This window comes from Mercenaria mercenaria, chromosome 16 (genome assembly GCF_021730395.1).
Source record: "Mercenaria mercenaria strain notata chromosome 16, MADL_Memer_1, whole genome shotgun sequence".
Classification (NCBI taxonomy): Eukaryota; Metazoa; Mollusca; class Bivalvia; order Venerida; family Veneridae; genus Mercenaria; species Mercenaria mercenaria.
The window spans coordinates 73,396,927-73,469,015 of record NC_069376.1 but is presented as its reverse complement, the minus strand read 5'-3'; the positions used below and the strand labels follow the sequence as shown (position 1 = coordinate 73,469,015).

The 72,089-nt window shown below is 35.2% G+C and overlaps 6 protein-coding genes across 7 annotated transcripts in view; 5 read left to right on the top strand and 1 right to left on the bottom strand.

Annotated features, from left to right (window-relative positions):
* The first annotated feature begins 13,852 nt into the window (after positions 1-13,852).
* On the top strand, positions 13,853-21,647 carry LOC123540453 (uncharacterized). Of its 2 annotated transcripts, XM_045325491.2 has the most exons (5): positions 13,853-15,520; positions 16,406-16,687; positions 17,248-17,376; positions 18,867-19,128; positions 20,144-21,647. In XM_045325491.2, the coding sequence occupies exons 2-5, from the start codon at positions 16,481-16,483 to the stop codon at positions 20,221-20,223; spliced, it is 678 nt and encodes a 225-aa protein (XP_045181426.2). In that variant the 5' UTR covers positions 13,853-15,520; positions 16,406-16,480; the 3' UTR covers positions 20,224-21,647. The 2 variants fall into 2 exon arrangements, with proteins under 2 accessions (XP_045181426.2, XP_053383422.1); XM_053527447.1 differs by lacking the exon at positions 17,248-17,376.
* An 8,538-nt stretch (positions 21,648-30,185) lies between these two features.
* LOC123541183 (uncharacterized) lies at positions 30,186-32,881 on the top strand. Its single transcript, XM_045326587.2, has 3 exons — positions 30,186-30,400; positions 30,524-30,785; positions 31,874-32,881. The coding sequence occupies exons 1-3, from the start codon at positions 30,200-30,202 to the stop codon at positions 31,948-31,950; spliced, it is 540 nt and encodes a 179-aa protein (XP_045182522.2). The 5' UTR covers positions 30,186-30,199; the 3' UTR covers positions 31,951-32,881.
* A 12,602-nt stretch (positions 32,882-45,483) lies between these two features.
* LOC123526964 (riboflavin biosynthesis protein VVA0006-like) lies at positions 45,484-46,044 on the top strand. Its single transcript, XM_045306217.2, has one exon. The coding sequence runs from the start codon at positions 45,484-45,486 to the stop codon at positions 46,042-46,044; it is 561 nt and encodes a 186-aa protein (XP_045162152.2).
* A 7,043-nt stretch (positions 46,045-53,087) lies between these two features.
* LOC123541905 (uncharacterized protein F54H12.2-like) lies at positions 53,088-54,386 on the top strand. Its single transcript, XM_045327527.2, has one exon. It carries the CDS (start codon positions 53,088-53,090, stop codon positions 54,384-54,386), a length of 1,299 nt encoding a protein of 432 aa, XP_045183462.2.
* A 4,798-nt stretch (positions 54,387-59,184) lies between these two features.
* Positions 59,185-63,100, top strand: LOC123541270 (uncharacterized). Its single transcript, XM_053526037.1, has 3 exons — positions 59,185-59,647; positions 60,472-61,754; positions 62,105-63,100. Exons 1-3 carry the CDS (start codon positions 59,185-59,187, stop codon positions 63,098-63,100), a joined length of 2,742 nt encoding a protein of 913 aa, XP_053382012.1.
* Positions 63,101-72,048: 8,948 nt separating this feature from the next.
* LOC123540845 (orexin receptor type 2-like) overlaps positions 72,049-72,089 on the bottom strand; it is a 9,442-nt gene continuing 9,401 nt past the window's right edge. Inside the window, exon 2 of the mRNA XM_045326162.2 lies at positions 72,049-72,089. This exon is cut by the window's right edge and continues 1,566 nt beyond it. The gene's annotated coding sequence lies outside the window, so the exon portion shown is untranslated.

Genomic DNA, 72,089 nt, shown 5'->3' with positions numbered 1-72,089 from the left:
AAGTGATTAGCGGTCCATAGAATTTTTCTCAAAATATGCGTAGTACTGTCAGAATTGCATCTGTTTTAACAATAACATTGTCACCAAATAATAGCAAGTGAACAAAAATTGTCAATACCTTTTTACTCAAGAGACAAATTAAATAACGTTCTCAAGATGGCTCACTTTCAATACTAGTGTTCTTGAATGCCTCATTTTCAAGCATGTTTTTAACCATCTTCATGATTCCCATTTTTTAACTGCTGTACAGTCTGGTTTCATTCCGGGTGACTCCGCAGTAAATTAACTTGTTTTCGTATACGATACTCTCTGTAAAGCTCTCGATAACGGTCTAGAAGTTCGTGCGTTTTTTTTCGATATAAACAAGGCCTTTGACAAAGTCTGGCTCAAGAGTACTTTGTAAACTAAAATACGCAGGAATTACAGGTTCTCTTCACATGTGGTTTCAAGATTATCTCTTACATAGACGTTAACGTTTTGTACTACCAGGAGTCAAATTTAACTGGGCATTTCTCAAAGCTGGAGTTCCTCAGGGTTCAATTCTCGGGCATCTGCTTTTCCTTATCTTTATCAATGACATCGTTGATGAAATCAGATCAGTGAGTGAGTGAGCTGGCTTTTACGGCGAACCGACACAAAATGGTCATATATCGCCGAGAAGAAGTCATATTGCAAACGCCAACTGTAAAGCATAAACATTGATGTAAAATGTAAAGCATACCCAAAAGCATCCATGTAAAAATGTAAAGAACACTATGAATAATATAAAACATATCTAAAACATCCATGTAAAAATGTAAAGCATATCTAAAATCAGTCATGCAAAAACGTATATACGTGTGTTAAAACATCAGCTGCAAACATAATAATATTGCAAGATGTAAACAAAAATATGAAATGTTAGATTTTTTGATATATTCCTATCTGCTTTAAAAACGATAAGATATTTCCGAATGAAACGTTTTCAAATAACTCTTTCAAAGATTGAACGTCATCATATGTACTGCGTTGTGTAGCAAAGTCCACACAGTCGATTAGAATATGTTTAATAGTTAGCGGTGTTTGACATGGTACACATCCGGTTGATCTTCTTTATTCAAAAGATAAGAATGAGTCAAACGGGTATGACCTATTCGACAGCGAGAAAGAACAACTTCCTCCCTGCGAACAGATCTGTTCCCTTGGTGCCATTCCCCTAGAGCAGGTTTGATATCATGAAGTTTATTGAATGAAGCACTGTTCCATGACGATTGCCATTTAGATAAAATGTATTTCTTTATATTGGGCCTAAAATCGGCATGTGGTAATTTCAAATTAGATGGTGATAATAAAAGGGATTTCTTTGCTGCAAGATCAGCATCCTCGTTTCCATGAATACCAACATGACTAGGAATCCAACAAAATATGATAAACTTTTTTAAAGATCGTTCATGAAACCTGAGAAGAATATTTTGAATGAATGAATTTTCCATATTTCGGTTATGAATTGACTGTAAAACTGAAAGCAAGTCGGAAAAGATAATAAATTTTTCTTCACTATTTTTTTTATATAAAATTTAGAGCTAAATCAATAGCTTTGGCCTTGGCTGAAAATATTGTTGCATAATTTGGCAAACGTAATTTTGACTGATGAAGGAGGCTGACAGCAGCACAGCCAACCTTTGATTCATCTTTTGAACCGTCTGTGTAAATTGCAAAATAGTCCTTGTAGGTTGATTTAATTTCATGATATTTGGACAAATGTTTCAGGGTTTGTTTCAGGCTTTTTTAAGGCAGTTTTCAAATCGAAAAGAACTGTACATAGGGGTATGAAGGGTCCATGGTGGTGTATCTGGAACTGAATTTTCTTTAATACCATCGAATTCAAAGTCAGTTTCATTCATAGAAGATTTTATGCGAAATCCAAACGGTTTGATTTGTTTTGGTTTTTCCTCATATGAATCGGAGTACTTTGGTTTAAAAATAATTTCATGAGCAGGATTGGATTTGTTGGCAGCCACTCTTAAAGCATATTGCAATGAAAGCTTTTCTCGGCGTGTGTAAAGAGAGGTTTCGTTTGCTTCAGCATATAAACTTTCAACTGGCGATGTTCTGAATGCACCAAGAGCAATACGAAGACCTTGATTATGGATGGTATCTAACATTTGTAAATAAGATTTTCTTGCGGAACCATAAACAATACAACCATAATCTAGCTTAGATCTAATTAAAGCCCCATAAAGTCTTAATAAATCCATGCGATCGGTTCCCCAATCAGTATTTGAAATTACCTTTAAAAGATTCAATGACTTCAGACATTTGGCTTTCAAGTGTTTATATGCGGCACAAACGAAAGCATTTTATCATGTTATCTTTGATAACACCAAGAAATTTTGCTTCGTCAACAACGGGTATATTTGTACCATTTAGAAAAAACTCAGGGTCACAATGATGTTTCCGTAATTGGCAAAAGTGGACACATTGAGTTTTCGATTGGGAAAATTTAAACCAATTTTCCATGGGCCAAGTTTGAACTTTATTCAAACACTGTTGTAATTGGCGTTCAATCGTACGCATATTTTTTTAACGATAACATATCAAAAAATCGTCAACATATAATGAACAAACAGTCTGTCCCTGGTAACAAACATTTCATAATATTATTAATTTTGATGTTAAAAAGTGTGACAGATAAAATTGAACCTTGTGGAACTCCCTGTTCTTGCTCAAAAGAGTCAGAAAGGGTATCACCAACACGTACTTTAAAACTTCGATCGGATAAAAATTGTGATATAAATGTTGGCAGACGACCTTTTAAACGTATGTCGTTAAGACCATTCATAATACCATATTTCCATGTAGTTTCAAGCCTTTTCTAAATCGAAAAAAGACAGACACAAGATGCTCATTTTTAATAAATGCACCACGAATAAAATTTTCAGTCGAACAAGATGATCAGTTGTGCTGCGTTGTTTGAGGAAGCCGCTTTGAAAGTTTGTAATTTATCCTTGCGATTCGAGGTACCAAACTAGTCTAGAATTAATCATACGTTCGAGAGATTTACATAAACAACTAGTAAGGGCTATCGGTCTATAATTACTTGGGTTCGTGCTATCTTTTCCGGGTTTTTGTATGGGAATAACAACAGCTTCTCTCCAAGAGTCTGGAAAAATACCAGTTTTCCATGTAATATTGTAGATTTCAAGGAGAAGGTCTAATGATTCTTGTGGTAAGTGTTTTAAAAGTTAATAATGTATTTTGTCTGGACTAGCTGCAGTATCATGACATTTGTCTAGAGAGTCAAGTAACTCTGTGGTCGAAAAAGGTTTATTATAATCTTCCTCATTATTTGAATCAAAATTCAGAGGTTTGCTTTCTTTAGTTAATTTAATGTTTTTGGAACCTTTGGTTATAATTATGTGAAGAAGAGTTTTTTGAAAAAGCTTCACCAAGAGTATTAGCAATGTCTTCTTTGGTAGATGCAGTAGTCTGGTCAGATTGTTTAAGATGAGAAACATTTGAAGTGTTTTCTTTTCCACTTATTTTACGAATCATTTCCCACACTTTTTTAACCGATGACCTAGAATTAAGTTTAGAAACGTATGAATGCCAGGAGTTTTTCTTTGCTTGTTTTATAGTTCTGCGAGCTTTTGCTCTAAGAACCTTAACTGAATGCAGATTGTCTTTTGTCGGTCGAATATTAAATTTTTTAACGGCCGCTCTACGTTTTCGGATAGCAGTCTTACAATCATCATTATACCATGGTTTATTTTTTGATTTACCATTTTTTGAAGGTTTTGAAATGGACTTGTCTGCAATATCTGATAAAATAACAGAAAACCGATCAAAAGGTAAACAAAATATTGGCGAAATTCTCCAAAGACAAATCATTTTTGCATAAAGACTGATATTGCTGCCAGTCAGCTTTATTAAATTTAAAATAAGAGGAATCAGCTGACGTTTGCTGAACAATACTTGATACGATAATCGGGAAATGATCACTTCCATGTAAGTAATCTAACACCCTCCATTCGAAGTAAAAACAAGAGCCATGTTAGACATGGCCAATCCCCCCGCCGGGCATATTATAACTGAAGGCTAAAGTTCCTGGCAAGTTAGTGTCTGAAAGTATTAATTTTGGGGAAAGCTTTGAAGAACCATTTAGTTGTGGTCCGCAACAGGGGTTTTAAAGATGTGGAAGAAAGAATAAGTCAGTGGTGAGATGGTTTACTGCTAAATTTTATTAATTTTCGTGAACAGTATAGCTATGATGTTTTTCTATATGGCTACTGTAAAAAAAAGGAATGGAAAGCTAACAGGGAACACGAGTGCCAGAATGTCACAAAATATGCCCGTCACAGCAAATTTCTTTACTCTTGCAGCTGTATTTGCAAATGGAATTTTAATTTTGTGGTTGTTTAGTAATCATTGTAAGTCTTTTGTTTTTCTACGTCCACAAAAAAACTCCTTACCAGGTAGAGATATCTTAAAATACACGTAAAATTGGAAAGTAACATCCATGTTGTACCACAGAAAAGTGGTCTTGTTTTTCCCTATGGTCAATTATAAAAATGTTACAATATAAGTTATTTATAGTAACAACTAAGGGAAGTTAATCTTAAAAAAAAAAAAAAAAAAAAAAAAAAAAAAAAATTGCAAGTCCACAAAAGAATCTTTACCAGGTAGAGATTGGTCAAAATACACCTCGAAATTGGATGTAGCATGCATGTTTTACTACAGAAAAGTGGTCTCAATTTTTCCCTACGACTAGTAATGAAAAAGTTACAATAAAAGCTATTTAAAGTAACAACAAAAAAGGTAATTCTAAAGAAGGGAACTGCGCATGACACTTCGTCTCATGATGGTGTATAATTGTGCCAAGTTACATCAAAATCCCTCCATGCATGAAGAAGAAATGCTTCGGACAATGTCATTCTTGTATCTGACCTTTGGCCTCTAAGTGTGACCTTGACCATAGACCTAGGGACCTGGATCTTGCGCATGACATTCTGTCTCGTGGTGGTGAACATTTGTGCCAAGTTATATCAAAATCCCTCTATGCATGAAGAAGAAATGCTCCAGACAATTTTTTTAAGAAAATATGATAAAGGGGAATAACTCAAAAAATAGGCAAGGCAGAGTTATTGTTCATGCACACTGCACTTCCTCCCAATGTGTTCTATCAGTGTATGACGTTTGAAGAAAATCCCTCCAGTACTTTTGGAGTTATGCTCCGGACAAAATTTTTTAAGAAAATAAGATGAAGGAGAATGACTCAAAAACAGGCAAGGTAGAGTTATTGTTCTTGCACACTGCACTTCCTCCCAATGTGTTCTATCAGTGTATGAAGTCTGAAGAAAATCCCTCCAGTACTTTTGGAATTATGCTCCGGACAAAATTTTTTAAGAAAATAAGATAAAGGAGAATAACTCAAAATATAGGCAAGGTAGAGTTATTGTTCCTGCACACTGCACTTCCTCCCAATGTGTTCTATCAGTGTATGAAGTTTGAAGAAAATCCCTCCAGTACTTTTGGAGTTATGCTCCGGACAAAGATCGTTGCGGACACACGCACGCACGCACGCACGCACGGACGGAGAGCATTTCTAATATCCCCTTCGCCTTTGGCGGGGGGATAAAAAAAGGCTTGGTTGACAAATTGACAAATCAAGAGAAGAGTAGTGTCCTGTAGCAGGATGTAGGTATGTTTTGGATTCATCATTCAGTAAGCAGGGAGAATTTCTTTCAATAAAGGTTTCAATAATTTGACCTCTAGTATTGCTATCAGAACAGCCCCAAAACTGGTGGTGACCATTGAAATCTCCTATCAGAATAAATGGTTGCGGTAGTTGATTGATCAGGTTGTCAAGATCCTCAGGATTAAGTTTAAATTTAGGAGGTATATATATTGAACACAATGTTATAGGTCGATCCATAGTTACATGCAATGCAACTGACTGAATAGTAGTATTCAAAACAATTTCTCTATGCGGACGTGCATTATTTATGAAAATTGATGCGCTACCAGAAGCCTTTTCTGAAGTTTTATTGATAAAGTTATACTTTGAATAATTTTTAAAGGATATGTTGTCATTCTCTTTCAAAAAGGTTTCACTTAAACACATCAAAGAGGGATTATATTTTGATAGAAGAAGGAGAATTTCATTATAATTAGCTTTAAGTCTACGACAGTTCCACTGGATTATTTTATTCGACATAAATATGTTCTTTCTGGAAACATGGTATTCACACTATTCAGTCTTCTCAGGAGAAGCGATTTTAGTAATCTTTTTCTCCGTCAAAGGTTTAGGAGGTATGGCAGGAGGCTTAGACGAACGTCCATCCTCCTCATCCTCCATATCTACATCTACTGCTAGATTTTCAAACCGGCTGTAGTGGTTAATTGGATGATTAGATCCCTTCCCCACTCCACCGGCATTAAGTTCAATTCTTTGTCTATGTGTTTTATTCACCTTTGTCGATGATGAAGTACTTGTTGAATTGTTAGATACATTGCTTGTTCGTTGTTGTTGTGGCTTGTAATTAGGGATGTTTGGATGTTTTGTATTGCAGCTGGAGCTTTACCTTGAGGGGTTTTCTGTACATTTGATTGTTGTTTACTGGGTTCCGAAGTTAGGGCTGGATTTTTAGAAACGGTCACTGAATCTGTTTGAGTAAAAGTATCAATTCTGTGTTGTTTTGTTAGCGATAGATTTAGTGATTGATGAATAAGTTTGTGCGAGTGATGGAGATGTTAATCTAGCATCAAGATTGGCAATTTTCCTGGCTTCTGGAAATCAAATGCCTTATGTGAACTTGACATGAAGAACCTCCTTCTCGAGTTTCCATGTCTTGCAATCGCGAGACCTGGCTGAACATGGCTCGCCGCAATTCACACAACGCAATGTATAATTGCACTTGTCCTCGTCATCGGAATGGCCATCTCGACAGCACTTTGGGCAAATGTGATCACTTTTGCAGTTTCTCTCGTTGTGTCCGAACTTAAAGCAGCAGTAGCATTGAAGTGTATTAGGGATATAGGTTGTAACTTTTGTCATGAGGTATCCAACTTTTATGACTGAAGGAAGGAAAGGTATGCCGAAAGTAAGAATAATAGTGTTTGTGTTAATTTCTTTTCCTAATCGTTTAATTTTGTTTCGTCTAGCAGCCGTGACATGTTGATCAGTAAGGCCGTGCACAATTTCCGACTCCGAAACTTCAGCAAGATCAGGACAGCGGATGACTCCCCTTGAGGAATTCAGAGTGCGGTGTGTAATGCACTAACTTGGCCGGTTGAAGAAGGATGTTGATTTAAAAAAATTTTAAAGTGTTTTTAGCTCACCTGTCACAAAGTGACAAGGTGAGCTTTTGTGATCGCGCAGAGTCCGTCGTCCGTGCGTCAGTCCGTGCGTAAACTTTTGCTTGTGACCATTCTAGAGGTCACATTTTTCATGGGGTCTTTTTGAAAATTGGTCTGTATGTTCAACTTGATGATATCTAGGTCAAGTTCGAAACTGGGTCACGTGCGGTCAAAAACTAGGTCAGTAGGTCTAAAAATAGAAAAACCTTGTGACCTCCCTAGAAACCATATATTTTACAAGATCTTCATGAAAATTAGTCAGAATGTTCATCTTGATGATATCTAGGTCAAGTTCAAAACTGGGTCACGTGCCTTCAAAAACTAGGTCAGTAGGTCAAATAATAGAAAAACCTTGTGACCACTCTTGAGGTCACATTTTTCATGGAGTCTTTATGAAATTTGGTCACAATGTTCAACTTGAAGATATCTATGTCAAGTTCGAAACTGGGTCACGCGCGGTCAAAAACTAGGTCAGTAGGTCTAGAAATAGAAAAACCTTGTGACCTCTCTAGAGGCCATATATTTCATAAGATCTTCATAAAAATTGGTCAGAATATTCATATCGATGATATCTAGGTCAAGTTCGAAACTGGGTCACGTGCCGTCAAAAACTAGGTCAGTAGGTCAAATAATAGAAAACCCTTGTGACCACTCTAAAGGCCATATTTTTCATGGGATTTGTATGAAAGTTGGTCTGAATGTTCATCTTGATGATATCTAAGTCAAGTTTTAAACTGGGTCGCGTGCGGTCAAAAACTAGGTCAGTAGGTCTAAAATTAGAAAAAGATTGTGACCTCTCTAGAGGCCATACTTGTGAATGGAATGGAAACTGGGTCGCGTGCGGTCAAAAACTAGGTCAGTAGGTCTAAAATTAGAAAAACCTTGTGACCTCTCTAGAGGCCATATATTTCATAAGATCTTCATAAAAATTGGTCAGAATGTTCATCTTGATGATATCTAGTTCAAGTTTGAAAGAGGGTCACGTGCCTTCAAAAACTAGGTAAGTAGGTCAAATAATGAAAAAACCTTGTGTCCTCTCTAGAGTCTATATTTTTCATGGGATCTGTATGAACATTGGTCTGAATGTTTATCTTGATGATGTCTAGGTCAAGTTCGAAACTGGGTCAACTGCGATCAAAACTAGGTCAGTAGGTCTAAAATTAGAAAAATCTTTTGACCTCTCTAGAGGCCATATTTTTCAATGGATCTTCATGAAAATTGGTCGGCATATTCACCTTGATGATATCTAGGTCAAGTTCGAAACTGGGTCACGTGCCTTTAAAAACTAGGTAAGTAGGTCAAATAATGTAAAAACATTGTGACCTCTCTAGAGGCCATATTTTTCATGGGATCTGTATGAAATTTGGTCTGAATGTTTATCTTGATGATATATAGGTCAAGTTTGAAACTGGGTCAACTGCGATCAAAAAGTAGGTCAGTAGGTCTTAAAATAGAAAAACCTTGTGACCTCTCTAGAGGCCATACCCTTGAATGGATCTTCATGAACATTGGTCAGAATGTTCACCTTGATGATATCTAGGTCAAGTTTGAAACTGGGTCAACTGCGGTCAAAAACTAGGTCAGTAGGTATAAAAAACCTTGTGACCTCTCTAGAGGCCATATTTTTCAACGGATCTTCATGAAAATTGGTCTGAATGTTCACCTTGATGATATCTAGGTCAATTTCGAAACTGGGTCACGTGCGGTCAAACACTAGGCCAGTAGGTATAAAATAGAAAAACCTTGTGACCTCTCTAGAGGCCATATTTTTCTTGAGATCTTCATGAAAATTAGTGAGAATGTTCACCTTGATGATATCTAGGTCAAGTTCAAAACAGGGTCACGTACCTTCGAAAACTAGGTCAATAGGTCAAATAATAGAAAAACTTATGACCTCTCTAGAAGCCATATTTTTCAATGGATCTTCATGAAAATTGGTCATAATTTTTATCTTGATGATATCTAAGTCAAGTTCAAAACTGGGTCACTTGAGCTCAAAAACTAGGTCACTATGTGAAATAATAGTAAAAACGACGTCATACTTAAAACTGGATAATGTGGGAACAGGTGAGCGATTCAGGACCATCATGGTCCTCTTGTTTCAATTACGAATGGAGAAAGACTTGTCATTTTAAAAGTTGTATCAGTTGACTGAGTTAATAGAAATCTTGGAAATGCCATGTTGGATGTGTATAGTCGGTGAGAGGGATTCTCACCTTCCGTGCCATCTGTGTCTGTTTCGGTATGCGGTCGTTTGTTTTTATTTTGATTTTCCATGTTGAATTTGTTTAGATTCGTCACTCGCAGCCTCAACCCGCCGAGGAGTCCAACAAGGGAACATGTAAGCAGAGCGGATATCCAGCTCAAACATGTTAGGGATACTGTAGTGATATACTCGGCCAGGTATTTTACAATCTTGTTTATATCACCAACTGTATTGCAAAAATGCAATAAGGGGATTCAAGGGATTGCTACTTTACCCAACCAATTGACCCTAAGCCATCGCCTTCTAGAAAATAGAAATTGTAATACATATTGCCATGCCGTGTTCAATACTTTTGTGTGAACGTACTATGAAAGTTCCTGAACGCAGTAAAATGTGACGACAGAAGGAATGTACATTTGATTTTGTGTGACGTTAATTTGCCAAAAGAAGATAATTGTGCATTGTCAAAAGAAAACAAAAAACAGATGCAATTTGATATGACGAATTAGAAGATGTAAGAGTAATTAAAGTGCAATTTCCTAGGGCTTGGCATGACCAGCCGATTGATCGTATCGGACCAATACGACCGCCAAAAACGTCTAGACCGAATTAGAGGCCAAAAATGTGTGTTGGCACCCACACCCCAAAAAGGGGATGCATCACCTCCCCGGGGTGCTATGGGGCACCTCAACATCCAGGACCCTCCTCTCGGCTTAGGGCCGCCACCCACGGCAAACGGGCGGCTCCATTTTCGGGGGAATCGTACCCCTCTGCATGGAGATACAGCCGGCATTTTCTACCCCCCACCCCCACCGCCGGCAAGGGGCGGAAATCAGATCATGCATCAACATGCATCAACCTGTTTCCTGATGAAACAAGTTTATATATAATAGTTCAGCAACCGGACATTGCGGCAAATCTTCTCCAATCTGATATCCAATTTCAACTCGGGCAGAAAAATGGCTGGAGTTTCCACTTTTTCGATTAGTTACATTTAATCCCTCCAAATCAGAAGCTCTCGTAATTTCAAGAAAAAGAAACTTTCAACTACATCGTCCTCTTCGAATGTTTAACCAGAATATACCTGAGGTATTCGAATATAAACATCTTGGTGTATTCCTGTCAAATGATTGTTGCTGGCATTCTTATGTCAACTACATTGTAGAAAAGGCATGGTAGAGGGTAAACATAATGCGTAAACAGAAATTCTCACTCGACCGTCGCTCCCTTGAAACTATATATATATCTTTCATAAGGCCAATACCCGAATACGCAGACGTAGTGTGGGGTAATTGTACCAAGTATGAAATGGATCAACTCGATAAAATTCAAAACGAATGTGCTCGCATTGTCTCCGGGACTACTAAACTTGTTTCTTGGAACACCTAAAGAGAGAAGTACCCTGGGAAACACTTTCCGACAGACGTTACAAACATCGACTCCTCATGTTCTTCAAAATGAAATCAAATCTGACTCCAGCATATCTATCCTTTCTAGTTCTTGACTCAGGTGATACTCGCTACAACCTAAGAAACTCTGAAAATATGGTGTACCTGCAAGAACAGGATTACATTTAAATTCGCTTTTTCCTTCCGTTGTACGTGATTGGAATTTACTGAGACCAGACATCCGTAATTCTGAAACACTTTCATCCTTTAAAAGTATTCTTAATAAAAACAAGCAGCGTACCCTAGCCTATTATTACACCGGAAACTGGAAACTCCAGGTGTTCCATACACGACTACGTACAAAATGCATGGCACGGAATCAACACCTTTACCTAAAACTATTTCTCCCACACCATTGTGCCAGTGTGGACTGATTGAAACTGATTTCCACTTGTTTTTGAATGCAGAATTTTCATTCGTTGTCGAAACGATCTTTTTAATAATCTGTGGAATTTCGTAATTGATTTGGATACTGTTCTATTTGGAATTCCAGACCTCTCTGATCAGGATAACATGACTATATTCACTCATGTACAGGCATATATATCCGAAAGTAAGATATTCTTTTAGCAACCCTGAGACATTCCCATTTTTTCACCTTTTCACTCTTAGATATTACCTTTGACTTGTTTTATCTTTCAAAAAATCTACTTCTACATTTATGTAAATACTTTTCTTCTACCATACTCTGTCCCCTTTCCATTTTTTACATTAATAACGGTTTATTTTTTCATATTTTTATCTATATTCCTAGCCTCATTACAGATTTAAGCTCGATATGCTCATACGGTTTTATTTTGTCCGCAAAGAAGAATTCTATAAGACTTGTCTTTCATTCTTATCCTTTTCCGTTTTGCTTTCACCATAGTATGACATATGTACCAATATATGTACTCTATTTTTGGAATAAATATGTTTTAACTAAAACTCAATCGCAAATATAAATCTAACCACCGTTCATTAGGTCACTTGCCGGCTGAAAGTGATAACCAGATCAGAAGGTAGACAAATATTATGTGACACAGAATAATTAATTAATGGCGAGTGCAAGGTCACCGTAATTTCATTTTGACCTCCAGAATCTGAATGGAGGGAGGACTGTGTTACTTGAGTCATTACAATAATGTGGCAGAAACAGCAAATTATTTACATTGTAACAAAATATTTTAGAAACGACAAAAACGCTTTCTTTTTGTTTAAAAAAAAAAGATCAAAAACTTACTGTGATGATTTAAAGCGAGATGCGGTTTTCAGATCAACTACTGAAATGACGCTGGAACGCGCCATAAAAGTTTAAAAAACGGGTCTAAATTAGATATTGTAATTATCTATACTACGTTAAGCTCGTAACGAAAGTTCTCATAATTTTTTTTTCCTTGACGTGAAAACAATTCGGAAACCAGTTTGCTATGCGATGGGTTTTTTTAACTTTGTCGAACCGATTCTTCTATTTGGCATCTTATGTAATTGCATGACTTACGTTTATAGACTTTTGTACATACTCTACAGGCTACATAGAAGATTTTATTATCAGTTCCTGTCAATAACTTTCCATAGTCTAACAAACTATGAATTTCAAAGCCATCTGTATAAATATATAGGAATGTATTTTTTATCCGATGAATCCATGATTTAAAAGCAATGCATATGAATCACTCATAACAGTTCAAGTGGTAAATAAAATGATATTTTTGTTGGATGTAGAGTCCATGTTTCAGATAACAGTTTATACGCTTTTTTGTTATATTATTATAATATGATAATCATTATTGCCCTTTGAAAAGCAAAGCTATGCTTTTCCGTTAATATTAACATCTACCTAAAGTCTGTAACCAGCAATGTTATAAAGTGTGCTACATTGTACACAAGTTTTTTCAAACAGGTGAATTACGCTAACGCCGTTTTAGGTAATTTCTTGCAACAGTGATGACGTGGTGTTTTGGGTTATAATGTTTACTTTGACTTCCACACAGTATGTTCTAAGGAAAAGATGAAAGTTAGAAATTGCAAAACAAATCTATCAACGACATATACGTATGACTTTGTTGCAAAAGATGAAGAGGAGACGTAAAATTTTGTCAATGGATTTTGACATCTGCGGATGTCTCTAAATTGCTTTCTGTACTTTTAGTATGTGTAAATGTTGAGTTCTGCTCAACCCGGGGCTAGAGGGCGTGGACGGTACCTTGCATTTCCAGTACCGTCCATGAACAGGCTCAGTCAAACCGAGCCTGCAACATTTTCGTTTTTGTCGTGTTGAGCGACCTGTGAAGTTTCCACTTTTCTCTATTTTAAACACAAGTAGTCAAAACATGTACCTGCACTTTTCGGTATTATATGTTCATGCATGGAAGGCAAGAGATTGGTATTTCCCAATCTCGTCTTAAATTTTAACGAAGCGGATGTTCTTTTGCTAGTCTCAATCAAAGTATGCTATCATACTGGAATCCATGTATTGTCAATAGTATGAATTTATTTTAAGTCTCTTGTAATTCTGTAAAAGAATGACCATTTGAAGATATAGATGCTATTGTATATTTGTATTTACTGATGTTTGTAAATGGATGAGACTATATATATACTAGTCAAAAGTTCCAACGCCCAAATGTACATAAGTATCAATATTTCATTTAATATTATACCAAATACACTGAAATTTGACATGAGTATCACATAACTATCCTGTAACAGAATAAAAAACAAAAACTTATCAAAATACCACAGTAGACTGCGAAAAAATGCATTAATTGATTGAAGGGTGCATTTTTAAAGTTTGCAGGATAAGTCAGAAGCGCGGATGTCACTAAGGCTTAAAATTGTCGTCGCATTGATGCGGTCAAGCAATCACACAGTAATGGGAATGTTATGCCACTCCTGGATAATTGCTTCGGTTGGTTTCACGAGTTGTCCTCGATTTGCATACCTGCAGCAGAACGGCGTCAACATTCTTGATTGGCCTGCGCTATCTTCCGACATGTCGCCAATTGAGCACCTGTGGGACGCGCTCGACAAGGCGATCCGCCAGCGTCATAGACAGCCTGGAAACCTACAAGAACTAACCAATGCGATTATCCAGGAGTGGCGTAACATTCCAATTAACTTTGTGTGTCGTTTGATCGCATCAATGCGAAGAAGATGTTTAGCTGTGGTGAATACTGCTGGAGGCCACACCCGCTATTGACTGATCCTGCGAACTTTTAAAATGCACCATTCAATCAATTAATGCATTTTATTGTTTTTTTGTTAAGGTATTAGGTCACTAATAGTAATGTTTACAAAATGGCCTTTGCTTGGTATATTCTGAAAGGTAACCGTGTTTTGCACTATTTTGCAAATTTTAAACAACTTTTACCGTGCCGTTTTTAAAATTTTTTGAATAACTTATGGTATCTCCTCAAGCTCAAGTAGAGACAAATTTCAAAATGATAGCCACTATCCAAAACGTTTGCAGAGAAGTCATTTTACCATTAATTTCAATAGAAGAAACATCAAACTATTGATAAACAATTTTAAAACACAATATAAAAATGTCAATATCATTTTTTCTATGGTGCCTCAAGTAAACGGATTTAATGAGACAGAATTCATACTTCAACATTGAAAAAATAAGGTCGAATGATGTGTTTCTGTTTTGAATTTTGCTTACACCATTTGAAAATAACCTTAGAGAAGACGTAAAACCTACCTAAATTTCTTCCACAATATATAATCTAAGAGTGAAAGCAAAATAGAGAACTTTCACCGTGCGTAACTCAATATTTTTAAAGATTTGTAACTCTACCCCTTCTGTTTAAGTAGTAAATTCTCTTTGAACACCAAGAAATTGCTTATAAGATTCATCTTTTTCCATTTTTGTACAAAACATCAATAATAAGTCTTGAAAGAAGTAAACACTTACTAGTAAAAAAGGAAAATAAGGAGAAAAAAAATTGGTCCCAGTAGGGCTTGAACCTATGCCCCCCTAAGAATTGCAATAAAAGTAGGTTTATGACAGGAATTGAATACTCTTCAAAAAGGAGGTTCTCTATTAGTGATCTAATACCTTAAGTTTTTGTTTTTCATTCTGTTACAGGATAGTTATGTGTTACTCATGTCAAATTTCGTTGTATTTGGTTTAATATTAAATAAAATATCGATACTTATGTACATATGGATCTATTCTTATGTACATATAGATCTATTCTTTATTCCGGAATATATCAGAATGTCACAAATATCTGCAATTTCAACTTGTTGAACAGATGCGTGATATACTGCTATTAAAGCAATGATAAAAGTAAACTTCAATAACTAATAAAAACCGCAATCAGCGATGCCTGATTGGTAAGAGCCATTAACAAAAAAAATGACCTCATTATGTTGACAAAATATTACAGATTAATACTTCACATGTTCTTTTTATAAGTCGGATTAAGTCAGCCAATCGATGCTCACAGACAGCTTTTGTTTAGTTAATGGAATAATATTGATCATTGTTAGATATTGCAGGTAGTGTGTCATATGGAATTGAGACAATATGTATTCACTGGTAATATACTTTATTTTTCTGCTGTGTATTTACACTATTTTTTATCTTATATTATATACATGTTTTTAGTTATTGTATAATGTTTTATCATTGATATATGTTACCTAGTAAGAATGTCTTTGTTAATCTTAACCAGAAGATTTGAATTTGGTAGAAATACTGAGTGAGGGTTGCACAATTTACCGGCTTAAATCTCCAAATCATTGGTTTGTAAGCGGTTTCATTATTTTCCCACCGCGTCTCCGTTGTCTATGTTTTTCTTTGTCTATGAATATGTGTGTATATTTATAGTAATTATGTTCATATCAATAGCTATTTGGTCTTCAAATGATGCTGCTTCCGTTAGATATTTATGCTTGTTTTAAGTATAATCTAAGATTTTAAGTCTGATTGTATGACGGTGTGTAACAGCGGAATTTGAAGTGGGAAACAAGTGACTTCAGATTCGCTGTTTTTCAAGTCGTCCTAGAGAACATACATCGCGTTTTGTCTATTCATTGACACGTGTTTTCCACAAGGAACGAACCAGTGAAAGCTTAAATGAAGTACAATTGCTATCTTACATAATTGAATACAGTTTTACAGTAATATGTATTAAAATTATTGCACGCTAAGATAAGAAATTGCATGTGAAAATTGGCAACTGGCAAATTATGACAGAATAAGAAAATTGTGCTTGTGTTACGGGTACGATCCAGCAATATGTACTCGTCAAAACTATGCATGTATATGTTTTGCAATGCGAATTGTAAAAATATTGCACCTGACGTTCACTCACTAGTACACCGAAACAAACATATATATCCCATTTTATATAACGTTGATGCACATATTATCGCTTTACTAATAATTATGCACCTAATGAATATTCGTTTGAATTTTCAGATTACTAGTAAGTGATAAAGTTCTAATGTAGCACTGAATATCAAGGCGAGATGGTAGCAACAAATTTTATAAATAATGGAACAAATAGAAACAGTGAGCAAGGTTGTGGATGAAGCATACGGCGAGGGCATAAATGGACAAAGAAAAACTGCGACGTTCTTGTTAAAATCAACTGCATCTGCGTATAACAATTATGCCCAAATACAGATCAAAGCATCAAATGCGTCTAAAGAATTAAAATTGGCTACTATCAATGAAATTGAAACTACAGAAGAATGCCAGGTAATTGATTTTTTCTCTCATTACAATTCGTTTATTGAAGGTTATGTTAAGACAATCGGTAAGTTTTCTTTTCTCATTAAAAGACCAATTGTTTCAATATATTTGAAAATGCCACATCTAGAACCTGATTTAGGTATAATATTATAACTCAGAAATTTGGACGTAACGTTATTTAACTGCATGATTCTTATGAATTATTTCCATTGATATAAGGATGTAATGTGATACATTTTGATTAACTCTTACTATACAACTGAAATGTAACCTTTTGAATGTATTTCTTTGTACTATTTCTGAAGCAAGAGATTCATTAACACGGCGCTATTTATTTAAAAAGAAGTATGTTTACCTATGTTTTATTATTATTATTTTTATTACTGTCATCCAAACAGAAAGTGTTTTGTTTACGGTTAGAGAGATACTTTTAATTCAAAGTTATTTATGAATTTTACTTTGTTGTAATTTCACTTAGATGCCACCTGCTCATCGATTTTGCATTTAATTGAATTTCATCATTAATATTAATAACAAATAAACATCAATCATTAATATTTATTTAGAACCGCGAAACGACAACTGAAAGGTCAATAGCAGACTGTAGATTTTATCTGTCTGATAGTGAGAGAGATGATGCCATGCCTAGAAAGAATTGCTCAGATACATCCCTTACCCATAGTGGAATTAAGAAGGTATAAAAAAAAACCAAGTTAAAACATAACACAACGTAGATTTATTTGTACATGCATCTCATAGCTACATCACAACTTACAAGGTACATCGTTATCTATACAATAAAAGACACATACTGAAGACTTTTAACAAAACATAATAATATAATGTTACATAATCTAAGTATAAGTACAAATGCCTTAAGGATGTAGGATCAAATATTTTCTACCGTTAAGAATTTTTTCATACTGTTAGAGCTTGAAGATCATTAGTTTCTAAGACAAATAAGGGCAGAAAAAGCACAGGTCACCAGACTCGTTTTTATTTTGTAGGGTATTTTTTTCACCCACTGTTTAAGCATTTCTGAAACGAAGTAAAATTTTAAAAGTGGGGTTATGTTATAAATCATATAATTTCCCACCACTTCATTTTAAAGGGACTTCAGGTCTTGCAGGTTACTATGAATACAAGGAGTTATTAGTATCAACCTAAAACATACTGCCGTTAAGATTTTAAAAATATATTGCTGTTTTAATGACACATAAAATGCTTCCGAACGGAAAGAAAAAGTGTTGGGGTCACCATGCATCTAAGAGATATACGAAATGACGGATATCTTGAACTAAAAAAAGATCCATAAAGTCTGATCACTCTACGTTTCATAAAAATATTTTGACATCACTGGGCAATTACAAAATTAAGTGACAGATTATCAACCCCTCTTCCCCTTGTCCTAATGTTCTCAAAATAACCAGTTGTTATATTTGCAGAGAAGAATCTTTAAGAAAGTATCATATCCGTATTTCAGTGATGATTGTTGCTGTTATATTATCATTTAGATTGGTTATATTAAGTATATTTAATTATACTGAACCAAGTTTTAGCTCGCAATGTTTGATCCATTTTAAACAAATTCATACAATAATCTACATGAAATTAAAAAGTCAATCCGCACCGCCCCGCCCCGCCCCTTCTAAAGTCATAGTTTGATAGATACTAATATAGCAAATAATTTATAAATGCATTAAATGTTATCATCCATCAGCATTGGTTTGTGTTTTTATCATGTTTTATCATGTGACATTGTGTAATCAAATACAAAACTTACTCGTCCTACGATTTGATTTTCATTTGATGTGGTAAGCACTATTTTTCACGAGAGTTAGTTTCACACTTGACATCTGTAAATCATTGAAGCAAAATGAAACAGAATGACACAATACCAACTTCTTGTCGTCCTAAGAGACCATACATTTTATAAATGTGGATCCATTTCAGGACTGTTTCATTTGGCTACAATAAGCATACTGCAGGTCATACTTGTATATTGTCTTCTTTATTTTATTATCAACTGAATCTTATAGTAATATATTTCTTGTTTTATATGCAAATGTACGCTTTTGTCAACAAAATATAAAAAAGAACTTCTATTTTGAAAACATGCTTGGTAAAAATAAACATTATAACTGGTCATTTAATGTTTCTAAAATAAATACCACTTTATTGCTAGGCCTACTACTTTGACAATCCAAAATTTAACAACAAAGACGTAACACCTTGGAATGGACGTACATCGTTTGCTGACGTTGTCACGGAAGTTATGCAGGAACAAATCAAAGTGGACGTTCATCCTTTTGGGCGTGGTTCAGCATATCGCGTCTCACTGGGCGGAGAACAGGCAACAATACATAGTGAGGAAGGGGCATGGTTTATGTGGGTCTTGGTAACCATTGTAATACTTGGAGTAGCAGTTGGTGTCATAGTAATGTCACGTGAGTTTCTAATTTATGATATGCATTAATGTCTATACAAATAATTTCTTCGATAATGGTATAGAACCAATTTTTCATTTGTATAAGATTTCAAATTTTGAATATACTCTAAACGCTTTATGATTCACTTTTGAAACAGTTCAGTAACAAAATTCTTAGTGGCAGACTAGCAACATTCTGTTTCCGGTGTCTATCATTTTCATGCATGTAGCTTAAAATATTTTTATAAATAAGATCTATAATATATATAATCCTTTGGAAGCACAGAATGCAGCTAAGCAAAATGATAGCAGACTGTTTGATCGAGTCTGTTCATGAGAGGTAATGAAGAGTGCAACACCCCTCACGCCCCTCTTGCACCGGCTTAAGCGGAATTTCTTTTATGATCCATGATCCCAAATAACCAGAACAGAAAATGTAACGAAAGATTGTTCTGATAGTTAATAAGACCTGTGTCTTTGGAAGCAAACCATGCAACCAAGCAAAATAATAGCAGATTCGGTGTGATTAAGTCTCTTCATGAGAGGTAATGGAAGTCCCCTGTTTTATTCTGAGCAGTGCAGAGCAGTTTCAAGGGTAATGTAATCAAAGTATGTGTAACTGTGCGCCATTTTGATTAAACAATATTAGTAAATAAGAAAAGAACTAATATTTCGTACGAATTGTAGACAAACATGTTCCCCATTTATCAAGACAGTGGTTCAAATGTAAAAGCTTTTATCTAATATATTTCTCGGATGATATAAACACAAACTCTTAAACTTGGCATTTAAATGATACTTTTTATTATTTTTATTAATGTTACAAATATATTGCATAGGTTTAAAAGCTATTCATTCTCAGTTAGAAAGGAATATCATAAACATAAGGGTGGTAAAAATCTTTCATCGAAACAAAAATATATAACTGCTCTGCTTCAGAATCATTCATACTGCAAAAATGATTCATGTGTACTAGTCATTTGACATGCGTAAAAATATATATAAATAAATATCACTTGCTTTATTTGTTTCAGAAATGTATCAAGCCACGCAACAACATAACCAGGGTGCATTGAACGAATCATCTATGAACTGGAATGTGACGGAGTACTGAATGCGTGATATAATTACTTACTGTGTGGTAACTATAGCAATAATAGGATTGCTAGATACAATTTTGAAGCTAAGTGGAAAAGAACTGTAAGAGGATTCTTTGAAGGGAAATCAAAGAACCAAGAGAGACTTATTTGTAGAGTAGGGCGTTGCACATTTACTTTTCATGAACCGGCATAATCAAACAGGAGTCATCTATTTTTGGTGCATTCGTTTACTCAAAGCTCAAAACTTCATTCCTAAAGGAATCCATCGCCATGACGGTATAACAGAAATGAAGCCAGTTTCGCTTTTTGATTCTGAGCTCTAAGGAAGGGAGCTACAGTGCCATTTCTACGTCTTTGGTATGACGTGGCCGGGGAGGGGATCGAACTAATGACGTCCCGCTTTGAAACGGACGTTCTGGCACTAGGGGTTCTTGTTTAGTTAGTTTACACACGTCGTGTACAACTTACAGTTGCTCTTGTCCGTCCAAATTTTGTCGTGCATATCTCATGAAGTATTTGACCCAGAGTCATCAAACCTCACCCGATGGGTCGATTAATTGTTAATTTGTGTCTCACGCAGTCAGACCAGACTTATGGCCGCCCCTGATTGTCAAAAATATGCATAAAGAGGCATACCGATTTGTGTCGCATGTATCTAAAAGGTATTTGTCTTAAGAGTCATAAAACATTCGGGGAATGTTATATAGTTGTGGAATTGCGAACCTGGTTTTCTGTTTAAGGTTTCATTCAATTAGACCAGAGGTATCGTCCTTGAATTAGTGAAAAATACAATTAAAGTGCTGCATATATCTTAAAAATAGTTCACCTTGTTTTACCATGTAGGAATATTATCAAACATGTGAATTTGTGCACTTTAGTTTTTTATATTTCACTTTGCAAGACTAGTTTTATGGCCTATGATTGAGTAAAAATATAAATGTTTGTGTGCCATGCATCTGAAACTGTACATGACATGCCATGTGTCTGAAACTGTACATGACATAGAGTCATAAAACGTTAGATGATATATATATGTCATGTGAAGTTGTGTACCTGGTGTTCTCTTTAGTATTTCACTTAGCTAGGCCAGAGTTGTGGTCCTTCACTTAGTGAAAAATGCATATAAAGGGCTTAAAAGTTTGTGTATTTTCACATAGAGTCATGAAACAATGAACAGTGACAGGGGTGGGGATACCTGTGTCCTATTGATTCACGTCAAGTTTTACATAAATTGATCATGTCTTCCTCTGTCAGATGCCAAAAATAAATTTAATAGTTCAAATATAAAACCTTTATTTGATGATTCTTATGCATTTGACATTTGTTTACAATAACAACTTAGTGACAGGAACAGCCAGATTATAACATTAGTCATGATTTGTCTCGAATCACTTGCTTAGCATGAATCTAAGTTAAGATAATGCGATCACCAAATGTTCTAGAGGGGCGGGGGGGGGGGGGGGGGGCGTTAATGTGCGTTTTATTGCTTACAACAGATTTCGAATGATAGTCTTGGTTAAGAAGCCCGATTGTTTTAAACTAAATGTGAAAAAGTGTATGAAATGTTAACCAATCAATACATGGGTTTGTAGAATGAGGTACTCATGATGTTCACAGTTGGAAGAAAAAATGAAGGAAGTTCAGTATTTGATGAACGAAGGGGGCAAAGGGTTTTTTAATTTAATACATTTTTTTTTCTTAGAATAGAACTTTGCAACTTGATGAAGTGTTTTAACTGATTCAATTCCTCGATTTATGAAGAAAATTGCCTACAAATTGGCACTCTTTGAAGGTTGGTCTAAAAGTGTGATACAGTTTTATATGAAATTAACTCATTTTTGAATTATAACACTCAGTTCAGTGGGGGAAAGAAACAGATACCAACATAATTGATTTGTGTGTAACTCTTTTGGTCTAAAATTCAGGGACGATATGTCAATCACTTTTGTAGCTATGGGAATCCAAAACTGCACACAGAGTTGGCTCATTTGAAGTATTAATGGGAGAGTTAAATCTTTTTGAACATAACAATAATTAATTACATATCTTGTTTTAAACAGAATCCTAATGCAAATAAATCTTACTGAAATAGTACCGTGATGTAGTTAATTATTCACCTTCCATTTTGATATGTAATGTAGCAAGTGTTTTTCTTCGGCAATATGAAGAAAAGCTATAGAAAAACAAGACACTCACCATTGATTACTGTGTTCTTTAAATGTAATGTTTAAAGATATTTTAAACGTTTTGTAAACCGAACAAACGGTATGTATACATCTTACCGGAGTAGCGTTTCTCGTAACGTGGTGCTTTTACAGACGATTTTTACAATAGAAAAATGCAATCAAACAGTGTCGGGTGTAGCTCATCTACCTCTTATGAATTGCCGCATTCAAACGATGTCTGTTATTCTTGAGTTCTTTGCCTCCACAGGATCTTTTTATAGGTTTTGCTTGTGTCTATTCAGGGGATGGTACCATAATAATAATAACACTTAATTCAGCAGATTGAATACTAGATGCTATACCGTCTGTAAAAATATAATATTTAAAGATTTTTTTTTCATTTTGTCAACCATACACATTTTTTGTTATCAACTAAACGTTGCTTTCATAAAATGCTGTTCTCGTATCCTAATGTATACTGTGCCTTACTATAAACTGCAAGGTTTTTAGTACAGACCATATTCATATGAAAGATGTTCGACTAAAAAATTTAATCAAATTGTATTCGGATAAGGTTGTGCATCTGAATCCGTTCCTTCAAAAAGTGTATGAGTTATACACACTAAATGTCTTCACTATAGCTCAGTTGGTTCGAGCCTCACTTGGGGTATTGAATTACTCATGCCAGGAAGCCGCCAGCTGGCTTACGGAAGGTCGATGGGACTACCCAGGTGCCCGCTCGTGATGAAATAATGCACGAAGGGGCACCTGGGGTCTTCCTCCACCACCAAAGCTGGAAAGTCGCCATATGAGCTATAATTGTGCTGGTGCCACGTTAAACCCAACAAAATAAATAAAATAAAATATTTTGTGAAATGAGAAAGGGTCATAATTCTAGAAAACATACCCACAGAGAAAAAGTCCATTCCAGTATTTATGATCTTCTTCACACGAAGGTCCTTCATCTGTGAAAATTCTAAGCATATACTTTCAATAGGGTTTCAGGCCACATCTTATGGGGTATATATTTCTCAATTAATTCGGTTTGCTAGAGCGTGTAGTCATGTCAAGCATTTCAATGAACGTAATTAATATATTACAAGTAAACTTCTTCAGCAAGGCTACCGTTATTACAAATTGTGTAAATATTTAGCTAAATTTTACTATCGTAATTCTGATCTAGTTTTAAAATTCAATAGTAATTTAAAGACACTTCTGCGAGAAGGTATTTCTAAACCCTTTTTTATGGGGATGTGGTTTACAAACTTCGTAAGATCTTGGGCCATGGTAATTTTCCAAATGTATTTGGTAAAATTATAAAACGCTTTATTAAAAGAGGTTACGACCAAACTGTTTTGAGACATACCGCATGTTTAGTGTTCAACCCGTTTACAGTTGGACACTACGCTTCCCCCCTTTGATTGTGTCTGACGGAAGAGGGGGAGGACTCTATGATAAGCAGTTTTTAAATCCTACCAGGGTTGAACTGTTTTGATATCTGTCTTCTGGCCTGTTTCGTCGGGCCCTTAAGGGTGTTTCTCTTGTTGCTCTGTCTTCTGAAAAGGCATTGAGTACATACGTTTTTGGTTCTAAAGGTTTGCTTTTTATATATTTATACACGAGCATTTTTGTGTTTTACATGCAATGCCTTTTTGTTTCCATTACGTGTGTTAGAGATTCACCTGGAGGGGATTACTTTTATTTACACTGTCCCGTGTCTTTGGAACATGGCGGGGGTAAGAGTGAGGTTGGGTGCGCACCATAAACCGGTTTAAGCTCCCCAGTGGTGTTTTTGCCACTGACCGTTCTAAGGCGGTGCCCCACTGTGTTCCTTTGTTTGTTCGTTTTGTCCTAATGTGTTGGCTTTTTGTGTGTGAGCACGTGTATGTGTATGTGTGTTTGTGGTGTGCGCGTCTGCGTACTGTGGGTTTCGTTTTGGGGAGGCTGCGTTTTTGGTACGTGGCATTCCCTGTTTGACATTTGTCTTTGTTTTTTTTTGAATAGTTGGACACATAAGGTTTTGCACTATATTGTGTATAGCAAAACTATCAAAGGGCCATAACTGCGGTAAAAATAATCACAGCGAACGTTTCTTCCTTTATGGTCATCTGCACATCAAGCTTGTTCATCTGTGAAAGTTTGAAGTAAATCTGTTAAAAAGTGGGTGAGATGTTGGACACACAAGACTTTTCTCTATATTCTATATAGCAAAGCTATGAAAAGGGCCATAACTGCAGTAAAAATAGTCAAATATAAAAATTCTTCCTTTCCAGTCATCTATATATCAAGACCGTTCATCTGTGAAATTTTGAAGCAAATCAGACGGGAGTTTCCACTTTTTCTATTTTAGTGTAGGAGGAGTTGGACAAACTATATTTTGGGACGTTCAGACGGACGTACGGACGGATATAGAGACAGCTGCAAAGCTATATACCCCCTCCCCAACATAAATGTGGGGGCATAAAATTGTTAAGACGATTGTTTGGAAGCAAAAATTAAAATCAAATCAGATGTTATAGCTGACTCGAGTGTTGCTTGCTTTTATGCTCACAGGAAGTAATATATTCGAATGTTAAACGGTTTAAGATCCCCAGTGGTGTTTTTCAAATGACCGTTCCAAGGCGGTGACCCACTGTGTTCCTTTATTTGTTCGTTTTTGTCCTCGTGTGTTTACTTTGTATGCGTGCGTACGCGTGTATATGTGTGTTTTTAGTGTGCACGTCTGCGTGCTGTGGGTTTCGTTTGGGGGAGGCTGCGTTTTTGGAACATGGCATTCCCTGTTTGATATTTGTCCTCGTTTTTTTTACGTAGGTAAGGTTAGCAAAAATCATAGAATGTGTGCACTCATGTCATCATAAAGAGACGATATCAAACTTTTGTAACAAAGCATGTCAATAAGATGTGAGAATACCATTAACTGTTTATACTTAAATATTAGAAGAATGTAAATTGCTCGTCCAGCCTATTGAAACTTGTTATATAAAATAAACGCGTGAATGTATTTTTAGATGTGGGTACTGTGCACAACCTTCAAGTTGGACAACATTGACCAAGTTTGCACGCAGTTTAGCCGCTTTTCAATGAAACCTTTCTGTTAGCTTCCAATTTTTTTTGTACATACATCCTGTGAAAATTGAATATTCAATGTGTTTAAAAGCCAAACTACCTTCGTTTAAGCATTTTTTTGCAACAATGATGACACGTAGTTTCTTTATATAAAACAAAGACAAATATCAAACAGGGAATGCCACGTACCAAAATCGCAGCCTCCCCAAAACGGAACCTACAGCACGCAGACGCGCACACACACAAAGCCAACACACGAGGACAAAACGAACAAACAAAGGAACACAGTGGGGCACCGCCTTGGAACGGTCAGTGGCAAAAACACTTTGTTTTGTGTGTGTGTGTCTGCGTGATGTAGGTTTCGTTTTGGGGAGACTGCGATTTTGGTACGTGGCATTCCCTGTTTGATATTTGTCTTTGTTTTTTTTTTTGATGTATTAAACAAAAAGTGTAATTTATAAAGTTATATAAAATCAAGCCTCCGGAGCTATATAAATGCATTTACTCAAAGCAACAGATCGGGCAGCACGAAATTTTAGGTCTGACAATTCCTTGTCCTCCGAATATGCCGAATTGCCGTTGAAATACATGGGGTCTCGAGTTATTAACACATCATGCTGGACACGATTTATTCTGCCTTTGCTACCAGTGTAGATTGTGCAGTCTGTTCATGATCTGCACTGTTCGCCATTCATTCAGTATCTTTTGGTAAGCACCCCTTTTAAAAGTTAATGGTACTGTCCAAATTGAAAGATGGACAAGTTCACCATAGAAATATAGCAGGGTAAGGATTAAAAAGATGCGTGTTGTACTGCTTCTACCAATAACAACTAACAAATCATGATCAAGTGTTCTTCTGTTTACCTAATTAAGATCATAATGGTCTACGCTTGATTAGTACGAGGCATTAGCTTTAGATGTTGACAACGTAATAATACAGAGTAGTGCCTGATATTTTGTTTCTCATAAGCCGCGTAAAGACGACAAATCAATGCTCAGTGACAGATTTAATTTAGTTAAGGATACTATTGATCGCTGTAAGTTACTGCAGGTAAAAGTGGCAATTGGAAGTAAAAACAATATCACAGGTAAACATTATCTTTCTGTTTAATTTTGCTATAACATCTGCCATTTATGAAAGTAAATGATGCAGAATTAGTACACAAAGGCAAAACTATGCTTCTGCTTTCTGTAATTCGATATTAAATGAACAGTGTGTGTTTTAGGTACGTGATCTTGACCGTCGGTAGATATTTTCATATAACTTAAGTTGTGATCATTTTTAATGTGTTTTATCGCTCATACGCTCATTTTCATGTCATCCTCCGAACATACTGTTTCTTGTAATGTTTGGATAATTGCACTTGTAATAATTTTTGAACTTGTCTATCATAGTTTATACATTCTTTACAATTATATTTATTTTTGAATATGTAATTATTGCATATATCAAAAGGGACATGTTATGGTATATGGTGTTTTTTCAACATTTAGAAAATACCGTCAGGTATTAGTAATTCTAAATAAAAGAGTAATATCAGGGATGTAACACTGACTTCTAGATCGCACTTATTTGATATCAGAACAGAACAGAACAGAACAGAACTTTATTCATACTAATATATGAGTCCCTCGTCATCATAACTATATACATCATGCAGTAATGAACTATTTACATATACATACAGTGAGAATGAGAATATGTACAGACATCAATGATAAAAATAATAGCAAATAAACATTGACTAGGCGATCAAATTTATGAATTCGTACTAAATATCTTGCAATACAACTTAAAAGTATTAGTCACGCGTGATATTGATGTATCATTTATTGTTTTCTTCAAAAATTCGCCGTTGAACCACGTGACACTACAGTTAATTACCATATCTTATTCAATTAATTCCGTATTAGATGATGGCATATTGTAGTACAAATTTACGTGTTAATTATATAATTAAAACGATTGGTAGATAAAAGTTATAGAAACGAACGCATGTCGTCGTCATTCTGTGCACGTGTCCTTTATATTTGAAATGAGGACGGAATCGTGTCCGTTTATATCGATTTCTTTTTATTTCTTAAGAGTAAAATAAGTATACAATGAAAAGATTATTTAACACTCTCGAATAATAAGGGATATATCTGAAATCAGACACATCTGAAAAAAATATTTGGATTTCGACTAATCAAATATGTTTCTCGAACAGTTTCTCGTCAAAAGATATCACAAATTAATGTTAAATTATGTGATATGTAGCAGAAACTTTAGTGTATATATAAGTTGAGGTTGTTTAGAAATAATTGAGGAAACCGTTTAACTGTTCCGGGTCACTGTGACCTTGACCTTTGACCTACTGATCTAAAAATCAATAGGACTAATCTGCTGGTCATGATCGAGTGCCCTGTGAACTTTCATTATCCTAGGACTATGTGTTCCAGAGTTATCATCCGGAAACCGATTTGTCTACGGACCGACTGACCGACCATCCTCGGCAAAACAGTATACCCCTCCTTCTTCGAAGGAGGGGGTGGTGTGCATAAAAATGTTAAGACTTGATCGAAACTTCTCAGTTGTTCCACTAAAAGCTTACCAATGAAAATAAAAATATCACTATTTTTCCGTAAGTCGGATTTTTGTGCTAACCCTGATATTGTATGGTATGTACGTCTTTGTTAGTTCATCAAAGGGATATTCAGACAAACTTAGATAATTAATGCCACTTAAGTCCCTAATGTAGTTTCAATTTTGTTATCATATGACTGATCAATATTGCTCTATTGAATTCTGTGAACAGGATTGGAATTTACTAATCAATAGTGAAAATCTGTAGTGGGCGTATTGTTCTGATCATAATATAAGCGCGTAATAATCCCTTAATATGTTTAAAGTTTGCCAATAAATATTAAACATCTGTCAAAAAGAGGCTTGCTGTGTGATATAAGAGGAAATAAGTGATTCTAAATATAACGTTATCATTACATCCAGGAAATAGGAAAAAAACGTTTCAGATGATTTAATATCGGAACAATAACAGGTAAAACGTGTTTAAGGTTTTCATATTCAAATGGATCAAAATAGTTAAAACAATTATGGAAAAAGAATGACACCAAAAAGACGAATGCAAATTTCATGCATTGTTCGATACATCGAGTGTCCGTGAACAATATTTTTTTGTTTGATGAGTTATAATTATTAGACTTTGAGTATCGATTGTATGATTCCATTTATTTTTTGTCAAATAAGTTTGCCAGTATTACATAATACGCTAAATTCCGCTAGTAACCGTGAGTAAACATTTTAATAGACATCTTTATTTATCGTGAATTGTGCAATTGTGGAAGTCCGACATAATACCTACCTACATGCTTTGTCGACGCAATGTCTGTTACTGGCAACAGCTTGTAAAATAAACACATGTGAATTTCAAAATAGCCTAAAGATGACTTATAATAAATTACATGTCAAGAAAAGCACGATTTAATAGATGCATTTGGAAACATAAACCTGCCAGATGTCTGCCTTCAAGATATTACAACTATTGAATTTAGATAATTAAAAAAATCTACAGGAAATAATGTTTGAATACCTATATTTTTTTTATTCCAAGACTGCATTTATTAAAACTGATTTACTTTTTTTCACAAAACACATACTACGAAAATGATTTAAAGATACAGTAAGCTAAAGACCTTAACACAAGACAATGGGGCTATGTACGAGGAGGGCGACGAAGCCGATTAACAGGGGAAACAAATGTTCTCTGAAAGAAAAAAGTTACTATGAAGCTCTTCGTGCTTCCCCTGACAGCGTCATATCAAAGACGTGGAAAATGGTACAAGTAGCTTCCCCTGACAGCGTCATACCAAAAACGTGGAAAATGGTACAAGTAGCTTCCCCTGGCAGCGTCATACCAAAAACGTGGAAAATGGTACAAGTAGCTTCCCCTGGCAGCATCATACCAAAAACATGGGAAATGGTACAAGTAGCTTCCCCTGGCAGCGTCATACCAAAGACGTGGAAAATGGTACAAGTAGCTTCCTCGCTTGGCGCTCAGCATTTTGAGGATAGTACTAGGACTGGTCAGTCCGGTGTCAGTATAATGCTAGTTGGTGTATCATGTCACGTGTCTACGTCGTGATATTCCAGTGAGGCAGCACTAATAAAGTTGGGCATTGTTCTCACTGCTACAAGTAGACTCCGTCGTTTATATGAATGAAAAATTGTTGAAAAAAAAAACGCACACGCGCACGGATTAAAAATATAATTAAATGCAATCGTTAATTTCATCTTCGTTATTGTTTAAAGAGACGTCACTTCTACCGTTTGACAATAACCTTTATTAAAAATATTATATTCCTTTCTAATGGCATTTCAGGCTCGTATAATAACTATTTAATACTAAATTAGGCAAATGTTGTTTGAACAGTTCACAAGACGAGACAGGAATACAAATCTATTCATTTTACATAATTTATAAGATCAAACTTTTCATTCTCACTGTTCATTTTCAGCTCGCAAAGAAGGCAAATGGTTTTCCCTGGAGACAAGACATGTCAAACCTTACACTATAAAAAAGAATATTCTCTTTTTGTTTTAGCATGCACATTTTATTTTGGATGCAGATACTACCGTTAAAAACCACTTTACAATCAATATGCACCTAATTAATTCATTTTATATTGTCAGATTGTGCTAGGCAATCTTAATGTAGCATTGGCTTCTAAGGCGAGATGGTCCGAGCAAATTGCATAAATAATGGAACAAATAGATACAGTGAGCAAGGTTGTGGATGAAGCATACGAGGAGAGCAAAATTAGACAAAAACAGCGTGGTGTCTACTTATTAAAAACGACTGCATCTTCAAATGATGAACAGATACAAGCCGAAACTTCACTTGGGACAAAGGAATTGACATTGGCTGTTGTTCATGAAAATGAAATTCCACAAGAAACTCAGGTAATTATGTCGATCTTTAAATTCAAGAAAACTTTTACATTAAATTTAATAAACATATTTCTACTTAGACATCAGCTAAATACAAATTTTGATTGCGGTCTAATTTTGTTATCACATCCATAGGCTTACCAGTTTGACAATCCGGTATTTGACAACAAAGACGTAAGAACTGGACATGGACGAATGTCTTTTGCTGACGTTGTCATGGAAATCATGCCGGAACCAATTAAAGGGGGCATCCATCCCTTTGGGCGTAGCTCATTTTACCGCGCCTCATTGGGCGGAGAACAGTCAGAAATCCACAGAGAGGAAGGAACGCTGTTTCTATGGGCCTTGGTTACCATTATCGTGCTTGGAGTAGCAGTTGGTATAATAGTGATGTCGCGTGAGTATACTAATTTGTGAAATTTATTTCCACCTGTAAACGATATCTATACGATGATCGCACATAACGATAAAGATTTCTTTTATCAAAATAGTTCAATGTTATATAACTGCATGTCTAAGCAAAGTGCTTATTGCATTAAAAGCTTATGCACGTAATTACATCATTTGTATATTTCATTTTATTGAGTACATGTTTTTCAATTGTTGCCAACTTACGCATGCTTGTTGATTCTGTGTGAAATAATTCAAGAACCCAAACAAATTATCAATGATATTTGCAGAGTCAACAAATAAAGTAAATAAAAACCTTAACTTTCGAATTTCATAAATCGCTACGTATATTTACATCAGCTTATAGCTTGCGTTACATTTATCAATGCTATTCATTTACTTACCACCACAAGGAATTAATAATCAAGTTGTTCTCACAAATACAGAATACCAGCAGACATTGCTTGGAGATTAGAACTCATTTAGAGTGTTAACATTTTACAATTAGTGTTTGTGTAATTCCGGATAAAAATGTAAATTGACCGATACAAATCAAGCAGCAATAAGCCTAATCTATGTCAATGGTATCTGAATTAACTTCAAACAAGTTGTATCATTAAGCCAACTGTTGTCTTAATATCTTGATGTTTTAGAGATACAAACATATGTCGAAAGGTTATTTCACATGTAGAAATAAGCAAATCATTTGTAAATGATTACTTTTCTTCATGGTTTTATTGCCGAGCAACACAAACCTGGAAAATAATTTTACAATTTACAGTGTTTTACTTATCTTTCATTTACATACAAATCTGTTGTTACTTATTTGGATATTCACTTGGTTGCGTTCTATGCTTCTAAACGATTTTCTTAAAGAATTTTCATTTATTAGTTTGGGTTAGAACTGATGCAACATGTTTAAAAATTAAAGCGAATTTATACAAGAAATAAATGCTTCTCTATTCTAAAACTTTATCTAAATATAATCTTTCCTTGAAAAGTCAGTATATTTGATAAGGTAATAGCAATTCATGTATACTGATAAATTGCTATGTACATTTATCAATAAATATAATCTGCCTTTCTTTATTCCAGAAATGTATCAAGCCAAAAAGCATAATCACAGTTCATCAGTTGATTCTTCTACGAACTGGAATGCAACAGAGTACTGAAAATGAGCTATAATTCATTAAAATTCAGAGTATATTACAAAACTAGGATGGGTACTTGTAAAGTCGAAAGTTAGGTGAGAGTCAAGTTGCTATAAACTACGCAAATTGTTCAGTCTGATACAACGTATGAAACCAGGAGAAAATAGTTTTTAGTGCAGACTACCTCTGTATGTATATGAATTCTGCTGGATCGGAGTATATTTCACAGAATGAACACCAAACTCATCACCAATCATGGAAAATTGAAATTATATTTGCATTATACAATAGTCAAAGATAATTTATAAACATATAAACGTTCTCTTTCGATGCAATGTTAATAATTCTGTCTTGATACTTCTAATAATTCTATGCATTGCATAGATATACATATTATTTACGAGTATATGTTATTTTGATTAGTGAAAAAGGGAGTTTCCCACAATTTTATACCGAACGATGAAAAGTTCAACGTTATGCTATCTTCTTGACCTTGAATATACCTTGTTTGATGGACATTTTTCAGTGGGACAAGTCGCTATGGCGACATGTCGCTATGATTGTAACTCATGCGTGTATTATTTTTGACATGACATTGAATTTCATCAGTCTTTGTGCAGGTGATTTTTCTTCTTGTCTCATACAGAATTGAAACCCTGACAAAAAGTCTTCATGTGTCAGTAGTGGTTCAGTAAAGGAATATTATCACCTTTCATATAGCCCAGTTTTGTTAAAGCTATCTGGTGGCAAAGATGAGTTAAGGTTCTACAATATACATAAGAACAAAGTTATTTCAAAACTGCTAGACAATTGCAAAGTACATTTACATATGGCTCCCTAAGCATAGTAATCCAACACCTGAATTAAAGCTTTGACTGTATGCCATAAGGTGTGCCTATGGATTTCAATATTTGTAATAAAAATTACTAAAGAATGCAACATTAGAAAATTTCTCAGAAACTTCATGTATAATTTTTGACCGGGTAATATTTGTAGTGAACGCAGTCTGTACTGCTTATCTTTCTAGAGCACTAGCTACTGACATAAAAAACCGTAGTCCTTGTTAATTGTGTCCATGGTATATTGAATTTCTACAAAATGACTCGACTTGTTAAGCAGATGCGTGATGAAATGATATTTAGAATACATATGAAGAGAAAAGAATGTCACATCTAATATACTTGAATTACCTTAAATGACCATAATCGCCACAGCCGGCCTAGTAATCTTGATTCATAATCTTTAGAAATCGCGTCAACTACCATGATAAAACAGTAATACAGAGAAAAAGATTACTTTTTATAAGTCACAAAGAGACCACAAATCAATGCTTATTCGCAGTTTTTATTAAGTTAATGGAATAATATTGATCTTTGTAAGTGCATTACTGCAGGTACAAGTGGCATCTAAAAGGGAGAAAATGTTTCAAAGGTAATTTGTATTATTTTAATTTGGCTTTTGTCTACTCTGCTACACTACCGACCAAATGCCTGGCCATATATAGGGAAAGTGAACAAAATTGTTCAATGGTGTAATATGAAATTAACTTTTTCGTTATCATTTACATGAAACTTATTTTCCGCAGTTAAAAGGTTGATGTGCTTAAAATTATAATAAATAACATGGCCTCCATTTTAAAAATAAAATAACCTCTAGATTTTAGAGGGCAATGTAGTTGATACTTATAACATTCGGGTTTGTGCTCACTGCTACAAGCAGACACCGTCTTTTTGGTTGAAAGACAGTCCCTTTTTTGACATACCGAACGAGTGGTTGGGTTTTGTAGTGCGTTTGTTGTTATTTTTAAGCCGCCGTTCACTGTTTTTTCTAGTGGTATAGTTTTTCACTATAGTGCCTCATAGAGCTTAAATTCGTTGCATTAAAATACGACGATTAGAATAGAGTTAATTAGACTGTCATGTTGAAATTTCCTAAAGTATATAAGTTTTGAATAGTTTTCAAACACAATTAGCTCATATACCGTCAGAAATTTCAGTATACCTTACTTTGTCTATTTACAAAATAGAACTACTGCCCTTTGTGTGATAGGAGAAAATAAGGAAAACATTTCAAAATTACATATCGAAGCAAGATTTTGAGTTTAAATATTACCAGGGATTACACATGTTTAAACTGCCGTTGGAATAAAATTACCATACAAAGGTTACTTAGAGAATTCTCATTAGACAAAGGTAAATATTATATTTTTAATATAAGGTCACTTCTTCCAGAATAAAAGCTGATGAAAATATATTACCATTTCCACGCAACTGCGTGAAGTTATTGTCTTGTGCTGAAAGGCAGTCAATACTACATGCATATACCTTTAACAGCTTCTCTTCACACCAATCTGTTTCGTGTTTTTGTGTGCCAAATATTGACAGACGGAAAAGAAAATAAGAGAATGTGGAGTGATTATCAAACTCTAATACAACAGTTACACCATAATCAAAGGTCAAATAACCTTGCAGTTCCAAATGACAACAGTACACTTTCAATGTATTCAAATTATAATAAACTCATTATTCATCTATAGTTTCATGTAACGGAAAATCCGTCAAAATTTTCAATGTGCCTTTGATGATGAAGACCCAAGGTGTCCATTCTACCGTTATTTCATCACGGGCGGGCAACTGTATAAAAAAGCTGATCTTCCGCTCGCCAGCTCGGCGATTCCTCACTTGAAGAAGATTTCACACTGAGGGAGATTTCGAGCCCACATCGGTTAGGAGCGAGTAATTCGAAGTCAGTGACCTAACCACTCGACAACGAAGGCACCTCCACGTCATTACTGGTTGACTAGGTGTTAAGGGTACATCTATGTCGATTAAATCTATTTCTGGTCTGCCAAACGAAACAAAAATATGTATTATTTGCTTTGTAGAAATGAATATGCAACGAAAAGATCATATTTATATTAAGACATATACATTAATACTGCGCCACTACGTACACAAAGTCTGCCCTGCAGAACTCGTAAAAATTTGATAATCTACACATGCATATTTGCAGAATAGTATCCGTTGTCGGTATGAGGGTATCTGCTAGCACATGAGTTTGGTCGCACCATTATATAATCCAGCTAATGGTAGTAATTGCCATATATATTAGTTGTGACTTTTTATTCGGGTTACCTTAATGTAAGTGTCACGGTGTAGTGAAGTATGTCGGATGGTAATGGGTATCGTATACTATACCTTTACGGGATTTTCAAAAGAGACGAGGGGAAACAACTTTGACAACACAATTTTATATTTTGATTTCAGCAGTACAGTCCCTTTGAGTCAGAAAACGCTTTATCGCTCGCTATGGTTGTTATTATTATGATGTTAATAAATTATTATTTTTGATTTTCATCTATTAGTAGTAAAGGGGGGCGATATGGGGACCTCCCAGGGGGTCAATATGGGGACCTCCCAGGGGGGGCGATATGGGGACCTCTATTAGAAACTTATAGTCCATTTTTCGTAGTTGTATAGTCCTTTTTTCAGCAGTGAGTAGTATATAAGAACGTTTTTCACTAGCAAAAATCATCATTCTTACTTCAGAATTCTAACCATTAACATGGAAAATAGCTCAGTAGTATTTGAGAACATGACAAATGCTCTCACTGGTGAACTAAAGGAAGTGTCGCGACCACATCACAAAGTATGGGCGTATGAAGCACATTACAGTAAAGTACATCTTGGCTTTTCGTCAGACACTTTTGAAGAATTATTCAAAGACTATGTAAGAAAAGAGAGGCCGGATTTAAAAGTAGACTTCTCCATCGTCCACTATGGTGATTCGTATATGGATATGTGGGAGAATTTGCCAGAGAATTTTTTGGTAGATATGAAAGTTGCAATTTTTGATTTTCTGGTAAAAACGAACTTTCTCTGCGTCAGCTACAAGGACATATCAAAAGTAAGGACAGAGTTGGATATGAGTTTCTCTACATGGATGTACATGCTCCGAAAATACATGAGTAAATATTATCCTGAGATCGAACTCGAGTGGTGTGAACACACTTTGCAACCCAATTCGTTTTGTGAATGTGACTCGGACGGAACCAAAAAATGAAGGATGAAGATGCTGCTGATAAAGTCTACATGCACATTATGACTATGTTGTGTGATCACCATGCAGATCGACAATGGTAAATAGGAGTCACACAACAGACGAAGCATCATTCGTATTCATGATAGCAGAACCTGGTAGACAATAATTAACAGTAACATGTATTTTGACATGAAAAAATGAAATGTTATGTTATATATTAGTCAAATAAAAGAAATATTTTTAACAATCTGTCTTATTTATGTATATTTGTTTGACAATACTGAGAGATACTTCTTTCTAAGATATTTGGTGGTCCTAAAAAGGACCCTTTTTTTCTGTTTTTATTTGTTTTTTTGTTTGTTGTTTTTTCATATTTCTTTTTTCAAAAACACAACACCATTGACTTAGTTAGTGGTACCATCTGTTTGCGGTGTGCCTGTGGAGGTTGCTGCATTTCCACCTTGACGTTCTGTTGCTGCATTGGCTTGCTGCAATGGAATGACAATGCCATAGTACGGTTGCAGTCTGATTTGTCGCAGATGTCTTCTTCTTTGCCTGTCCCTTTCTGCATTTTGCCTGACCTCCCTTTCTACACCTTCTCTGTACTCCCGTGCAGTATTTATCATCGATGCAGTACCCTCCGTTCTGTAATGGAACCTCTGTACTTCTGTCTCTATCTGAGCATAGACCTCAGTATAGATCTGTAGACATCTCGTCTCAAGACTATGTATTTCCTTTAGCTTCTCTTCAACATTTTGCATGTTTTCGATTGAGTGTGCCATTTTGATAAATGATAAAGATATGTGTGGAATGCGGTATTTATAGGAAGATATGGGATTGACCTACTTAAAACTTTTAAGGAAAAACGGATTGACCTACATTTGAAAAATGACAAAAAATCTACCCAATCATGACAAAGAAGACAATGGATTCTGAGCCAATCACAGTATGAGTTATAGAGCCTTTTTCGGCATGGAAAATATGTAGCGATCACATTGCTAATATACATAGTAATAAAATCAAAGTTTAAGTTCTATAAGTGATGGTTATATATAATGTCTTACTAAGGTGTAGAATGTTTTTTATTATAACTAAAATAAAAAAGATATAGGCCTACTGTATATTTGTTTGTTTGACAATACTGAGAGATACTTTTTTCTAAGAGATTTGGTGGTCCTGAAAAGGACCGTTGTTTTATTGTTTTTTTTTTTGCATTTTATTTCTTGAGTTTTTTAATGCTTTTCCCATGAGAACCAAGACCAAATTCTGCCTTGCGTTTTTCTGAATGTTTCTCTGTTGAACTTGATTCTACTTTCTCTGATTCATATTTGAATTGCACCGGCACAACCAGTTTTTCAGGTTTGATTTTCAGCGATGTGTTTTCTGAGCATTGACGAAATGCATTCTCAAGATTGACCATATTTGAATTCATCTTGCGTAATTCTTGTACCAAACTCAAGAATATCTTCGAAATATCAGCCCGTGGTTGATGTTGTTGTTGTTCTTGTTGCTGTGGGGGTTGCTGTTGTTGCTGCTGCTGTTGCTGTTGCAACTGGAAATGCTGCTGTTGTTGTCCTTGTTGATGGTAAAGACTTTTGGTCTGGATTTGCTGCTGTATTTGCCCCGGTGATGTAAATGTAGTTTGGTAAGAACCATAAATTGGAGTACCATTTCCTGTAATTTGCTCGGAATCAAATGAAGCAGGTAATTGTACTGAATTTGTCGCTGCCGCCAGTAAATCATCATAGTTATCCATGATGAATGGTAGAAGGTAAATGAACTAAGTAGGTCATGATTATCTTTTTATATCACGAAATAGGATTGACCTACTTCAAATGTAAACAATGAAAACTGCACCGAATCACGACAAAGAAGACAATGACGTCTCCGCCAATCAGCGCAAAGCTTTATAAACAACGTTCGGTGAAATAAAGTGAAAATTTTCCTGAACTGTGTTTCTTTAAAAATTTCAACTCAATAAATTGCAATAAACTCAATGTGAAATTCCAAATCTAATGATATTTTTTAATTCATTTCATGCTAAAATTACAAACTATGAATGCAAAATGAATGTAATTCAATGTTTTCAGTGATAAACTTAAAGAAAAACAGTGAATCTTCATCTTGCGAACAGAATTACCCACTGAAAAATCCACGATAAAGTGTATATTTTTATGTTTACCTAACCTTGTGAGTATTCATTTTCTTAGTTAGATCGTTTTCAGTGTATTGAAGATGATTTTAAGATTATGTATTTTAAAAAAGTGTTTTATTACTTTACCTCGCTACATGACTATCTACACCCCAGAAATACTATTGATCGATATACTACAGTACAGTGTATTACGCATGAATTGACGTCATTATTAAGAACGTGCCTAAATGTTTACAAAATAGTTTAAAGTGCAAATTATGTTTTGATTGTGAATAAAAGAAATAAGATTTTATTTAATGTTTTAGTGGAAAAAAGTCTAAGTCCAAAAGTTTAAAGTTAAGAAACACAAATGAAAAAATATGGATTTTGATTGGTTCTTTGTTTCTTTGCATTTGTAAATGTAGGTCAATCCGGTTTTGTTGTATAAATACAGCTTCGTTTTTCAGGTCATTCATCGCTTGATATTCATATCAACAACAAAACGTTATCATGGCTTCCATTGAACGGCAGTTAGCCAGAATCTTGAAAGTACATGCCAGACTGGGGAAAATGATAGACAATTTATTGAGAGACATTGAAGCGGGGGAGAGAGAGAGACAGTTGGCGATGGAGGAAGAGCTGGAGGGGATGATGGACCTGGCAGGGTCTAGTGCCAGCCATGCCATTGTGGTGGAGGAGAGTGCCACTACTGACAGCAACAGGGAGGACTGGAACGACGATGATGAAGCGTCGTTTCAGTTATCGACAGAGGGGTACAGGGTGAAGAAATCGCTAGATTATTGCCCTGTATGCAGAGGCAGGCACTGTGGGCCTCCTCCTAGTTGTCGTCAGTAGACAGATGCATGAATATGCACCCAACGGCCCTTTTCAGGGCCACACAAATATTTTCGAAAGGAAATATTTTCTCAGATATTGTCACTTCTTTTTTATTATTTATGATTTTAATTTGTTTTTTAAATAACTAAGATTGATTCATATAAAATAATTGTATGGTTGAATAATAAAAAAGAAGCTTTGATATGATTGGTCTTTGAAATGAATATAGGTCAATCCGTTTTTCTTAAAAATGTTGAAAGTAGGTCAATCCGATATTTTGCTTTAAATATGAAGGCGTTATTCTACATTCACATTCCATTTTAATCATGGGCCTACGAAAGTTACTTCGTTCAGTACGGCGACTATTCAAGAAGGATCGAACCCCTGACTGGGTTTATGAAGAAATAGAGAAGAGGCAGAGACAGGCAGGCCTGAAAGCCTTTTTCGCAAGACGTGGGGTGGAGTGGCCTCGTCCGCAGTACAGAGTTAAATTAATCAACCTGTACCCGGACTTGTCTGAGTTCAAGCCTGAGCCAGTCAAACTCAATAATTTATATCCAGACTTGTCTGGGTTTTATTGAGTTGTGACTTAATAAAGGTCCTTTTAAGGACCAACCATCTATTTTAGAGTAGAAAATACTTTCATCATAATATTGTCAGTAACAAACAAACAATTCTATAGTTTTACATTTATTTTCGTAACATATCAAACTTTATGAATAAAAGATGCAACATTTTGTGAAAGAAAAAACATTAAAAAGAAGTAATTAAAATTATCAACATGAAAACGATGTAACAAATGTCATTTTTCATAGTATTTTTATAACTGTTTTTTTTTTATTTTTTTGAAAGTTTCCTACGCTTTCGCATAGAAACTCCCTCTTCTGCTGTCTGATTATCGCCATGTTTACGTTTATTTTTCCTGACATTGCCCCTGTCTGTAGTATCGGAAGTGTTACCTGTTGTAGGTGCTGACTGAAGTCCGATCTGGGTATCCTGATTCTCTACCGTATTTCCCTGAGGAGGTGTCGGTATGATCAGATCAAATGTATTATATGCTCTAGGTGATTTTTAATGCCTTGTATACCAGCAGCTGCCTGATCAACTTCAGCTGTATCTGCAATCGGTATCAGTGGAAAAGCAACTTTTTGCGGCGGTGCATTCTTGTCGAAGCCCTGATAATAGTGAACACCGTTATAAAAAAAGTCGCCTGGTGGATAGTCACCTGGTGGCAAGGTAAACTCTTTTTGTTGCGGTACATTCTGTTGTGGTACATTCTGAGTATTTTTTTCATAATGAATAAAGTTACCAGCACCTCGTGGTGGTTGAGGACGGTGAAAGGTAGAGCCAAAGCCAACGTTTATGGCATTTTCCTTTATTTCTGTTGGTGGACTTGGAAATAATGACTCACGCGCTTCCTCCATGCCATAACCTAAGCCAAACCCATTTGTTTTATCACTGTTCGACGGTATGCTGTTAGTGAATTGTCCTATACTTTCTACGCCTGAAGTAGTCGGTGATTCGCTCTCTTTATTACTGCCTCCTGACTGAAGAGTTGGACACTTGTTTGCGTAATGTCCCTTTTTTTCACATCTGTAGCAAATTACATTTTTGTAGAGATCCTGTTTTACCGCTTTACGTTGAGGGCAGTTACTCGCATAATGTCCTGGCTGGTGACATTTATAGAAATGCATTACTGTCGTAATTGAAATAATTTCATTTAACTGCATTCATGTGTGTTTTATCTTCTTAATCAGAACATCTTTGGTTGTTGATTAGTAAATACTTGCTGAATCAGTAACCTTTTCTACTCTAGGATCTGCCTGGGTGTAGATGGGTGCGTTTTCCATGTTTGAAGTTCAGACTGGAATGATGAATAATACCTGGGTAAGTTTATTTTATAGGCCCAGGAGGTTGTGGGCGGTCTTTTAAATTTTCGTGGGTATAAAAGAGTGAGACATCGTATTATAAAATCATAATGTTGAGTGAACTTAAATGTGTGATATATAATTTATCACTATATAGTAAATATGTCTCGGAAACTTGTGCCTTATTCAGATTCGTCATCTAGTGATGAATCTAGTTCAGAATCAGACGATGATGAAAAGTATAATTTAAAAAAGCACAGATTATCACTTAGTAAAAAGAAAATAATACTGACGGGTAGAAAAGAAAGACGTCAAAAATTAAAAGAGAAACAACATGAATCTAGACAAATGAAGCACAATGAAAAACGTGAAGAACTTGTCAGTAATTATTATAATATCAAAGAAAGGATGGAAAGGAAATCAAGAAAATTTAAAACTCAAAGTAAAGTGTATGATGTGACTTTCAGAAGCTATGATAAACCTTTTGAATTTACGCATGATTTATTTAATAGCATGGTGCATGAAATGAAAGACCGTTGCAATGCTATGCCTCGGGACAAGGTTCGAATTTCTATAACACATCCTAAATTAAATTTAGGTATACACGTCCCGTTTGATGATGTTAGTAATGTGACAGGTTGAAACACTGTTAAATGAAATTGAACGAGTTGTACAGAGTAATGAGAATTTAAATTCATGATGGACAAATGCAAGCTGAATTACACACATATCAATGCCAGAAAGGATCCAGCAAGTCTCGACGAAATATGCACTACGGTTCGCATGTCAGTATTGAACATATGACCAAACTAAAGCGGAGTATCATACAGGTAAGTTTTTTTTCTCAATGAAAAATATTTCTTAAAAAGATGTTACCTGCTAATATTTTTCATAAGACTTGTATCTGAAAATAATTTTTCCTATTTTCAGATCGATAATTCTGATGACAGTATGTGTTTAGCACGTTCCATAGTTGTAGGAATGTGTTACGCACAAAAATCAGACAGTAATGAATGGAAAAAACGATGGAATGCGATACGTAAATCCAAATTAAAGTTACAAGAGAGAGAAGCGCAAACATTACTTGACAGTGTTGGGATTAAATACAATCAGGCCTGTGGTATAGAGGAGTATCAGAAGATACAGGATACACTGTATCCTGAGTATATTCAATTTATTAAAATTCACGCTCAGCATGCGAAAAGTGACTTGTTATTTACTGCACCCAAAATGACAAAACAAAGTAAAGTAGTTCATGTTTATTTTCACAGCGGACATTTTGACACCATTATTTCAATAAAAGGATTTTTTAGGGTATGTTATTATTGTGAATACTGTGGTGTTGGATATAATGTAAGAGCAGCATAAATGTAATCATATTTGTGATTGTTATTCAAGCAATATATGTGAAAAAGGAGTAAGTGTACAATGTAAAGAATGTTACCGTTGGTTTCGTAGCGCGGAATGTTTTCAGAAACACAAAGACATGCAAGGCAAAAGTAAAAAGAATATTTGTAAATCTGTTTGGGTTTGTAAAACATGCGGTCAGATTGGTAGTAGGCACAAGGAAAATCATCTTTGTGCAGGTGTTAAAAATGTAAATATTGTAAAAAGATTGTGAGCCAAGTCATGATTGTTATATCCCAAAATATACATCCCCTAAAAAAGAGGAACTCCCAGATGTCCCTTTTATTTTTTATGATTTTGAATGTCGATTTGACACTGGAGAACATATCCCAAATTTCTGTGTTGCACAGCGGGCATGCGGTGATTGTATTAGAAACCGCTCAAGTGAATGTTGCATGCGGTGCGATGAAGTCCCAGGGGAGGGAAGTTATTTTTCGCGGTGATCATACGTTATCTAGCTTTTGTACATGGTTATTTAACCCCATACATAAAGGTGCGACGGTTATTGCCCATAAAAAGCCCAGGGTTATGATGCACAATTTATTCTCAGGTATCTCGTTACACACGGTACAGTTAAACCCAAACTTATAATGAATGGAAGTAGATTATCATGATGGAAGCTCATGGAGTTCGTTTAATCGATTTTTATGAGCTTTATTAGTATGCCACTAGCATCATTCCCTAAAACATTTGGACTTACTGAAATGGCAAAAGGATTGGTTTCCTTTTTGGGCTAACAAACCCCCGAATTTCAGGAATACGTAGGTCCCTACTTACCCTTAGGAGTATTATAAACCTGGAAGTATGAAAACCAGAATCACGAAAATACTTTTTAAAATGGTATAATGAGAAGATAAAAAATGAAGAGATATTTGACTTTCAAAAAGAAATGGAGAAATATTGTAGATCAGATGCAGACATTTTAAGGACGTGGGTGTGGTGAGTTCGATACCAGTTAAGGCAGTGATCAAATAGACCCTTCCTTGAGGCATGTACCTTAGCACAAGCCTGTAACAAAGCCTGGCGAAAAAATTCTATGCCAGAAAACAGCTTTGGTATCATATCAGATGCAGGGTATCCAAACAAAACACGATACTCAATCAAAGCTATACGGTGGATACAAGGTATAGCGTATAAACATGATACAAAAATCCAGCATGCTTTGAATGGTGGTGAACAACAAATAGGTCCATACTTTGTCGACGGGTTTGACAAGGAAAGAAAAACAGTGTATGAGTTCTTAGGCTGTTGGACGCATGGATGTAAAGAATGTTATCCCAAAAGAGAAACAAAAAATCCGTATTCAATGCAAACAATGGAAACATTGTACAAAAATACATTTAAAAGATTTGATGTTTTACAGCAACAAGGATACAATATTAGATATATTTGGGAATGTCAGTTTAATAATTCATACAAAAATGATCTTATGTATAAATCATTGATTGACCAGTTTTACCCACATTTAGAACCCATTGAACCCCGAGAGGCTCTATTCGGTGGAAGAACTAATGCAGTACATTTGTATCATGAAGTAGACGAAACTACAAACCAGGAGATTAAATATGCTGACATTTGTTCGCTCTATCCATACGTTTGTAAATATAGAGAATATCCGTTAGGACACCCCATCATATTAAGTCAAGAGCAAATTCGTTTTGACAATATAACAAAATATAAAGGACTTATCAAGTGCAAGGTACTACCACCTCAAAATGAATGGATGCCTGTTTTACCTTTGCATTGTAACAAGAAAATGGTATTTACACTGTGTCGGACTTGCGCTGAAAAAGAATGTACGTTTTGCAATCATGGTGTTGATGATCGAGCCTTGGTTGGTACATGGACTTCGATAGAATTAAGAAAAGCTTTAGACAAAGGTTACCAGGTGCTAGAAATATACCATATTTGGCACTGGGATCACTGGAGTAGTCAGGTTTATTCAAAGTACATAAACAAATATCTAAAAATGAAGCAGGAAGCAAGTGGGTATCCTGCCTGGGTAAAAACTAAGGAAGATCAGGAGAAATTTAAACAAGACTATTTGGTAGCTGAAGGTATACACTTAGATCAAATTGAAAGTAATCCTGGTAAACGTGCATTTGCTAAAACTATGCTCAATTGCCTATGGGGAAAGAATGCTCAAAACAATATTTTACCCAAGACAGAATATGTAAACACACTTTCAAGGTATTATGATATAGTCACAGACACAAACATCAAACTCAATTATGTTGATTTTTTTGACCATGATGCGTTTGCTTTAATGAATTTTTCAGACAGGTCAGATCAAGTAGAACCACATTCTTCAGCTAATGTTGTGGTTGCATCATTTGTTACGGCCTATGCCAGACTTGAGCTGTATTCTGTGTTAGAACGTTTAGGTCAGCGTGTGCTTTATTTTGATACAGACAGTTGCATGTATATCTATGATCCAGATCAATATAATATTCCTATAGTGAATAGCCGTCTAGGAAAATGGACTGATGAGGTGCCTGAAGGTAAAATTGTTAAATACGCTGCTTTAGGACCTAAAAATTACGGTTACGAGTATATAGTAGGTGGGGAAAGACATACAAAATGTAAAGTGAAAGGAATCACTTTAGATTACGATACAACGCAAAAGGTCAATTTCAACACAATGGTAGAATGTATGAAAGACAGAGAAAACTTTTCCACTGTGATAGATTATCCGTCACGTATTCGAAGACACAGGGACCGAAAAGTAACTAGTGAAGCACAGACAAAAACTTTCCGATCTGTCTATACCAAACGGTTAGTAGTTGATCTATATAAGACTGTGCCATATGGATACATTCATTCCTAAGCATGACATCAAAGGAGACGGGTGTGGTGTCTCCAGATATATGCCAACGGATTTATCAAGATTTTGTAGAAATACCCTGGATTTCTCTATATCATATTCTAGATTTTGAACTGTATGCTGTGGTTTTATTTCACATTACATCAAAACAAAAACGGTTGAGATCAAAGCGTCAGATACGTGCATGGTTAAATGAACCTGACACCTTTCAGCGTTTTAAAGCCTTTGTAACAAAAGCAGTAGAAGGAGGAGAAGCTAACATAAACCTTGAAGCTGTAAACAGGACGGATTGGACAATTTTCGTTACTTATAGTGAAAGAGTGCTTTTACATATAAACGACTGGAAAAGGGGCGGTACTTTTTCACATGAAAAACGTTGGGCATTTTTAAATGAACCAGAATGTTGTATTGATAAAGCTTGGCATTTACTTAATTGAATGAAAATGGTATTAACAAGAACAGAAGAAGTTTTGTTATTACTTAAGACAAACGGATATAATGAAAACATTAGAGTTACAGAGGACATGATATTCTTTTATGGAAGAGAAACTCCTTTCAGCAACATGTACAAATCAAGTTTTACTGACAACAGTGCGGTTTATGTATGTAGTGAGCAATATTTTCAATTTACAAAAATGATGCAATGTCAAGAAAAGGATCGTGCTATGTGTATCATGAACACGGCAAGTCCTTACGAGATGAAACGTTTGGGAAATATGAAATCAGAGAACTTTAATGTGAAACAATGGGATCAACAATCTACAGAAGTGCTTTTCAAAGCAAATTGGCTGAAGTTCACACAGAATGAAAATCTAACAAATCTTCTTCTAGCCACGGGATCTAAAATCCTCGTAGAGGCCAACCCACGAGATAATAATTGGGGTATCGGAATGGATATGTGGAATTCAAATGCAATCCATCCTAACAAGTGGAATGGAAGAAACAGATTTGGATCCATCCTAATGGATATAAGGAGTTGGCTCCAACAGTCTAAATCATTCTGACTCCAACATTCGAACCATCAACATAGAAAATGATTGAAACGTTTTAAAAAGATGGCTTGCTTACAAGTAGATGTGGGTTTATATTTACCACCAGAAATAGGTGCTATGATTTATAAGTATCTTGTACAAATGTCTAAAAAAGGTGTGGAATTTCAACGAGAAATTATTCACGTATGGCTGATGAAACAGTTTAAAAGGATTTCTAATTGCACGATATATGAAGATAGTGAAAAAGGGCTGACACTAATGCTAGATTTGTTGCAAGACATTAAAAGTAGAGATGATATTGGTTTGGTGTACAGGAGACGTCTTGTTCGGAAAATTGAAATCATGTATAATAGACTGATAAATATGATTTCACAACGATGGGTTTTTTCCCTATGTGATTTTACTCCAGATGAAATAAACAACATATCACTGAATCACAGGAATGGTGGAGTCGACAATTACATTTTGTTAATTCAGTACACGAGATCGAGGTATTCATTTGGATCTTCTTCTCCTTCTGTGTACACGTTTCCTTTCCTTGAAGGGCGTATATTTTTTGTAAAACCTGTATCGGAATTCATGGTCAAACAAATCGTCGGTGACCGGTGTATGGTATTTAAATCGCGCCTAACTATAAATGAAACAAAAAGGTATCTTCGCAGTCAGTGTCCGGCCATCTTTTCGATAGGAAAGAAGCACATTTTGGATTCAATGCGTGCAGAAGAAGAGAATCATGCACAGGTCCCGTCATAGACGAGAAATTAAACTGTTTGTGTCTTTATTTTATATTTTGGACTTAAAGTTATATAAAGACACGTTGTATAATATTATTGAAGATGAACATCTTGAAAGTACAGAGCAGATTTGTCAGTGGTTAAGTGAGGACAGTACATTTCAGAAGTTCAAACGATTCGCTGCAAACATTCAAGACATGTATGAAGTGAAAATCAACATGAATTCAATTAACAAAGAGGACTGGATAAGATATGTACAATATAATGGTGGTGTTATTAACAAAATAAAAGAGTGGGATCGACGTTTTAAATCATTTGACTTGTAATCCTAGAGATGAGCAGCAGACGTATTTTAGACACTCCTATTTACAGAAAAGCGTTAATTTACGCTTTTCAAATGGTAACACCAAGCATGCAAACAATAACAACATCCGTCATTAAAAGGCAGTTGGTGAGATTTGAGATGTTTCTTGAATTTAAAGAAGCGCTGAGACTCTTGTGTCAGTTTCATAAAGAATTACCAGACATCAAAACACGACAATGGACCTTTCTACAATGGAAAGATGAAGTGTTGGAAAATCTATATGTTATAGATTTTTTGTACCGCTATTGTAAACCAAATATTGCAAACGGGGAATGTTCTTCCAGTGATGCTGAACCCATATTTGACCTTAAACCCCCATTGTTCAAAATATGTAAAAAACGTCATGAAATGTCGATGGATATGTAACATGACCGCATGTTTTACAGACATTGTTTTGTTGTTGTTTTTTACAGTTATATATAAATAAAATCATATCATAATATTTATTGTCATTTTCATTTTAGCGATCATGGAAACCAGTTTACTTTTTCAACATCCTTGTAATATTTTTATTTCGGGACCAAGTGGTTCAGGCAAAACACAGTTTGTTAAAAAAATGATAGAATACAAAGAAAATATATTCCAAAATGTACCACAACAAATCGTGTGGTGTTACAAGGAGTGGCAATCCACATACGCTATGTTACAAGAAAGTGAAGGTGTTTTCATTAAATTTATAAATGGTATTCCTGATGATGACGATGATATTGTTACTGATACTACAAGTCGACATTTAGTCATCTTTGACGACATGTTAGGAGATAAAGATGAAGAAAAAATCAAACTATGGTTTACACGAAAAGGGCATCACCGTAATGCTAGTGTTATATATATTACTCAAAACATGTTTCAACAGTCCAAAGCCAGCAGAACTATAAGTCTTAATGCCCACTATATGATTTTATTTCAAAATACAAGAGATAAAGGTCAGATTAAAGCATTGGCTAACCAAATTCAGTTACCACATTTACTTGCATCTTACCAAGATGCTACTTCTATCCCACATGGATATTTATTGATTGATTTTCATCCAAAAACTCAGGAACAATACAGATTACGTACAGACATATTTCATAACTGGGTTACAGGACAGGATCGAGGTCCCATTGTTTACTCTCGACTATAAATATCAAAGTGATACAGGAACAGTATTCATTCTAAAATTGTTAGCCATGGATTATACACCAAGAGTTGTGATAAAAGCTTTGGAATCACTTAGTCAGGAACACAATCCACAGAGAAGAGATCAATTACTGACAGCAGGGTTAAAAGAAATGGTCAAATGGTTTACATTAGCAGCAAAAATTATTGTGCAGAAAAAAATTAAATTACCAAAACAAACGTTAAATTTTATGGATAGGAACAAACAAGTAATAGAGCAGTTAGCAGATTCAAATATTGATGCCGAGTCCAAAAGGAAACTTATCTTAAAACCTGGAGGAAGTGGGTTCTTAGGTGGAGTTATAATACGAAGTTTATTGCGATGGGATGGTGAAAAAACAAAACGAAAATTTGGATCAAAAAGGCAAAAAACCCCATCAAAGCAGCGTCAAAGAAGGAAAACTAAATCTAAGAAAAAATCCCCCATAAGAAAAGTTTTCAGAAAAAAAAACTCACCACTGAAAATTTTAATAAAAAAACAACAGAAGAACAAAACAGGAAGAAAACTTCCAGCTCCTTTTAAAAAAATCGATGATCGCTTTGTAACAAAGCGTAAAAAGTCACGGAATATTTCTCACGCTCCAGTTAATAGAAGTTCCACTCCTTTGTCACAATTAAGTCATTTGTCTGATGTTTTGGACCAAATTTCACCTGTCAGGTCACCACTTACACCTGAACAATCAGGATTTACACCAAGACCATCTTTTTCTCCTTTATCAAGAAGAGGGTCATCTTCCTCAAGATTTTCTTTATCTAATATGTCGTCTTTCCTTGATACACCTAAATCAAGGAATCAGAAAGACCCCAGAAAAGTAACAGGATTTACACCAAGATCTTCCTTCTCCCCCTTATCGAGAAGCTCTTCACCAAGATCTTCACTTTTATCGAATATGTCCTCAACTATAGCATCTCCTGCAAGGAATCAGAAAGATCCCAGAAAAATAACAGGCTTCACACCAAGATCTTCCTTCTCCCCCTTATCGAGAGGGTCTTCACCAAGATCTTCACTTTTATCTAGTATGTCTTCAACTATAGCATCTCCTGCAAGGTATGGATCTCCCAGTAATTTGCTTGCTAGATTTTCACCTTTAAACTAGAGTGTTACTTTTTTCATCTATATAAAAGGGTAAACAAAACAACTCACGATTTAGTTTAGTTTTAAACTTAGAAGAATATGGCAAAGAAAACAAAACGTGCGAAAACTTCGGCTCGCTCTCCTAAGTCCTTGCAAACTGACAAAGGGTCTGAATTCAAAAATAAAGATTTTCAAAAGTTCTTAAAGTCAAAACATATTCATTTCTTTACAACAGAAAACCCTGAAACTAAAGCGAGCATTGTTGAAAGGTTTCAGAGAAGTCTGAAAAGTCGTATGTGGAAATATTTCACACATGAAAAAACGCGACGTTACATTGATATTTTAGATGATTTGCTTCATGCTTATAATCATAGTTTCCATCGGAGCATTCAAAGAACTCCAGCATCCGTCACTGTTGATACAGAGCCTGAGGTTGCACAACATCTATTTGGTACAAGGCAAAAGTCCAAAACCCTTCCTGTTAAAGTAGGCGATTTAGTCCGTATTAATAAAACAAAGCGAACGTTTGATAAAGGTTATCTACCCAATTGGACTAAAGAACTTTTCAAAGTCATTTATTTACGCCATTCTTCACCACCAACGGTTCAGTTAGAAGATTTAAGTGGTGAAAAAATCGAAGGTTCATTCTACTTGCCTGAAATTCAGACTATAAAAGATAATCAAATCTATGAAATTGATTCAGTTCTTGCTCGTCGCACAAGGAACGTAGGTGGAAAAAAAATTAAAGAAATTAAAGTCCACTGGGAAGGATATCCAAAGAAATTTGACAGTTGGATTCCAGAAAGTCATCTCGTATAAAAGCAAAACTACTTCACAATCATGCCTCAGTTAGATTCAGTCAGTGTGCAGGTCAGCAACTCCACGCTTTCCAAAACACGCGAAGAGTAGGGAGCTTCATCTGACTGTCGTCAAGTGCGACATTAAAATTTATACATTGATTTACATGACCTTTTACAGTATCATTCTCCTCTCATCTGGTAGTGATAACTGGTAAGTTTTTGTATATTTCAGTTCATTTTGTAATATTTCTGTGTAGTAAATGCGTCATATAATAATATTATTATCTGAAGCTTTGTCTGCAGGAGTAAAAACAAAATTCGTGTGTACCTTGGATAAAGTTTTCCTTAAACATCGAAGTAAAAAGGGGTTTATGGGGTAATAAGGACGGGTTTGATTCATAAAATTTAACTCGAGTTTTTATGATTTTAAAAGTATTCTTTTTCCATTCAGTGAGAGCGTTCTGATCTGCATTTTCTTTCCGACACAATTTTTTAATATAGTCCTCAATAGACTGAGTTATTTCAGAGAGACAATTTTTAAAGTTAATTGACGAGGGAATTCTATATTTTGGACCTTTGGAGAAAATATTTCTAATTCTTTTATCATTAAAAATCTTAAAATTACCCGGTATTATATGACCGGCTGGTTGGTAACAGTATTTAGATTCTTTACAGTTACAACTGTCTGGAACTCTATGTCTATATCCGAGACAATTTTATTGTTATTAAATATATCGTTTCTAACTGGTATATTATATTTGTAACAGATAATTGGTGTTTCTGAATTCTTGAAATATTTAGGAATAGAGTTAACTATAGATTGGTCTAAAAATACTAGGTAAATCAATAAACTCGATCCCTTTATTGATGAAAGATGATTTTAGAAAGTTTCGTTTATGATCGGATTCAGAATCAATATAAGGTCTAAGAAAACGTTGCGTTGGCTTTGAATTAAAGAAGCAGTGTCGTAAAATGGATGTGTACGCATATAAATATTATCAGCTTCTTGATCAATTTGCCTCAACGAAGAAACAGGTAAAGAGGTTAAACATGATAAAATAGCATGTCATTTCACGCATTGTCGCATTTTTATGAACAGGAACAACTCAAAGGCGATCAAGTATACTATTTACGTTATTGCATGGCAATAAGAATGAGAGAAATGCACAGATTTGATTTTGTTACATTATCTCACCTTAATATTGTTAGTATAAAGATGGTCTGTCTGGAGCCCGTCATCCATCGTTCTGCGTGAACACCTAAACAGTTTCTCTGAAACTACTGGTCACAATTACACCTATCTAGGTATATAGTATTCTGGCATGGACCTCCTTTAAGATTGTTCAAATGATGGGATTAGACCAAAACACGCGAAGCTAAAAACCGACTTACTTACATGTCACAGATTCTTGCCATTTATTTTGTGTTGGTGGTTTCTATCATTCAACTTTGCCTAAAATCACAAGACCGGATTTGGTTAATTCTTCTCAGCAGCACACTTGGTTACATTTTACCAACCCCAGGTTTAAAATTCATAAAACCATTTCAGCATCAACAACAACAACAACAACAACAACCTGTATCACAACCTCAAACACAACAATGAATTCCTTTTACATTACCATTTTAAGTGACAGTTCTATGGAAATATTCCCCAATAATACTCAAAGTGTATTTAAAACAAAATTACCTAAACCTATTCACGTCAATAAAGAGGAATGGGAAATGGCGTTGGTTGAGCTCATTATTCCTTCTCAGATCGTAAATATTACAGAAGAGGAATCTCAATTTCAGATTGTTACAACCAGTCTCAAACTTGGAAAGAAATTTGATAAACTGTCACCCAAATGTAAAAAAATCAATGATAAATATACTTTTCATTGTTGTATTAAATCAGGGGTATATTCTACTCCAGAGCATCTCATTCATGAAATTGACAATGTCATTCAAGAAAATATAGAAGACGCTTTACATGAACTATCAATGGTGTTTCATATAGGTTATTCAAAACCATTGAAACGAATCAAATTCAATTCTAATACATCGCATATAGGTCTACATTTCCATCCTAGTTTATTACTAAAGCTCGGAGGGAAGAGTGAACATCTGGGAGATGTTTATCCTACAGATGAGCATCCTTTTCCTTACGGTGTGGATTTGAATGTTGGCGTAAATCATTTATTCATTTATTCTGATTTGGCTGATTTTACTTTTCTGGGAGATATTGAGGCACCCATCCTTCGTGTGGCCCCATTTCATCCGGCCAAGAAAGATTCAAATCATATTCATGAAGAATTTCTAAATTTACATTACATCCCAATTTCCAAATCCAACTTTGATGAAATAAGTATAAATATAAGGGGCGACACTGGAGAAAAAGTTCATTTTGTTGGAGGAAAGTCTATGGTAAAGTTGCATTTTAGGAAGAAAACACGACTTAATTTATAATAAAAATGCATCCAGTGTATCGAGGAGTTCCTCGTCAATATGGTCATGGACTCGGATCTATATTCAAATCTGCTATCAAAACAACAGTTCCTTTTGTAACACCCTTGGTTAAATCAGCAATCAAGGCAGTCAAACGTGAAGGGTTAAAACAAGGTATGCTTGCAGTCAAGGATATTATTTTAGGGAAAAGTGCTAAACAAGTGTTAAAGTCCCGTGGAAAAGGGGCGTTAAAGTCTGTTGGAAAGGCTGCAGCTTTATCAATGGGAAATTCTTTGATCAGAAGTATAAAAGGTTCCAGTCGTAAACGACGTCGTCATTCCTCATTCAGACGTCGTGGAAGAAGGGTGGCAGTGATACAACGTGGACGTGGAAAACCACTTCAAAGAAAAAGAAGAAAACGTTCACATAAAAAAACTAAAAAGCAGTTAAGAAAACATTCTAAATCTAGGTCTCTTGATATTTTCGACTAAAATATGATGCAACACGGTTCTTGTGAGTGTAGCAAATCTGAACTTGATGTTACATCAGTACCTCCAACCATGACAGCTATGCAAGATGGACAATGGACAGAACATTACCCAATCTCTGCACTGAATAATTCAGCTCCTATTGAATTCATTATTCCTCCACAGACGGAAAAATGGACAGATTTAAATCAATCGTATTTATACCTCAAATTAAAAGTGAAAAAAGCTGATGGGAACAATCTGGCAGGTGACACAGAAACGTCGGTGGTCAATAACTTTTTTCACAGTCTGTTTAGTAGCATTGATCTGTACCTGAACAATAAACTGATTTCCAGCAATGCAGACAACTACCCTTACAAAGCATACATTGAAAACCTCCTGTCTTACAACAAGGAATGTAAAGACACACAAATGCACGCTCTTGAACTCTGGACGAAAGACAGTTACCTTCATATGCAGGATAACACAATAGGTGGATCTAATGAGGGTTGGAAAACTAGAAAAACCCGTATTAGTACAAGCAAAACATGTGAACTCATTGGACGATTACATCTGGACTTGTTCCTACAGGAGAAATATCTTCCCAATGGAATTGAAATACGTCTCAAACTAAACAGGAGCCCTAACACCTTTTGTCTCATAGGTACCGCCGACGGAAAAGTTGATATTCAACAAGCGGGATTCAACGTGAGGACAGTGGATTTACTTCCTGTAGTGGCAAATGACTTAAATAAAAACATTGCACAGCATAACATGAAGATCCCAATACGTCGCGCAGTAGTGAAAACATTCACAATTCCTGACGGACTGAGATCCAAAATTGATGACCACTTGTTTCTAGGTCAACTGCCAAAACGAATCATTATAGGCATGGTAAAAAATTCAGATATGAATGGTGATGAGAGAACCAACCCATTTGACTTCCGACATTTCAACCTGTCTAAATTAGAAGTCAGCATCGACGGGAAAACCATTCACAACAAACCATACACACCAGATTTTGATAATGGAGAATATCTACGATCCTACATGTCTCTCTACCAAGCTACAGGAGCGTTGGGAGTGAATCGTTCCATTGACCTTTCCATGGGAGAATACAAACAAGGATACACACTTTGGGGATTTGACCTAACGGCAGACCAAGGTAGTGAAGAAGGACAGCTTCACCCTATAAAAACAGGAAACATGAGGATAGACATTCAGTTTGGAGAAGCACTTCCTGCAGTCATCAACGTTATAGTATATGCAGAATTTGACAATCAAATTGAAATCAACCAGCTCAGAGAAATTATTACAGATTATTAAATATGGAGAGAGAAGAAGCACTTCAAGGTATACTTAACGCCATTGTCGTGGATGAACTACAAACACTCATCTATAATGAAATGAAGAAACATTGTCTAGGATGTCATGTTAACCATCCTACTCAAACGCAGCACATGTGTTTATACACACCCACGGACGAATGGGTAGAACTGTATATTGATACGGCACTTGATCAACTTGACATGCAAAAAGTGACAGAACGTTTCTATGACGAGATAAAACATGTACCATCTTACACTGACAAAAATGAAGAAGCTCCTAAACTCCTCGACAATATAAAAGAGCAGCAGAAACTGAATCGCTCAGATCCAGATGAGTCGTGGATAAGTGTATGGATGGAACAAGTTAAATACACCTGGAACCATGGACACAATTGAACTACAATATATACTGGACAAATCATTTCTATTGCGTTCGCTCAATGGTATAGTCTGTCCCAAGGATCATTTACCAGAACGAAAGCCTACTCATACACAAGCTTATATTGTTAACACACATGATTCAGATCAACCTGGAGAACATTGGGTGGCTATATTTTTTAAAGAAAATAATGCCATCTACTTTGATTCGTATGGATTACCACCTTTGGAGGAACACATAAAACCCTTCTTGGAGACTAACGCTAGGAACTGGACCATGAATACTGTCAGACTTCAAAGTGGAAATAGTGTTATGTGTGGTGTTTACTGCATATTTGCCTTAGACGTTCTAAGCAGAGGTTGTGACCTTAACTCAATTTTAACTATTAAATTTAGAGCAGAACCTAAATATTATCATCAAAATGACAAAGACGTAGGTGAATGGTTTAAACAATTATATGGACATCTATACACAAAAGCTAGAAAATTACCTAAATCTGAACACTGTCAATGTTGTACAGCTGATCAATGTAATACACATGCTTTGCATATGTTTAAATTGTATGTTTTAAATCATGATTACTTGTACCCTTAATTTGTATTTACTGTTCATTGTTACTTGTTCGTTCTGTTAAACAATAAAAAACGTGTACACACATATTGCTGTTCTTTATCTTTTCCCCAGTAAGGGGTAGTAGTATGCCATTAAATAAAACCAGTGGTCCTGGTTTTCTTATCAAGGTGATATTGGTTCATTCAAGTAGATCTGAGATTTTATACAGTAGTAGTAGTAGTAGTAGTGAAGTAGAAAAGTAGTAATATGATATAAAACCTTAGACATACATGAATCAACCTTATCACCTACTGAAAAATGGACTATAAGTTTCTAATAGAGGTCCCCATATCGCCCCCCCCCCCCTGGGAGGTCCCCATATCGCCCCCCCCCCTGGGAGGTCCCCATATCGCCCCCCCCCCCCCTTTACTACTTCTATTTGAGTCAATTCTAGTCCCGAATGTCATGCGACCTTTGCATATTTAATTTCAAATATGAAATATTGTAGGAATGGTATAAAGTTCGCTAAAAGTGTTCATATTACACGCATGGAAAACAACAGAGCTACCTCTTTCAGAGATGTACGGTAAATCGCTCTGTCGCAACTTCCGAGCTAGTTCATGTCGCGAGGAAAAGCCGTAAACAAAGGTGAGTGTCATCATATTTTTGGCAGTTTTATAAGCATTGTATCGAATATCAAAAATTGAGGAATGGTAGGCAATGTAGATTTGATTTAACTTTACAGATAACTTAAAATTGATAAATTTATTTCTGCTTTGTGGTCGTTGCGATATTTACCAAATAGCTGATCCAGCGGTGAACTGGACAAATTCGTCATTGTCACATACTTGCCTTTTAAATGGTATCAAGAAGCAAACCGACTATGCATGAGGTAGCCCAAAGGTTTACAATTCATTTGGAATTAAACTTTGTACAGAAAATCGTTTTAGCGTAGAAATATTTACTTTTTGTTGTGAGAGACAGCTCTGTCGTAAAGAAGATAGTCATGTCGCCAAGGAGATAGCTCTGTCTTTATTGTATTCGTCCGATTAGTTTGTTTGTTTGTTTTGGGTTTAACGCCGTTTTTCAACAGTATTTCAGTAATGTAACGGCTGGCAGTGAACCTAACCAGTGTTCCTGGATTCATGTAGATGTACACATGTAGAAATATAACCCACCCGCTTAGCTAAATTAGGAGAGTACAGGTCTGTGGACCGTGTTAAGTTTGATCCCTAGTGAGGCGTATATTCACCATGACAATCTGACATTGTGTCTAAAATCATTCGTCCTTCATCTCCGAAACTACGTTTTGTTCTAGATTCAAAGGAAGCCATTTCTGAGAATTCGACTACAAACGAACTCAACTGATTGTTGTAGAAACATGTTACATTTAATATTCCCGATTATTATTTATATTAAGACATATACATTAATACTGCCCCTTTATTTAATGTTCAGTATTTCAGAGAAAAATGAATGTTTGTTTGGTTTGTTTTGGGTTTAACGCCATTTTTCAACAGTATTTCAGTTCGATAACGGCGGGCAGTTAAACCAATGTTCCTGGATTCTGTATCAGTACCAACCTGTTCTCCGCAAGTAACTGCCAACTTCTCTACATGAGTCAGAGGTGGAGGACGAATGATTTCGGACACAATGTCTTTTATCAAATCGCCACGGAGAACATACGCCTCGCCCAGGGCCCGAACTCACGACCCCGCGATCCGTAGATCTGCGCTCTCGCTATTGAGCTAAGCGGGCGGGCTGAAAAATGAATGTAGAAAAGATAAACAGTTATTTTGGTAAAATTCATATTCGTACGTTGTGCAAGTAAGTGTTTGTTCAATGTAATTTCTAGTTTTTTTGTTCAGAAAAATAACATATTTCAATAATAAAATTAACCTGTTGAAATATAGTTTTTTATTTTTTTTCCTTCTTACAGAGATTCAAAGGTTAATATGGCCGTCGTTTCGAGAATTTTATTAGAAATTAAATTGAACGTATCAAGATGGCTGCTTTCCAAAATCAAGTCTTTAACACAAACATTCCTACTAAATCATATTACACATACAAAGTAACGTTTTTTTTATTTCCTTCTTCTTCCTCCTTCCTTCTTCCTTCTCCCGTTGGTTTTTCGATCCGGTTAAATCTGTCGTTATCATGTGTATGTAATTCTCGCACTTGAAATAGAAAACTTATATGGACCGAGTAAACGCAACAGTGGGGAAAGTTGGTTTTTAACGAGAAAGCAAAGTCTTTACTTGTCTTTGAAGTCCTAAGTATAAATGTAAGGCTTTTTGCTCCAATATGCAATAAACAATTAAATATGGTATTATGTACAAGTATATAATTTGCAACCTACTGATATAGAACATTTTGTTTAACATTAGCATAAAATCATTGATATAATGGTATACAATCAAGCTATCCAGACTCAAATCAAGATTTAGTTAACATATGTAAGAGTTGTAGGCAGAATATATGTCACCTCCAGTACACAGTGATTAGAACTCTCAAAATTTCTCACTTCGGTCGTTCATCTGTCATTATTCCCTGCAGTGTACAACAAACTTTCAGTCAAATCTGTAGCAATGCACGCAATTCTATCTCCGGTACCGCAACTGAAACACCGGGTACATTCTGAAATATTCCAGTCATGTCATTTTACTTTGTGTAAAGAAAACACGATTTTAACTTAGATTATGTATAAAATTGTGAATTATTTGCTTTATTTTCCTTCGGAATGGAAAGGACATCAAAAACAAAACATTTATGTGCAGCATTCAGACATCATTGAACAATATTTTGATCCCTAGGTCTGCAGAATTTTCATCGTACCTCACTTGTTCTTTCACTAATCAAGCACATATTTTCCAGGATAGTCTTTGTTTATATACAGATCGGACTACGAAGCCCGATCTGTGATATCCTATTTCAAGAACAGAATAGTTAAGAAAAGTGAGTTACCAAAAGTAAATTTGTCGAATTTATGTGCGCAAATCGTTGACCGGAAGTGCCGCAATTCCACTGAAGCGGAGCACCCGTGGTGCTCGAAATGCGCGATGAGCAGCCGTGGTATACATGTTTAATATAACTCAACTCAACTCAACTGAAATAGTTTATTGCATTAAACATACAATTATATGCTTATAGCAAAAACATATACACATATATAGATTGAAGACATGGATTTACAAGGAGTATAAACTACATAGGAATGGTGAAATATAGGTTGGACTAAATTCATACGATGGAATTGACAATATGTTCATTCTCTACATAAGTCTGCGAAGTATAAATATTTCGATAAACCTTTAACAATTGTTTTAGAATCTGACAGTAACAGATGTCATGTTGTTCAAGTATAATAATAGTGTTTCAAACGTTTTTTTTTTCTTAAATCTTTATACTTATTACATATAAGCAAAAAGTGATATTCGTTTTCTATTTGTCCAAAATTGCAGTTTTTACAAATTCTTTCATTCCTCGCAGATCTGTGTACCTACCCTTTTCAATAGCCAAGTCATGAGACGACGTTCGAAATCTTGTTAAAGCAATTCTAAATCTTTTATCTTTTATAAAATCTATGTATTTTTCAAACTCAAATTTATATTTCAAAATACTGTATGTTTCTAAGCATCGGGAGTTGTTAATAGATCCATACCAGCTTTGATAAAACATATCAAGTATTCTTTGATTTATAGTAATGTATTTTCCCGCGTTTCAGCGTAACGAATTAGCGGGAAAATAATTTTCCCTGATTGGACAAGAACCGGTCAGTTATTTATGATAAATATAGTGTGGTCAGTTCAGCGTTGGGTATCACGATAGCAGCACGCTAACTTAAATTTCTTTCTTTCTACGTGTAATGGCTTCTGAAAATAATGAAGGTGTTGTAAGAACGAATGAAAGATTGGAAAAGGAAGCTTTAACTGAAATATTACAGCAATTGAAGGAACAGAGAAGTGAGATAAATTCGTTACGGGAGGATGTTCGAGGGAATAATTTAAATGTTGCCAATGAAGTGAAAAAGTTGAAAGACAGAGAGATAAACTGGAAAAAAAGAGGTAACAAGATTAATATTGAATTTAATTCAGAAGTCGCTGACATTTGCACGCAAATTTCATGGGCAATGTCGCATAGTAAACTTGATTACGCCGAAGAACTTTTAGGTGAGATAGGCGAGAAGATAAAGAAACGAAATAAACTTATTCGTATAGCCGATACTTCAGAAGGAGGGTGGCAAACAGTACAACAGTACGAAAGCAATCCAATTGCATCTAACAGCGAAGATGAGTTGAAAATCAGTAAGGCAGAAAACAAGGCGCTTCGTAAGAGAAAACGCATGTCTAGTAGTTCCAGGTCCAGATCAACTAACAGGGTCTGGATCATCAACATCTGCAGCGAAACATAATTTTCGTGCCAACAAAGCATATCAGAAAAGAGGAGCGGGACCCTGCTTCGCTTGTGGCGAATTTACACACTGGAGAAGAGACCGTCCATATGTCATGTCATCTGGAAAATAACAAGAAGGCTACCAACCTGGTACAAATTGAACCCGTCCATATGCAAGATGAGTATAATTTTAGATCGTGTAAAGCGTTAAGTGACCAAGATTCAAACTGTCGTGATTATAATTTATTTACAAATGACTTTTTTGAGTATGAGCAGGGCCAGAAGCAGATTTTGGTCAAAGACAGATTGAAAGAACATGTAGAATTTTGGAAATCAGTAGGGTCTAGTGAGTTTAATGTTGATGCTATTTTGAATTGGTATAAAATTCCATTTTTTTCACTGCCAGTAAATGCTATTTTTGAAAACAATGTTTCTGCTAAAACAAGAATCAGAATTTGTATATAAAGCCATTGAAGATTTGCTATGTAGAGGTTTGATTGAGAAATGTGAATTACCACCATATGTGGGGAATCCTCTTACTGTGTCGGAACAAAGCAATGGCAAAAGGAGATTGATTTTAGATTTTCCACATTTTCTATTTTAGGACATGTAAACAAACACTTGTGGAAACAGTCAGTAAAATATGATGACCTTAGGATTGTGTAAGATTATTATGACAACAGTTGTTTTATGTTCAAATTTGATATTCATTCGGCATATCATTTCATCAATATATTTCATGAACATACAAACTTTTTAGGTTTTTCTTGGATTGACGCAAAAGGTCAGAGAATCTATCTCAAATTTCTTGTCCTACCATTTGGTTTGTCAACAGCACCATATATTTTTACTAAAATCACTAGGCCCTTAGTAGCTAAATGGCGTGGAGAAGGAAAACGGGTTTTAATGTTTTTGGACGATGGTTTTGGTTGTTCGGGGACATTTGAAAATGCAACTAAAATTTCTGGAGATGTTAAATTAGATTTGTTAGAATCAGGTTTCATACCTAAAGTAGAGAAACCATGCTGGGTCCCTGTGCAGAGATTAGAAATTTTGGGTGCTGTTTTAGATTCCGAGAAGAATTGTATTTACATACTAGAGAGACGGGTTAATAAAACAGTTAAGATTTTAAGTGAAATAGAACAGGATTTGGCTAAGCACAGAAGGGTACATGTCAAAAAGGTGGCAAGTTTCGTCGGACAAATTATTTCAATGTCTGTTGTGATAGGAAATATTTCACAAATTATGACGAGATATCTTAGCATGGATATTGTTGCAGCTCATTCTTGGACGGCATATATTAGATTGAGTTTAGATAGTAGAAAACAGTTACAATTTTGGAAAGAAAATATTTCTTTTGTCAATCATAGATTTTTGAATCAAAACATAAGTTTCTCTAAAATTGTTTACAGTGATGCAAGTAGTACTGGATTTTCTGGTTATGAGGTAAATACCATAAATGGTGTAGCACATAATATATGGTCTGAAAGTGAAGCAGTTAAATCCTCTTGTTGGAGGGAACTGACAGCAATATACAGAGTGTTAGTATCTCTAGTTAAGGTGTTAGCTAACACCAATATAAAGTGGTTTTCAGACAGCCAGGCTGCTTGTTTGATTGTTGAAAAAGGTTCTATGAAACCTGATTTGCAACACCTAGCAATACAGATTTTTTCATTTTGTTTAAAAAATTCTATCAATCTAAAGATTGAATGGATTCCAAGAGGGTTGAATGAGAAAGCTGATTATTTTTCAAAAATAGTAGATAGAGACGATTGGGGTATTTCTCATGCACTGTTAGAAATAGTTGTGAAGAGGTGGGGAAGTTTAGAGATTGATTGGTTTGCGTCCAGTTATAATGCTAAATTATCAAAATTTTATTCTCGGTTTTGGAATGAAGCATGTACAGGGGTTGATGCCTTTGTGGAAAACTGGGGAGAAAATATAGGGCTTTTTGTGCCACCAATATGTTTACTTTGTAGAGTACTGAGAAAAATGGAGTTTGATAGAGCACAAGGTGTGTTAATTGTGCCTTTATGGAAATCAGCAAGTTTTTGGCCCCTATTGTGGTCTAGAAATAGTTTTATAGACAGTATTGTTGATGTTATTGATTTGCCAACTGAAAAAATGTATTATGTTCCATGCAGAAATGGAGCTGGCATATTTGGAAATGAAGATTTGAAATTTAAAATGTTAGCATTGAAAGTGCAATTTTGAGATATGAGCATATTTGATAAATATACAAGCAGTTGATATAGACAGAAGAGGATATGCCTGTCTTAATACTGATTTAGTAACGGATGAGATTATGCCCGTTTATATTTGATGAGACATGTACATGTATTAGTTGGTATATAAGTCACTAATTTATGTATTTTTTACGTGTATTTTTTCAGTTATACAAGGATGAGATACAGGGATTACCCCCAGTTTTGGTTGACAAGGTGACCTTGATTCCACAAGTGTTACAAGATGCTAGGGCTAGAACAACTTCGCAAACTTATTTCAATGGTTTCCAAAGATGGAGAAATTGGGCAATCAAGAATGAGTTAGGAGAGGAGGACATTTTTCCAGCGAAGCCTTTCATATTTGCTCTGTATTTGTGTTCATTAATTCAGTCAGCAAATTCATCGAGTACAGTTATAAATGCTTTTTACAGTGTGAAATTTATACATGACATATATGGTAAAAAATCGCCTTCTGATTCTACATTAGTTGTAAACATACTTGAAGCAGCCAAGAGAAAACTTGCTAAGTCTGTTGTGAAAAAAGAGCCTATAACTATAGATATATTAAGTAGAATGTATGAGGACCTGTATAAAGAGGGAGATGTTAAAAGTCAGATAATTATTTGTGCTTGTTTATTAGGTTATGCAGGATTTATGAGAAGTAGTGAATTACTTAAAATTAGAAGGTCAGACATCATTTTTGATCAGGGATTTATGAGCATTTTTATCAAATCTAGTAAAACAGATCAGTACAGAGACGGGGCTTGGTTAATCATTGCAAATTCAGGGACTAAGTTATGTCCAGTTACTAATTTGAAAAGATATTTATTATGGGCAGATATAAGGGATTATTCAGATTCATACCTTTTTTGCAGATTGTCAAAAGTAGGGTCTGGTTATGTGTTAAGGAACTTTAACAAACATATTTCATATACAACATTAAGAGAGCTTTTCATAGAGGCTTTTAAAAAGCATGTTCATGATATTCATGCTTATGGGTTACATTCATTACGTTCAGGTGGGGCAACTTCAGCAGCTAATTTTGGGGTGAAAGATAGATTATTTAAAAGGCATGGTAGGTGGTTAAGTGATAAGGCTAAGGATGGGTATGTGAAGGACAGTTTAGAAGAAAGGTTGAAAGTGTCATTAAGTTTAGGTCTATAGTTTATATATTTTAAATATTGTATTTAAAAGTTCTATAAACGGATGAGTTATTCCCGTGTTATTTAGTAACAAAGGAAGAGTTATGTCCATGGTATGCAGTGTACTGTTTATTACCTAATGCAAACACGGAAGAGTTATTGCCCGTGAACAGTTGCTTAAATTTTGGCAATGGAACAGTAAGATTACAGTTTATGAACTGACTTATTATTAAAAAGCACTGTTTGCATATTTGAAGTTTAAGAGGCAGAACAGTTTGCCTGCCTGATAGTCTGAGATGTATTACTGAGATAGATGAGATTATGCCTATTTGGTTACATTGTGTTTTTGTATTATTGATCATGAATTGTAGAATAATTTTTGTCAGTGTGAATAATGACAGAGCCCGTTTTTTTAATTCAGTTTACCCAATCGCTTCAACATATTAAACATATTTATAAAACTGTATATGGTTTTTATGTATATAGAGAGGTTGTTGTCAAGGTCAGTATAGGTCTATACTGACCTAAGTTGTGGTCACTTGTGTCCGGGTTCTGAAGAAGTTAGGGGAAATGTATTTTCCCGCGTTCGAGCGTAACGAATTAGCGGGAAAATAATTTCCTCTGATTGGACAAGAACCGGTCAGTTATTTATGATAAATGTAGTGTGGTCAGTTCAGCGTTGGGTATCACGATAGCAGCACGCTAACTTAAATTTCTTTTTAATTTGGCTTTTGTTTTGAAATTTAGAAATTCACACTGACGAAGAGTATTTAATATTCTGAAGTACATTTGAAAAAATGTTTGAAATTTGAAAGAACTTTTTTCTATACTTTGTTATATATAGGAAATGTTGCATTGTTATTAATATAAAGAGAATATAAAGAAATGTGATAGTTATCATGAATTTATTCATGAAAGGTGACTTATTGTGAAAGTGATGAAAAGTTCATGATTATGTGAGATAAGTGACTTAATGTATAGTTATTGAATTTGAAATTATATTGACATTTATTGGCAATCGGATATATAAGGACTGAATTAAATCATTCGATTATCATTATAAGAAATGTCATATTGGGCATAATATTGTTGGAAGTTGTCAATGTGCTGTATAGTTTACCCAATCGCTTCAACATATTAAACATACTTAAAAAACTGTATATGGTTTTTATGTATATAGAGAGGTTGTTGTCAAGGTCAGTATAGGTCTATACTGAATTGAGTTGTGGTCACTTGTGTCCGGGTTCTGAAGAAGTTAGGGGAATTATGGTTAATCAGCATTTTAAACTGATTTTGCCAGATATACGACAAACTGCACTCATCGAGTATAAGTTTGATTTGGAATGCCCAGTTGCATTTACTATATGTATTATTTTGGTCGACATCAGTTTTTAACATCTTATAAGTTTTGAACAGTATTGAGTCTTCTTCAGATGTAAGCAACTTGTCCCAGTATTTGATCATGATAAGTTTTCTATTTATACTCATCGGAACTCTACCAAGTTCTCCGTAGAGCGCACTTAAATTCGTAGAACGCTTAACACCTAGAACTTTTCTACAAAACTTTGTGTGTATATGTTCGAAACCCGGTCCTGAATGGTTCCCCCAGATTTCTGCGACATAACGTAACGTAAAAGCAACCAATGAATCAAATAGTTTAGACTTTTGTGATATTGGTAGATCTAGTTGGTTACACTCTACAAAAAGATTGTGTAAAGAATACGAACCGTGTTGAGCAATTCTGTTTTGCGTACGATTCCAATAACCATTTTTATATAAATGTACGCCTAAGTATTTAAATGCGTCTACAAGTTCAATTCGATTGTTGCATAAGTAGAAATCAAAATGAGTATGTCGACCCTTTTCAAAGATCATTACCTTGGCCTTGTTTACATTAAGACGTAGACCCCACAAGTTACTATATTCTTCTATGTCATTCAACATAGATTGTAAAGATTTTGGGTCGTAAGTCATCAATGTTCAAAATACCATCGATGTTTGTATTAACATTATTAACAATATCATTTAAAAAGAAAAGACATAAAATGCTACTGGCCGGATCTCCTTGTTTTACCCCCATGGTCGAGTTTATAAAGTCTGGGTTTGTTGATTTGTAACGTATAAACGACTTAACTGATAAATACATTGATTTAATTGCTAGTATAAACTTTGTGCTTACATTCGCATTTAGCAGTTTTTGCCACAGATAAACTCTATTTTATCAATCATTTTTCCCAGTCTAAGAAAGCTACATACAATTTCTTTTTACTTGCTAGACTCTTAGATATGAGAGCATGTAAGATAAAAATACAATCAACAATAGATTTATTCTTTTGAAATCCAAACTAATTGTCGATTAACTTTTGGTGTTTATCAGCCCAGTTTGTGAGCCGTGTTACAATAAGTTTTGAGTATATTTTTGAAATAATATTATTTAAAGTGATTCCTCGGAAATTCTTTGCTTCTGGAGCACCCTCTTAAAATATTGGGATAATTATACCTTCGCCCCAACTTTCTGGGAATGAACCGTCGTTAAATATTTTATTGTATAGTTTAACAAGAAGTGGAGATATAATATCAAGCGAATGTTTAAACACTTCCGCAATCAAACGGTCTGTCCCTGGGTTCTCGAATTATTCTGAGCAAATACTGCATTTTTTACTTCACTTTCCGAGAAGTCTTTGTGAAGTTTCATCACACCCATAATATGATTTTATAACACTCGACCGATACTTTCGGTACTGAAAATACAGTAATATGAAGGTATATATGTTTAATATAATATTGAATTTGTGAAGTTGGTTTCAGCACTCCCATGATATGATTTTATAAAAGTCGTCCGATACTTTCGGTACTGAAAATACAGTTATATGGAGGTATATATGTTTAATATAATATTGAATTTGTGAAATTGGCTTTAGCACTCCCATAATATGACTTTATTGTGTGGCGGCCGTAAAAAGTCGCACCGACTTCATCTCAGTGTTGGTATATTTTCTGGTCCTTCGGGATCATTGATTTCAATTCATTTAGATTTGAAGATTGAATTCTGCTTAAGCCGGTGCTAGGGGGCATGGGCAGTGTTGCATTTTCCATTACTGCTCATGAACAGACTCAATAAAACCGAGTCTGCAATTTTCACTGTTTGCTTTGTTCTCGGTGCTTCCGAGGGATCTACTTTCCAGATTTTATTTATAAAACTCGTCCGATACTTTCGGTACTGAAAATACAGTTATACGAGTTTCTCTGTCAACTATCACCACAAATCTGAAATGAGGTTTAAACAAGACAAAATATGACACTGTTACATCAGACATAGGAGTGAAGTTATTTCTGGAAATGACTGTCATGTCATTGATGAATTTTAGTATTGAAATTAACGAATGTTCGTTCTGCAAGTTCTTGTATAAACAACATAATAACAAACTAAACAGTTTCTTTTTTTTTTCAGGATATCATATTTTTACAATATATACAGCTCACATGAATCATTCTGTAAACTTGTACTGTTTGTTCGCTCTCTATTTGTAATCGTATTTGCGTTGTTTTGCAATATTTTATCTCTGTACACAACAAAACTATGCTTTTTTAGCTATTCTTGTAGAAAAACAATTCAAGGTTGCCTGAACGGCCGAACGTGCAGTAATACTTTTGGATTCCATTGAACAATTTAAAGCTAAACATAAATTTTTTAATTCCATTTACGATAATGTATCAACGCCAACTTCAAATATTTCTAAATGACAATGAAGCACTAATTGCTTTAATTGAGCTTGGTCGATCGATACAATCATCTCTGCTGATTACTTGCTTGGTCAAATAGAAAATAATATGAATAACACGGCTTGTAGGGTAACAATCTCAGTTGTTTATCCAAATCATTTTGAAAAGACAGCTACTTTTTGCCAGATACCACAGTTGCAAGACTGTGGGCACACCGTGACATATGACTATTGCTCAGTACGTAATTGCATTTCTCACAGAATACAAATATTGGTACAGTTGCTTATGCATTGGCCGAAAAATGACATAGAACGGCATTGGACGTTCTATCGACAAACTTCCAGATTGTTTACTTGGCGTAAAACCATGCAAGCGGCAATTTATGAAAATAAGGTACCCGCCCGCTTAGCTCAATGGGGAGAGCGCAGATCTATATATCGCATAGTCGCGGGTTCGATCCCCGGGCGGGCCGTATGTTCTCCGTGACGATTTAATAAAAGACACTGTGTCTGAAATCCACCTCGGATTCATGTGGGGAAGTTGACAGTTACTTGCAGATTTCGTTAACTGCCTGCCGTTACTTAACTGATATACTGTTGAAAAACGGCGTTAAACCCAAAACAAACAAACAAAAATAAGGCTGAATAACAGATAAAGCCACGTTTCTCCCCAAAGCGCCACCCGCAGCACGCAGACTTACACAAGTGTAGCACGTACACAAACATAGGAACACGCTGGGGCACCGCCTTGGAACGGCAAATTGGGGAGTTTTAACCACATTTTGTATGCACTTAACCTCACTCTTACCGTCACCATGTTCCAAAGTCACATGACAGTGTAAATAAACATTATCCCCGCCAGGCAAATCCCTAACACGGAATGGTAGCAAACGGCATGGCATATAAAACATACAAAATGCTCTTGGAAGGGCCATATTATACCACAAATGTGGCCTTTTCGTCAGAACTCTAGACCCAGTAAGAACATTGACCAGCGTACTATATTTAAGAAATAATATATCATAAACAGTGATTTGTCCATAAAATCATTTGCGAAAGAATTATATCAAACATTTATTGTGAAAACCTTGAACTTGTTATAATAATAAATATCCTTTACATCAAAGCATATAACATTTTCAGAGACTGGATTTTAATATATTTACAATTTCTGGTTGATTATGCTATGGGCAAATGTGACACGCTCTTATCAGTTTAAAAGTTTCAGCCATTTTCGCTATTTAATATTGCAGACATGCAGTTAATCATAAGACAAGAGTTTTGATACATATTGCCGATAAAATCACAAAGCCTTTAGTCTGGACGGCGCGAACGTATTATTCCCCTAGCGGAAAATATCCACACAGATGAACTAAATATTGAAATTTATCAGTAAAATCTGATTATTATACTAATGAGCTTCGAGTACTGTCAGTATTAATGGATTTGTGCGCAATAAGAAGGCTCTTTTCAACAATATTCTTGGATAGTTTGCAAATTATCACGTTTATTGTACTATTAACCTAGATGTCTTTATCGTAAACAGATTTGAAAGATTTCAGGACGTTGAGCATTGATAACAGTCGAGCAGTACATGTCTAGTAACAAAGCCATTATATTCCAAAAGACGTTTTCTCAGTTTGTAAAACATTAGGACACTGACGTACTTCCGCTAACTAACGTACAACCTATGGTATTAATATGCAAGTTTATATATTTTACGTTTTCGCTAAATGCATATCAGGCACGATACCTTAACTCCTAACGTATGCAGACATTACACCAGGTAGTTTGAACAGATATAACACAAGATTGATTGTACAGCATTAGTTTTTAATGTTGTATGAACATTGTTTTGAAAGTCAAAAGAAAGGTACTTTCCGAAATTCTATTGGTATCTATAGTATTAGTATAAATAGTTTCAGTTATATTTTATGTTTCCTTCTTGACTATACTCATAACCCATCTAATTTTGTTGATAGGGGATAAGAAAGAATTCAAATTTTCTATTATCATTTCTATCTTTTGCTCAATATATACTAATACCTTACTAGAAGTACTACGTAATTTCACTGAGATAGTAAAAGTGAAAAATACAAAAATAGACAGAAAAATTAGCTGACTTTATAATTATAAATCTTAACAAGTTTTTAAATTCGGAAAATAAATTATTCAGTAATTTTTCTAAATAATGACCAAGAAGGTAGAACTAATAAATAGAGGATATTTGTTTGTTTTGAGTGAATATGGAATGTATCTCACTGAGAAGTGAGAAAATTTCAAATATTTGTGAACATTTTCTCACTTCGAGGTGAGATATATTCAATATTAATGAAAAAAAAAATCTTTTTATTTTATTCTCTGTTACGTTGAGATGTGCATTTTGCAACAATTTTTAATCTCAGTGCGGGAAACAGACGCGCGTAAACAGGCATGACGTCAGACGTGTTATTACGTTAGAAAGACGCATACAACATAAAGTTCCATTTTATTTTATTTTTTGCTGCATAACGTTATGAAATTCTCATTAAGTAAAATAATTTGAATCGAGAAATATAATATAAAGAACAAAGAGCGACTACAATTTTCATCCTGTTTTAAGCAAATGATTTAAAATCTATACACAATGTATGAGAGGGCGGAGCTATATCTCTTACAGTGTGAAAATATAGATTTCATATTTTCACAGTGTGAGTGATGAGATATAAAAACATTTAACTGATAGAATACAGTATTTCATTAGTTAGCATAAAATAAATATAGATATTTTAACTATAGTTAACAACCAATATTAATCATTCAATCATTTTTTTAAAGAAGCCGGTGTCCTAAATATAACCACTCCAAAATAAAAAAAAAGTTCATCATTGTAAACATGTCTCTTCAGATCGAGGAGTTTTTATGATGGACTCTCCGTTTTTAGACTCGTTGCTGTATAAACTTGTCCTTTGGCTTTATTGGGTCTATTTAATATATCTGAAAGACCGACTTCAACGTAAGCCGATGCTAGAATGCATGAGGGATTTTGCACATTTCATAAGTCCTACATAACAAACTCAGTAAAACCGACTCGGCTATTTTTGTTTTGCTTGAGTGCGTTCTAGGCTTACAAAGGATCCTCTCATAGATGTATATATATTAACAACAGCAATGTGTAACTACCGTGATTCGGCCGTAAAAGGTATCCCTGTACTTGGACTCTGTGTTGTATTTCCTGGAATATTTAATTAAATATTGCTCCTCGAAAATGTGATACATCACACATATTCATATTGTTTATTATCTATTACACAAACTCATGGGCTTCAACCTTATGTTTAATAAACTATCAATCGATCGGTCTGTATGCGCCGGTACCAGTGAGCTTTCTGGTCCTGCTCTCATTCATTTATAAAGTCAGTCAAACCAAGTTTGCTAAAGTTTTGTTTGCTTGCGTTCTGTACCTCTAAATGCCCTCTTTTGTATAAATTTTACTTTTTACAAACGCGTTCAAAACAATATACGTTGGAAGCATACGATCTGATATTACAAAGTAACGGCTTCCGCGGCTTGGTTGTTAGGGTCGCTGACGTCGAATAACTTGCTCTCACCTTGGAGGGTTTGATTACTGTTCGAGTTGTCAAGTGAGGAAGCCGTTCAGTTGACCTTCTTCCTAGGTACCCACGAGAGAGTGAAATATGGACCGTAGACACACCCAAGGTTTTCTGTACCATTAAAAGTTGAAACGTCGCCATGTGAACTCATTTGTGTCCTAACTCCGCCAGAACAAAACATTACTGTCGAACAAAGTCAAATATTTCGTCTTAAACAGCCAGTCAAGGGAAGGAGTAGCAGTGGTCTTTTATGACAGGTTGTTGCTTAATATCGATTGACTCTGACAATACCAAAGACAAGTGGATGTAAGTACGAGTTTGACTGTACTTTAAATTGGGTAATATTTGCGATTGTTTTACTTTGAAATTCGCTAATATTCGCACAATACATTAGCATTTCCTCCAAATGAATAATCATGTACAAAAGTGTTTTCTTAACGATCGATGCATGTTTTGTTTTTTACTGAAATACATTCATGTTGTTTTAGTAAACATACTATGCTATATTTTTCTGCTTATTCTGTTATCCAGTACAGTCAGTTATATTTAATGTAACGCGCCTCCATCCATAAATTTCACGCAGAAGCATTTCGCGGAAGTGGACATTTTATATTTTAAATTGGTTCATACATTTCTCAACAGCCGACTCAACACTCCGTTGATATAAATACGCACCCTCCGCAACGTCTGCCACTGTGAAGAACATCATGCCACGTACTGCCGAGCTTTGGGGGATAATGACAAACTAATAGCCAAGTGTATAAATGCACTTTTATGGCAGTTTGAGGAAGAAAAATATACTTGGAAGTTAGCGTGTAATAGTGCAGTTCTTTATTTTGTTGCAGAGCCTCATATTACATGTAGAAGACTTTATCATTTTAAAGATTTCATTTTCAACTGACAATCATGTCTCCTGCATTAACGTAACAAAACAATCAGGTCCAATACACGTTTAAAGGAGTATTTTTTTCAATTTTGTCAACTGTTTTCTTACTTTAACAGTGACCGTTGTTCGGGCATAACATGTGAGTTTCTGATAAAATTTTATCCCTTAAATTGACATGACTAAACATAGTTTTAAATAAGCTGCTGTATCGCTAAAATCCAGAATCATTTGTTTACGTTTGTCACTAGAAATGCACACTAATTTTAAAAGCCAACCGGACTTCATTTATTATCGATGTTAAGGGCAACATTTATAAATGTTGGGGTGTGCTTGTCCACGAAATGACTGTCACTTCTGTTTGAAAAAAAAAGAAGATTTTTTTAAATATTTTTTTTAATTTCTTGACCATTTTAATAGTAATCCGTTGAAAGAAGAAAAGAATAAACATGTAGGTCTGTACATGCGATATATACAAATATGTTTGTGAATTAGTTTGCTACAAGTCTCTCACAACTGGGCCTGTTGAAAGAAACAGGAAATATGTAACATCCCTCCGTGCATTATTTCATCACGAGCGGGCACCTGGGTAGAACCACCGACCTTCCGTAAGCCAGCTGGATGGCTTCCTCACTAGCAAGTCTGTCGCCTACTAATAACATAATGTGATTCTGGTTGTTGCGGCTATGGTCTCTTATCAGTAACGTTACGCGAGCTATACCAAACCTACAGTTGAACGGTTTCTTTGAAATATAAAAGAAGTCAGAACATATCAAGCATGCCCATTTATTACATGTGTGACAAACGAAAACC

Coding starts and splice junctions, on each gene's coding strand:
- LOC123540453 (XM_045325491.2), top strand. CDS start 16,481: ATGGAACAAATAGAAACAGTGAGCAAGGTTGTGGATGAAGCATACGGC. Junction 16,688..17,247: donor AAACTACAGAAGAATGCCAG/GTAATTGATTTT, acceptor ATATTTATTTAG/AACCGCGAAACGACAACTGA. Junction 17,377..18,866: donor CCCATAGTGGAATTAAGAAG/GTATAAAAAAAA, acceptor CTTTATTGCTAG/GCCTACTACTTTGACAATCC.
- LOC123541183 (XM_045326587.2), top strand. CDS start 30,200: ATGGAACAAATAGATACAGTGAGCAAGGTTGTGGATGAAGCATACGAG. Junction 30,401..30,523: donor AAATTCCACAAGAAACTCAG/GTAATTATGTCG, acceptor TCACATCCATAG/GCTTACCAGTTTGACAATCC. Junction 30,786..31,873: donor TGGTATAATAGTGATGTCGC/GTGAGTATACTA, acceptor TCTTTATTCCAG/AAATGTATCAAGCCAAAAAG.
- LOC123526964 (XM_045306217.2), top strand. CDS start 45,484: ATGGTATTAACAAGAACAGAAGAAGTTTTGTTATTACTTAAGACAAAC.
- LOC123541905 (XM_045327527.2), top strand. CDS start 53,088: ATGATGCAACACGGTTCTTGTGAGTGTAGCAAATCTGAACTTGATGTT.
- LOC123541270 (XM_053526037.1), top strand. CDS start 59,185: ATGGCTTCTGAAAATAATGAAGGTGTTGTAAGAACGAATGAAAGATTG. Junction 59,648..60,471: donor GGCAGAAAACAAGGCGCTTC/GTAAGAGAAAAC, acceptor CAAACTTTTTAG/GTTTTTCTTGGATTGACGCA. Junction 61,755..62,104: donor TTGTGCCTTTATGGAAATCA/GCAAGTTTTTGG, acceptor GTATTTTTTCAG/TTATACAAGGATGAGATACA.